General features: G+C 31.1%; 4 protein-coding genes, 4 long non-coding RNA genes and 1 pseudogene across 16 annotated transcripts; 5 read left to right on the top strand and 4 right to left on the bottom strand.

Moving 5' to 3' along the window:
* Positions 1–1713: 1713 nt before the first annotated feature.
* Positions 1714–18607, bottom strand: LOC123924833 (annotated as a pseudogene).
* A 10273-nt stretch (positions 18608–28880) lies between these two features.
* On the top strand, positions 28881–29539 carry LOC123924832. Its single transcript, XR_006814851.1, has 2 exons — positions 28881–29202; positions 29293–29539. It is a non-coding gene; the product is annotated as an uncharacterized LOC123924832 (long non-coding RNA).
* Positions 29540–31369: 1830 nt separating this feature from the next.
* Positions 31370–31863, top strand: LOC123924831. Its single transcript, XR_006814850.1, has 2 exons — positions 31370–31527; positions 31660–31863. It is a non-coding gene; the product is annotated as an uncharacterized LOC123924831 (long non-coding RNA).
* A 354-nt stretch (positions 31864–32217) lies between these two features.
* Positions 32218–33789, bottom strand: LOC123924830. Its single transcript, XM_045977809.1, has 2 exons — positions 33416–33789; positions 32218–33022 (listed from the first exon to the last, which is right to left on the bottom strand). The coding sequence occupies exons 1-2, from the start codon at positions 33565–33567 to the stop codon at positions 32803–32805; spliced, it is 372 nt and encodes a 123-aa protein (XP_045833765.1). The 5' UTR covers positions 33568–33789; the 3' UTR covers positions 32218–32802.
* Positions 33790–34563: 774 nt separating this feature from the next.
* Positions 34564–36974, top strand: LOC123924829. The gene is made up of 2 exons (XM_045977808.1): positions 34564–34996; positions 36311–36974. The coding sequence occupies exons 1-2, from the start codon at positions 34640–34642 to the stop codon at positions 36743–36745; spliced, it is 792 nt and encodes a 263-aa protein (XP_045833764.1). The 5' UTR covers positions 34564–34639; the 3' UTR covers positions 36746–36974.
* A 1472-nt stretch (positions 36975–38446) lies between these two features.
* On the top strand, positions 38447–40905 carry LOC123924826. 2 transcript variants are annotated; one of them, XR_006814848.1, is made up of 3 exons: positions 38508–38707; positions 38798–38890; positions 40710–40905. It is a non-coding gene; the product is annotated as an uncharacterized LOC123924826 (long non-coding RNA). The 2 variants fall into 2 exon arrangements; XR_006814847.1 differs by lacking the exon at positions 40710–40905 and having other exon boundaries at positions 38447–38707; positions 38798–39158.
* Positions 40906–42318: 1413 nt separating this feature from the next.
* LOC123924827 lies at positions 42319–43037 on the bottom strand. Its single transcript, XR_006814849.1, has 2 exons — positions 42610–43037; positions 42319–42508 (listed from the first exon to the last, which is right to left on the bottom strand). It is a non-coding gene; the product is annotated as an uncharacterized LOC123924827 (long non-coding RNA).
* An 8038-nt stretch (positions 43038–51075) lies between these two features.
* Positions 51076–52689, top strand: LOC123922019 (protein MAIN-LIKE 1-like). The gene is made up of 3 exons (XM_045974762.1): positions 51076–51261; positions 51412–52095; positions 52261–52689. The coding sequence occupies exons 1-3, from the start codon at positions 51109–51111 to the stop codon at positions 52687–52689; spliced, it is 1266 nt and encodes a 421-aa protein (XP_045830718.1). The 5' UTR covers positions 51076–51108.
* Positions 52690–57949: 5260 nt separating this feature from the next.
* On the bottom strand, positions 57950–68351 carry LOC123924825 (ADP,ATP carrier protein 3, mitochondrial-like). Of its 8 annotated transcripts, none has more exons than XM_045977803.1 (5): positions 68215–68347; positions 66658–67125; positions 64671–65105; positions 64166–64492; positions 57950–58166 (listed from the first exon to the last, which is right to left on the bottom strand). In XM_045977803.1, exons 2-5 carry the CDS (start codon positions 67102–67104, stop codon positions 58125–58127), a joined length of 1251 nt encoding a protein of 416 aa, XP_045833759.1. In that variant the 5' UTR covers positions 67105–67125; positions 68215–68347; the 3' UTR covers positions 57950–58124. The 8 variants fall into 8 exon arrangements, with proteins under 8 accessions (XP_045833759.1, XP_045833762.1, XP_045833763.1 ...); XM_045977806.1 differs by having other exon boundaries at positions 57950–58079; XM_045977798.1 differs by lacking the exon at positions 57950–58166 and adding an exon at positions 58916–59100 and having other exon boundaries at positions 68215–68348.
* Between the last annotated feature and the right edge of the window lie 3738 nt (positions 68352–72089).

Raw genomic sequence — 72089 nt, 5'->3', positions numbered from 1 at the left:
TATCTTTTATATTTATGTAAGTTTTTCATATGTGCTCAAATTTAAATAGTTTGTGTTTGTGCCTATACAAATGTCCCGAGATAGAAAACTGAACAGATAAAAATCTCTAATTTTCTCAAAGGGCATCACTATGATTCAAAAGATACAAAACTGAACAGATACATACATACATACATACATACATACATACATACATACATACATACATACATACATACATACATACATACATACATACATACATACATACATACATACATACATACATACATACATACATACATACATACATACATACATACATACATACATACATACATACATACATACATACATACATACATACATACATACATACATACATACATACATACATACATACATACATACATACATACATACATACATACATACATACATACATACATACATACATACATACATACATACATACATACATACATACATACATACATACATACATACATACATACATACATACATACATACATACATACATACATACATACATACATACATACATACATACATACATACATACATACATACATACATACATACATACATACATACATACATACATACATACATACATACATACATACATACATACATACATACATACATACATACATACATACATACATACATACATACATACATACATACATACATACATACATACATACATACATACATACATACATACATACATACATACATACATACATACATACATACATACATACATACATACATACATACATACATACATACATACATACATACATACATACATACATACATACATACATACATACATACATACATACATACATACATACATACATACATACATACATACATACATACATACATACATACATACATACATACATACATACATACATACATACATACATACATACATACATACATACATACATACATACATACATACATACATACATACATACATACATACATACATACATACATACATACATACATACATACATACATACATACATACATACATACATACATACATACATACATACATACATACATACATACATACATACATACATACATACATACATACATACATACATACATACATACATACATACATACATACATACATACATACATACATACATACATACATACATACATACATACATACATACATACATACATACATACATACATACATACATACATACATACATACATACATACATAATCTGAATAACAGGTTGTAGATTGTAAACAAGTCAGTTACTACTTGCTTGATTTGAATCCACTCCTTTGTTAAATAGAAACCATTATATAGAAACCATTATAACATTTTCATTGGAAGTGCATGCCATAATCTGAACACTGATCTTCAATAACAAGAGCCACTTAAACCAAACCTCTTTGTATTATTCTTTCCATTTCTATGAATGTGTGTCTAGCACATATCTAATAGCAGATTCACTCACAGTTTATTGGTTTGGAGACCTGAAAGAAAATTATAGATTGAATGGCTTAGTATTAGAAAACCACCGCACGAGGAAAACAGAAAACTTCGCATTCAATCTTTAGAGAATCTAGAAGCAAATCAATTATACGGGTTATTAAGAAAACAAATTCAGTAATTTACTAATAGGATGATGAAAATGAAGTGGACATCAATATTTTGCACGGTAAGACTCTTTGTGTGCTTCATAGATTTGTATCTAAGTATGAGAAAAGTTTAAGCAAAAGCAAAGAGCACAAGCTGAAAAAACAGCCCACAAAGAAGTTTTATTTACTTAAGAATATAACTCTGAATACTTACATTCCCAACATGTTATAGGAGTTGAGACACTGGTAATATGCAAGGTTTTAAAGTGTGCTGCAATCACAACTCGCAATTACATCAATCTTCGATATTGAGGAAAGTTGTGGATAAATGCATTGATGCAACACAACTGTGATTGCTTTGATGTGGTCAGAGGTTCCAAAATCCTCGACTTTGAGGCTACAATTGAAGTCGAGGATTACAATTTAAAACTTTTGTCATATGATAAGGATATGTACATCTGCAATGGACAATGGTTTATTCCCTTCAATGTTTAGCAGGTTTTCAGACAAATTTACTGCAGATAATGACGAAATTTCAAATAAAAAGAATCAATATAAAGGTGCATTACCTAGACAGGCAAAACCTGCGGCCGACAAATACAGTCGAACTGCAGTTGGGAAGAAGTTGAATGAAACAATGTGTGCAGTAAGCTATAGATGCTATTAGCCTCAACATCAAGCAAGGGTGGATGTTTCTCTTAAACAGTTCTGGAACCTACCAGGCAACCCCCAGAAAGAGAAATCTCCTAAGTAGCCAGAAAAACCAAAATCCATCAATCAAAAATAGATTGAAAAAGAATGACAATTATCAATGCAACCCAATCAAAAATGCATCTTGGCACACCAATAAAAAATATGCATGTTAAACAAAACAGTTGTTCATTCTTAAATAGTAAATAATATGACATGACAATGTAGTTTGGCATTTATTTACTCAATGCAATAATGCTGTCTCCTACATTGCAAGATCATATAGTTAAAATGATAAAATTCTAATTAGAATATTGTTAACTGTTGAAAATAACCTGACCACAAATTATAGTTTTTAGTTTTACTTGCTATTTTTAGAAAATATTCACCATTCCTTTCTTTTATGAGATCGAGTACTGGTATGGTATCCAAGTTGAATGTTCAAACGTTTTAAAGCAATAATTAAGCAATGAGATACCTAACAAATACATTTTTTTTGTGACGAAATGCAGTAAAAGAAAAACTATACCGAAGGTATACACTGAATTCTTCTTGAAGCATACTATTACTTAGAATTCCAATATTGTCTGCATTTTGAATGCCTTCACTTAAAACATGTATGACTTCAATCATCAAGTATCCTGGTTTCCTTATCTTACCTCCCTTAAAGTATTAGGATCCCGAGCCAGCTTGACTTTCCCCGGCACCCCACACTTCAGCAATATGAGCAATAAAACCTGCGATCCACTGTCGGAAACTATAATTCATCCATTAGCCACAACTAGCAAAAAACCAATACAAGTTTTACAGGCACCGTGGGAATTAAATGCATAAACCCATAAATTTTCTTTAGAATTGTATGAAAAAAGGAAAATTCAGAGAAGCTCTCTTTGAAATGATAGATTGTCTGCCATTTTAGTCCAGAAAGTTATCCTTTGAATCTTTCTTATTTCACGGGATTAACCTAACAGCGCAGAACAATCGCAGGACCAAATTGCCGATTAACTAAAATTATACTTTACCTGCAATTCTCACCTCTTCCATCTTCAGCAGACAAGTTTTCTTTTTGTTGCGGAAAATCAGACTTAAGAATCTCTTTCATCTTCACACACGGCTACTGTTGTTGTTCTTCTCACTCACAAAACTAAAACTGCACTCCGGATGCACAGGAGAGGATACAAATCCAACACATCACACACCTGTTTTTACTTTTACTTTTTTTCCTATTTTTTTTTCCTTTTCGAATATAATTGGTGTGGCTTGGGGAGTGAACCAACCCAACACTTTTTTCCTTTTTTTGTTTAAAATCATCTACAGGCTCTACTTGAAGAGAGATCCTCTTAGCAGCAGATTCATTTTCATCACCACTATCGACAACAAAAATTTCATCTGGTGAATGACATTGCTCCAGTTTTCCGTCAATTGGTTCATCATATATGAGATAAACTGCTGTCTTCAACACAATGAAATTGTTCCCAAAAACAACAACAATCTCCACTTTGTCACCTGGTTCCATATTTGATAACACTCGCTGCCAGTCCTCGTTTTTAAAGGAGGAGAATGCCTCTTTCTTATAGAGCTTAATGGTGGTCTTTGTGTGATTAATCACCAACACATTGTTAAAGCCATCTGAAGTTATGTTATCTGGGCTTGAGGAATAGACAAAGCACATCATTGTCTTCAAGTTATGCCCTTTTACTTGAGGGACTGTAAAAATTACAGAAGAACTTTCGGAATTGAAGGTTAACCAATTTGGATAATTATCACCAGGGATCAAGCAACCATCCAATGCATTGACAGTCATATTCTGTAAAAAAAGTGAAAGTAAGCTCAAAATATTACTAAATAAATACACGACATTAAAATGGTCATCTATTTTTATAAGAACCTCACTCTTCTAATATTGTCTGTATAAAATATAAGAAATAGATACATTCATGGGAGAAAAAGACCTGTAAGATGCTTTCTTTCAGAACATCGGCGGCATGGCAATTCATTCCCATTCGAAACAGAAGAGACTTCAGGGATTTTTTTGTTGCTGAAATGTGCACTTGACCACAACATTCAATTAATGAAGAAGTCTTCACAATTGTTACCTGTGATGCAGTTGCAGTTGATTCCAATTCCTTAGAATTAGCTGCACTTAAAGCATCTAAAATTGAATCTCGTGAAAGTTGAAGTTCTGAGCCGCACTCTACAGAGAGACTTAGAATCTTTGTAAGGACCTCAGGAATAGATGATAGAATGTGAGAACTACTTGTTGATACATCTAAAGAAACAAGAGAAGACATGCCAGCAGGTGGTTGAACTAAGGATGACAACTTATCTATGGGTGACATCCAAGACTGAATGATAGAAGGAAATACTTCACGTGCAGATCCTTTAAAGCCACACAAAGAAATATATCCAATGCTTTTCGACCTTGCTAGTGAAAAGGGAACTTCTGTTATAGCAGTGTTATCTGCAATCAGAGTGGTTAAAGATTCCATCTGTTCTATGTCCTCTTCCAACTTGTCAATCTTTAAACATCCAGATAGAATAAGATTTTTCAGAGATTTCAATGTATAGATGGTTCTTGGAAGGTTACAAAGGCTAATACAGTCTTTCAAATTTATCAAAAGAACTTTATGAAGATGTCCAATGGTATGGGAAATCTCAGACAGCCTTGGACAATCTTTGAGTATTAGCTTTTCAAGATTAGGCATGTTTGAAAAGTCTGGAGTCTGTCTTAGATAATGAGAATGACTAAGATTGAGAATTTTCAGATTCTCCATCCTCTGCAAGAACAAAAATATTACAGAGAGAACTTAGGTAAGAAACTTAAATATATAAATAGAAGCTATTACAATGTATTACTAACGGACTAACCTTGAGAGTGGTAAGTAAAAGTTGGGCATGAAATATAGTGTGAAATTTAAATTGAAAGCTTCTTTATTCAAATAGTCGAAGATTGCATTCCTTTCATATGCCATCTTTTTACTATATCAAAGTTTTTTAACAAGGTTTAGATGGTAAATGGTGATTATATGTTTTTTCTTCTGTAGTTGAAGGAGCATTCATGAAATTGAATACTAAATATATAAATATAACTCAAAACTAGTACCTGCATCTCGTTTCACACAGGCTTGATTTTGCTGTTTTCTAACTCAATGGAAACTAAGTTTCTTTGATCAAAGTCTGAAGGCATGCATGTTAAGGGAAATCCATTCCAATATAGCCATCTCAATCTTCTTGAAAGATATTTAAAATCGCCATCAAGTCGTACACCAGAAAGTTGAAGCAATCTAAGTTTCTTCATGTTCTCAAATGCTTTGGTACTAAAGCATTTTGCATTAGGTGTCAATTGCAAAACCAGACCCTCAACAGCTTGTGTTCCCTGTGAAATATAATGGACCAAAAAGCAAAACACACACAGATAAAAGATATAAGACAAATAAAAAAACTTGTGATGAACCCAATCATTTTTAATAGGAAGCACAAAACAATTCACAACCAAACTAATATTCAAAGCGTTTGCGATAATCAACAGAACAGATGAATGTTGATAGGTGTGTGAAATGGGCAATTAGGTCAAATAAATTGGGATGGAGGGAGTATATGAAGTTCTTACAGTTTGATCTGACAATACATCCAAGACATCCTCATGAAACCATAACCTGCTACGCTTCTCAAGTTCCTTTGGTGCTATTTCACGAACAATTTCTCTTCCCATATCTCGTAGCAAATCATGCATTCCAAGCTTATTTTTATTATTAACAGTTACAAGGCTTTTCTCAACAAGGACACTTATTCCAATTTCTGCAAAAAGCCCACAACCATTTAATATATGCACAACATCAGATCTATCCATCCCAATAAAGAAAATAGCTATGTCGAGGAAAATATCTCTCTCTGTGTCATCATTTAAACCATCATAACTTATTTTCAACTTCCTTTGTACTTGATCATTGGGAATTCTCTTGAGTTTCTCTAATACACATTCCCACTCTGATACCGGTCTGTCAAACAAATATGACCCAAGGACTTCAAGAGCCAGCGGCAGTCCCCTACAATACTCAACAACGTTTTTGGAAATTTCAGCAAAATCTTCTCTGGGAGTTGCTTTCTTAAATGCATGCCAACTAAAAAGCTCAACAGACTCATTGGCATTCATTTCTCTCATTATGTAGTCTTGGTTAACTCTATTCCCTTTAATTATTTGCTTATCTCTAGTTGTGATGATTATCCTACTCCCTGAACCAAACCATTTACGGCTTCCACACAAAGCTTTGAGTTGGTCCAATTTGTTGACGTCGTCAAGTACAAGAAGTACTCTTTTATGACATAGTCTTTCCATTAATACATATTTTCCTGATTCAATGTTATGTATCTTGGTTGTGGTTTCTTTGCAGATATCATACAAAATACATTCTTGTAAATTCATTGGGCCAACATCTTGTTCCCAAACTTCCCTAATATTTGCTAGGAAGCACCTACCTTCAAAATTGCGGCCAACTTTATTGTAAATGGATTTTGCAATAGTTGTTTTGCCAATGCCTCCCATACCCCACATTCCTAGTAGTAGAACATCATTTGAAAGTGGGGTGTCTAGTAGCTGAATCATATCTAGCACTCGAGATTCGACTCCCACCGGATGATCAGCAATGAACAGATCTGTCTTGTCAAGCAAATGTGCAACTTTTTGAACAATATCCTTGATGGCCTCACTTTCGTTCCTATAAAAAATGAACCAATGAAAAATGCATATTTATTAATTATGCATATCTACATGTGCATATATGTGCCAAAAGTAGATGGCAAATTTGAGTAAGATAAATATAAATGTATGTGTTGTGGAAGTTGAATAGTTTACAGAAAGTTGCAATGGATCTGGAAGTGTTGTATGTGCAGAACGAGGAGATACTTTTAAATAAAAATTAAGATGTCAACTATATGTCACATATTAAGCAAACAGGAAATGATTTTTCACACACACACGAGTACTTATGCAGAACGAGAACACGTGTGAAGGAAAAACAGAAAATAAAAAGGAACTTAATTTAAACAAAAGGTCAATACTCAAAGGGGCGTGAATGGCCAATGAGTGCATTACAAGATGATAGAACTATTACACGGACTTTTTGTTTGCCAAGTCTGTTTGAAACTTTCGATTTGTTTTTCTTCGTTGGTCTCTTGTTGTTATTGCCATAGTTTCACATAAGACCATTTATATGTCTTCAAACAAGAAATTAAGCTTTTGGTAAACTTACCTAGGCAAGCTCATACTATATTCTTAATCTGTGAAAATCATTTTCAATTTTGTTGAATAGGTAACAAGTCATTATTGGTGCCAAGTTCACAATAAATATTGTATCGATAACTCTTTATATGGAAAAAAAAAATTGGCGGTATAGTTGATGTGCATGAGTTTTTTTCCACATTTTCTTTTATTGTTTACCTTTTTCATAGTAAAAGTTCATCGATCTGTATGTTGGCCTTGATCTTATATTATACATAAGCAATTGAATGTAGTAATTAGGAAGAAAATTAAGAACACTAGAACGATAAATAATCAATATTAACCTGGAATTTAGGACAACAAATCCTGCAAGACTAGCGGCATGACGAAGCGTTTCTCTCCACTTTGGCACCATGAATTCATTCACTTTTAAACCATTCAATGCATTTTGAAAAGCTTTACCAAACTCACCTGTTTGATGGCGAACTTCGGAGGGATCAACATCATAGAACACAGGTAGAACCACTTGACCTATAGTTCTGTTACACTCCATAATTTTCACCAACTCTTGAAGACACCAATGCGAATTGGCGCAGTTTTTGGAGAACACAACAACAGAAATTTGAGACTCTTCAATTGCTTTCTGTAGTGATTTTGAGATGTGACGACAGTGACGTCCTCTTTGAAGTGAATGATCGTCCTTGAAAACGATAATTCCTGAATTTTGAAGAGAGGAAGAGAGATGTGAAGTGAAAGACGCGCGAGTATCTTCTCCTCTAAAACTCAAGAACACGTCGTACTGTCTTCTACTGTCTGCACTATCAAAGTCTGGAGTATCAAAGTCTGGAGTAGTATCTTGCTCTTTCCAGGGTGGTAACGTGTTCATGTCAGGATCAAAAAATTCCTCAGACATGGATGGATGATTTGTGATTTCGAGGAGAACTGAAGGAAGGAAGGAAGAAGAGCTAGAGGGGATTTTCAAAAGAAATGGATTCAGTTCGCAGAATGCCAGAACCAATTATCTGAATCCAATTATTGCTACTATGTTTTGCTTTTTGAGAGTTACATATTAAACGACCAACTACTACAGCAATTTGGTCACATCCAACTAAAATATGACAATGAATAAAAAAAGAAAGTGGCCAATCATGCAATTACTACCTTGAGGAGGCCCTAAATTTCTTTCTCCTCTGTTTCTTCTTCTTCATTCAAAAGTAACAGGTGGTTTTATTTTATTTTATTTTATTAATCCTCTGGTTCTAGGGATGACGGTGTAGGGAGTACTTTACCACTCTCGTTCCCGCCATTAAAAATGCTCCCCATTCTTATTCCCTGCTTTCGAGAGTATTTTATTTTTCCTTCATCTCGATCCCTGCGGAACTTCACAGTTCGGTGGGGATCCATGAACATTAAAAAAAATCTACTATTATTTTAGATCAAACTAATGGTAAAAGAAAAATAAAGTTTATTCTAAAAACAAATAACAAATTGAAGACACTGTGAGTTGTGCGATAATTATAAATATTCCATGTAATCAAATTTATACACATTTTGTGAAAATATAAATAAATATAAGTACATGAATATATGTTATTTTAACAAAGTGTTCGGGAGATAAAATTTTATTTCCATCTCCAAAAGTCTTTTGGGGAAACTTTCCCCCTCATCCCCATCCCACGGAGGAAAATTCTCCGTCTTCAGGTCCCCAAACGGGGCAATTCCCACGGGATCCCCATTTACAGATCAAATTGACATCCATATCTGGTTCTCATGGGAAGGGGGCCGGTTCGGAAGTCTGGCCAAGAATTGTTCCTACAAGTAATTGAACTCGGGTTCTGTGGTTTTGTGGTTTTAAGTCATTTGTTGGCCGAAAATCACTCTGGCCAATTTCCCTTGCTGCTAGATTTTCATTTTGGTGAGGTAAGGGTAGCTTCTCAATTTAGATTTATGAAAATGTGGGCCCTCATCCAGACTGCATCAACATAATCAGAGATTGCTGGAATCAAAGTTTTGTGGGATGTCATATGAACATGTTAACTCAAAAGCTGAAGCTAGTTAAAGAGAAATTAAAGACCTGGAATAAATTATCCTCTGGTAACGTACATTCTCAAGTGAAGACAGCTAAGTCTTGAAGAGGTTCAGAATCAAATAGCTTTAGATGGTCGTTCTGACCATCTCATAGATTTAGAGAAAAAAGCTCATTCTGAATCAAGTTGGACTTCTGTCAAACAAAGATCCCAAACCAACTTGACTTTCCCAGGCACCCCATGCTTCGGCGATAAAAGTAAGCATTAGACACCAGTCTTGGCATAAAACCTGCAATACACTGTCAGAAACTATAAATCATCAATCAGCCACAGCTAGCAGCACCAATACATGGTTTACAGGCACCGTGAGAATTAAATGCATAAACCCCCAAAATGATCTTTAAAATTGTAGAAATAAGGAAAATTCAGAGAAGTTTTCTTTGAAATGAGAGATTGTCTGTCATTGTAGTCCGGAAAGCTGTCCTTTGAATTTCTCTTAGTTCAGGGGATTAACCTAACAGCACAAAACAATTGCAGGACCAAATTAGCAATTAATTCAAATTATATTTTACCTAGCACTTCTTTCATGTCTTTCATCTTCAGACAAGTTTTCTTCGTTTCTGTTTAAAATGATATGCAGGCTCTACTTGAAGAGAGATCCTCTGGGCAGCGGATTCATTTTCATCACCACTATCAACAACAAAAAATTTATCTGGTGAATGACATTGCTCCAATGTTTCCTCGATTGGTTCATCATATATGAGATAAACTGCTGTGTTCAACACAATGAAATCGTTCCCAAAAACAACAACAATCTCCACTTTGTCACCTGGTTCCATATTTGATAACACTTTCTGCCAGTCCTCGTTTTTAAAGGAGGAGAATGCCTCTTTCTTATAGAGCTGAATGGTGGTCTTCGTGTGATTAATCACCAAAACATTTTTAAGCCCATCTGAAGTTATGTTATCTGGGCTTGAGGAATAGACAAAGCACATCATTGTCTTCAAGTTATGCCCTTTCACTTGAGGGACTGTAAATATTACGGAAGAACCTTTGGAACTAAAGGTTAACCAATTTGGATAATTATCACCAGGGATCAAGCAAGCATCAAAAGCATCGACAGTCATATTCTGTAAAAAGGTGAAATTAGGCTCAAAAGTTTACTAAACAATAAATTAAATTTTTAATATCACATTATTATTTATTGAGCTTGGAACTGGTTGTTGTGGTTCAACAAATGAAGATTTTATTCTAATATATTTGAACATGAATGATGTTACCACAAATCCACAATGAGAGGCTGTATAGGAAAATCTTAAGAGAATCAACTTTGTACTATTCATTCTTAAGGAACAGAATAAAGTGAGAAGTATTTGTACAATAGGATACAGCAGTAGACAGTTATAACTGTCTAAGTGTCTAATTGCTTATATCTGGCACTGGCTATCTCAAGCTGTCAATAACTGAATGGAGAGCTGCCCGTAAAGGGCTTACAGCAATAGGCACAAAGGCGCAACAACAATACAAAGGTTTATTTCACCTATACTCCTAAAAATGGCATCATTTTAGTTGGGGAAGAAATTTCAAAATAATATATTTAGGATTTCATCATTTTAGTGTTAAATGTTTTATACCGAAGAAAATAGATTCACATACAAAATGTACTTCTTCAATAGTTCTAGTCTTAGATGAAAGAATTCATATAAAATTGATAATTTGATATTATTACAAAAATAATTCAACTACCAGAACTATAAGACATTAAAATGCTCATCTATTTTTATAGGAAATATACTCTTCTAATATTGTCTATAAAAAAAACAACAAATAGATACATGCAAGGGAGAAAGAGACCTGTAATATGCTTTCTTTCAGAACATCGGCGGCATGGCAATTCATTCCCATTCGAAACAGAAGAGACCTCAGGGAGCTTTTTGTTGCTGAAATGTGCACTTGACCACAACATTCAATTAATGTAGAAGTCTTCGCAATTGATACTTGTGATGTAGTACTAGTTGCAGTTGATTCCAATTCCTTAGAAGTAGCTGCACTTAAAGCATCTAAAATTGCATCTCGTGAAAGTTCAAGTTCTGAGCCGCACTCTACGAAAAGACTTAGAACCTTTCTAAGGACCTCGGAAATAGATGACAAACTGCGAGAACTACTTTTTGATGCGTCAAAAGAAACAAGAGAGGACATGCCAGCAGGTGTTTGAACTAAGGATGACAATTTATTTGTTGGTGACATCCAAGACTGAATGATAGAAGGAAATACTTCACGTGCGGATCCTTTATAGCCACACAAAGAAATATATCCAATGCTTGTCGACCTTGCTAGTGAAAAGGGAACTTCTGTTATAGCAGTGTTATCTGCAATCAGAGTGGTTAAAGATTCCATCTGTTCTATGTCCTCTTCCAACTTGTCAATCTTTAAACATCCAGATAGAATAAGATTTTTCAGAGATTTCAATGTATAGATGGTTCTTGGAAGGCTAGAAAGGCTAATACAGTCTTTCAAATTTATGAGAAGAATTTTATGAAGATATCCAATGGTATGGGAAACCTCAGACAGCCTTCGACAATCTTTGAGTATTAGCTTTTCAAGATTAGGCATTTTTGAAAAGTCTGGTGTCTGTGTTAGATAATGAGAATGACTAAGATTGAGAATCTTCAGATTCTCCATCCTCTGCAAGAACAAAAATATTACAGCGACAACTTAGGTAAGAAGCTTAAATATATAAATAGAAGCAATTACATTGTATGTTTATCTTCTGTAGTTGAAGGAGCTTTCATGAAGTTGAATACTAAATATATAAATAAAACTAAAAACTAGTACCTGCATCTCGTTCCACACAAGCTTGATTTTGCTGTTTTCTAACTCAATGGAAACTAAGTTTGTTTGATCAAAGTTTGAAGGCATGGATGTTAAAGGAAATCCATTCCAACATAGCCATCTCAATCTTCTTGAAAGATATTTAAAATCTCCATCGAGTTGTACACCAGAAAGTTGAAGCAATCTAAGTTTCTTCATGTTCTTAAATGCTATGGTGCTAAAACATTTTGCATTAGGTGTCAATTTCAAAACCAGTCCCTCAACAGTTTGTGTTCCCTGTGAAATATAATGGACCAAAAAGTAAAACACAGATAAAAGATATAAGGCAAATAAAAAACTTGTGATGTAACCAATCATTTTTACTAGGAAGCACAAAACAATTCACAACCAAATTAATATTCAAAGCTTTTGGATAATAGAACAAAACAGATGAATGTTGATAGCTGCGTCATACATGTTAGTTTTGGATCTTTAAGCTTTCGATATTTTAAATTTTCAATCAAGAATAAAAGAAAAACTATATGAATTGAAGTTCTTACAGTTTGATCTGACAATACATCCAAGACATCCTCATGAAACCATAACCTGCTACGCTTCTCAATTTCCTTTGGTGATATATCACGAACAATTTATCTTCCCATATCTCGTAGCAAATCATGCATTCCAAGCTTGTTTTTATTATCAACAGTTACAAGGCTTCGCTCAACAAGGACACTGATTCCAGTTTCTGCATAAAGTCCACAACCATTTAATATATGCACAACATCATTTCTATCCATCCCAATAAAGAAAATAGCTATGTCAAGGAAAATATCTCTCTCCGTATCATCATTTAAACCATCATAGCTTATTTTCAGTTTCCTTTGTACTTGATCATTGGGAATTCTCTTGAGTTTCTCTAATACACATTCCCACTCTGATACCGGTCTTTCAAACAAATATGACCCAAGGACTTCAAGAGCCAGCGGCAGTCCCCTACAATACTCAACAACATTTTTGGAAATTTCAGCAAAATCTTCTCTAGGAGTTGCTTTCTTAAATGCATGCCAACTAAAAAGCTCAACAGACTCATTGGCATTCATTTCCCTCATTATGTAGTCTTTGTTAACTCTATTCCCTTTAATTATTTGCTTATCTCTGGTTGTAATGATTATCCTACTCCCTGAACCAAACCATTTACAGCTTCCACATAAAGCTTTTAGTTGGTCCAATTTATTGACATCATCAAGTACAAGAAGTACTCTTTTATGGCATAGTCTTTCCATTAATGCAGATTTTCCTGAATCAATGTTTTGTATCTTGGTTGTGGTTTCTTTGCAGATATCATACAAGACACGTTCTTGTAAATACATTGGACCAACATCTTGCTCCCAAACTTCCCTAATATTTGCTAGGAAGCACCTACCTTCAAAATTACGGCACACTTTATTGTAAATGGATTTTGCAATAGTTGTTTTACCAATGCCTCCCATACCCCACATCCCCAGTAGTAGAACATCATTCGAAGGTGGGGTGTCTATTAGTTGAATCATATCTAGCACTCGAGATTCGACTCCCACCGGATGATCAGCAATGAACAGATCTGTCTTGTCAAGCAAATGTGTAACTTTTTGAACAATATCCTTGATAACCTCACTTTCGTTCCTATAAAAAAACGAACCAATCAAAAATGCATATTTACGTGTGCATATATGTGCCAAAAGTAAATGGCAAATCTGAGTAAGATAAATATAAATGTATGTGTTGTGGAAGTTGAATTGTTTACAGAAAGTTGCAATGAATCTGGAAGTGTTGTCCAATAGCTTACTCAAAAATAAATTGTATGTGCAATTATCATTAGTTCATTAACAATACTAATGTAGAACGAAGACATGATTTAAATAAAAATTAAGATGTCAACTCTATGTCACATATTAAGCAAACAGGGAATGATTTTTCACACGCACATGAGTACCTATGCAGAACGAAGACATGTATGAAGAAAAAACTGAAAATAAAAAGGTACTTAATTTAAACAAAAGGTCAAAACTCAAAGGGGCATGAATGGCCAATGAGTGTATTACAAGATGATAGAACTATTACAATGACTTTTTGTTGGCCAAGTCTGTTTGAAACTTTTTGTTGGCCAATGAGTGCTCCGATACCATATAAAGTTATGTAATTTCTGTGTGTCAAACTCAAATCACACACTTCGTATTTATAATGAAGATACAATAAAATACATTGAATGCCTAGGAAGTTGTAGTATCTAGGAATATTAACGGTTAATCTAGGAAGTTGTGTGGTTAAAGAATACTCCCTCCGGTCCTTTTTATAAGGAACAATTAAGGCAAAAAATTTGGTCCTTTTTATAAGAAACTTTGACCAATTTTCAAATGTTTTAAATGTTCAATTTCACTTATGCCCTTATTTATTATGAGAGAGAATTTAAAAATAAGTAAGTTAGTTGAATAAAGAGTAATTAAATAAGGGTATACATGGAATAAATTTAAATTTATAAGTGTATTAAATGAAAATAACTATGTTAAATGTGTTTCATTGGTCTGTGTGATTTTTTCAAAGTGTTCCTTATAAAAAGGACCGGAGGGAGTATCTACATACTTTCTTAAGTTAACATGTGCCCTAAAGGCACATTTTAAGATACTTCATATAGTAATTTTGTCTTAAAAGTTGTGCATTTTTTTCAATACAAAGCTTCCATTTTAAGCTTCTTAGTGTTTGATAATAGTATTATTAGGGCTTTAAGTATTGGGCTTTATACGTTAGTAGTCTAGTAGTCCATTAGGAATTATTATAAATTGTCTTGTAATCTTATTATGTTAACAAAATGTCATTCTGATATTATTGAAACCTTAGCCGTCACTTTGTGTTTATCTCTGAACTTTAACATGGTATCCAGAGCTTGTTTCGATCCTCCTTAGATTGTATGTTGTTATTCCGCTGCCGAGTTCCCAAAAGTTTGGGAACATGTTTGATTTTTCTGAAGTTTTTTAATGGTTGATCTGATCAGTGTGATGTTCTTCTCCTGTTACAAAAAGGATTGTCGGAATCGGTTTTGGAACGTAAGTTTGTTTTGGTGGGATCTAAGGAGTTGCCACTTTGATTTGACTCTGTTTGGTTTGATTATGCTATTTTTTGGTTTGCTTCAGTTTCGTTTGGTTATGTTCCGTTTAGTTTAGATTTTTGCGGTTTGGTTTGTTTTGTTATGGTTGGTTTTTTTGGTTCTATATGTGAGTTAAGATAATACTCACAATCTGTTTGGTGATCGAAAGCTCGCAATCTGAGATCAGGTGAGGCAATACTCACAATCTGAATATCTGAATCCGGTGAGGAAATACTCACAATATGAATCCGGTGAGGGAATACTCACAATTTATTTGGTGAGCAAAAACTCACAATCTGAATCTGATGGAGGAAAACTCACAATCTGAATCCGGTGGGGGGATACTCACAATCTGTCACAATCTGAATATCTGAAACTTTGAAACTCTGAGTGAGCGAATGCTCACAATCCGAAATCCGAAGCTGAAGTCTGAAATTTGAAGCTGAAATCCGAAATCTGAAGTTGAATCTGAAGCTATTAGCTAATTTAGTTTATTTCCAGGGTTGATTTTGTGACAAGCTCAAAGCTTAGTAAGCTTTAGCTTGAGGGTAGTATTAGAAATAAAATATTTAGTTTGAGTTAGTATAATTTTCGTTTTTTGTTTAACAAACTCTCGATGATTATCTGTTAATGCATTGTGAGTTTGAGGGGAAGTATTAGATAATAGTATTATTAGGACTTTAAGTATTGGGCTTTATACGTTAGTAGTCTAGTAGTCCATTAGGAATTATTATAAATTGTCTTGTAATCCTTATTATGTTAACAAAATGTCATTCTGATATTATTGAAACCCTAGCCGTCACTTTGTGTTTATCTCTAAACTTTAACACTTAGCATGTGCCTTTAAGGCATATGTTAGCAAGACCCTTTTCTTAATTCAAACAGAAACATTTGATTTTTTTTCTCCGTTGGTCTCTTGTTGTTATTGCCATAGTTTCACATAAGACCATTTATATGTCTTCAAACAAGAAATTAAGCTTTTCGTAAACTTAGCTATAGGTAAGCTCATGCTATATTCTTAATCTGTGAAAATCATTTTCCATTTTGTTGAATAGATAACAAGTCATTATTGGTGCCAAGTTCACAATAAATATTGTATAGATAACTCTATATATACTCCCTCTGTCTCTAAATATAAGCACATTCACTCTTATAAATTATGAATTTTCATTGGTTCGTATTCATCCATTTCTTTCATTATGGTCAACTTTATTCCCTCTAAGTATATGTTTATCCCTGGCTGTGATGATTATTCTACTCCCGGGAGGAAACCATTTACAACTCTCACATAAAGCATTTAGTTGGTCCAATTTAATCACATCGTCAAGTACAAGAAGAACTCTTTTATGACATGGTCTTTCCTTTAATATAGCTTTTCCCGATTCAATGTTTTGTATCTTGGTTGTGGTTTCTTTAAAAATATCATCAATAAGTTGTCCTTGCAAACACACTTGCCCACAAACTTGCTCCCAAACCTCCCTAATATTTGCAAGAAAGCTCATACCTTCAAAATCGCGTCCAATCTTATTATAAACGGCTTTGGCAATGGTGGTTTTGCCAATTCCACCCATCCCCACATCCCCTGTAGTAGAACTTCATTTGATTGTTGAGTGTCTAGAAGTTGAATCATATCTTGCACTCGAGATTCGACCCCCACCAGATTATTAGCAACGAACAAGTCTGTCTTGTCTAACAAACGTGTAACATTTTCAACAATTAATTCCTTGATTACCTCATTTTCGTTCCTATAAAACAGAACCAAAGAGAGGGTATATGTATGTATAGATGAGGGGAAATTTGAGCAAGAAAACTAATTGTTGGATATGTGTGTTTAAGTAGAAAAGTTACAAAGGCTCTATTTGTTAAAGGTCAGATTTTGAGCTTATAACTTATAGATAATAAGTGCATATGATAAAAAATACCTATTTGGCAAACGTTTTTCAAAAAGAACTATAGTTTATTTTACTAGCTTATAGTTTATTTTTCAAACGTTGTTTCAAGAAGCTTGTGAGCTTATAGCTTATCATTTTTTCTTCCAATTTTACCCCTATCATCTTACTTAAAAAAAATTAAATATTAATTAAACATATAATTTTTATGTCCTTTCATAATTATAAACTAGTTCAAACGTTAATTTTACCAAAGACTGCAAATTCAATCAGCCGACTTATTCGCTATAACCTAAAATTTAGCTTATAGGTTATTTGCGATAAGTGCATCTGCTGTAAGCTAGCTGACTATAAGCTAGCTGATGCTATCCGCTATTTGTTTCCCAAACATACCCAAAAGGTTGCAATTCGATTGAAAGTTCTGACCAAAGAAGCAAATAATACGTGCAATTATCATTATCCAAACAAGGCTTTGAAAGCACGAAAATAATAAGAATTAACCTGGAATTTAGGACAACAAATCCTGCTATGCTACCGGCCGCATGTAGCGCATTTCCCCATTTCACCCTGTCCGCATGGAAATTTCGGTTCCAAGGACCTTGAAATGCTTTACCAAACTGACCTTTTTGATGACGAACTTCAGACGGATCTACATCGTAGAACACAGGCAGCACTATCTGGCCTAAAGTTCTGTGACACTCCATAATTTTAAACAATTCTTGAAGACACCACTTTGAATCGGCATAGTTTTTGGAGAAAACAATAACAGAAATTCTAGAATCTTCTATCCCTTGAAGTAACGAAGTGGATATGTTATCTCCTCTTCGAAGTGATTGATCGTCCTTGAAAACGATGATTCCTGCGTTTTGAAGAGCAGCGGAGGAGATGGGAAGTGAATGATGCGCGAGTATCTTCACCTCTGAAACTCAAAAACACGTCGTACTTTCTTCTATGGTTTAGAGTGTCACTCTCGTTGTCACTCTCGTTGGGAGGAGACAAGTTCCCAAAATGATCGTCAAAATCGAAAGAATCAGAACTTTTTCGGTACAAGTGATGGAAAGGGACTCTGACATCCCGCAAGTCCAAGTTCCAACCGAAAGAATCATAAAACAAATCATCTTCAGAGGAAGGGGAAGACATGGTTGATTTTCTATGGTGTAGAGTGAAAGCACTAATTTGTTTCTCGGAGAAGAGACCTGTATGATTTAGTGGAAAATAGCATACACATCCATACCACCAACTTGTGGTTTAAATGGACCTCAGTTATTTTTTATGAGACCCGGTGATTTGCTAAATAAACACAAAAAAGAAGGACAAAAATACGACATCGTATTTTTTTTTTATGCACAGTAAAAATATTGAGGCGTACAATAAATATTAAAATAAGTAAAATTTGTTAAATTTTATTTTTATTAAAAATTTGTGTTTAAATAAAAAAAAATTTATAAAGCTATGTTATATAAATATCCTTTGTCAAAAAAAAAAAAAATGATATAAATATCATTTTATCGACAAAATAGGGAGTTTTGGTGTGGATAACCTAGTTGTTGTGGTTGTGTGGTGTTGAATGAATGTTTTGCTGGTTGTTGTCATTTTTCTGGTTTATGAGTTTCTAGTTGAGCACAGGGGCGGAGTCGGAAATCAAATATAGGAGGGGCCAAGTCTAAAAAGTATAATCTCATATATATATATATAAAATGTATTTTTTTCTATAAAAACTATTATATATATAAGAAATTTAGAAACATATAAGTAATATCTAAAGTCAATATATATGTATAGTCTTTTACATATAAGAAATACTCAAAACCTATTTTATGCTAGAGGATAAAAATAATACAAAAGTTATTTTAACATTATGAACTAGTTCTAGCTCTATGAACAAAAGAATACATGGACGTCACACACTTAAATTGCCAACAAAGACAAATAACCACAATTACTAACCAAACATAAACACATTAACTCAAGAGTCTCATTTCCAAAAAGTGCCTATAAAAAATTTCACTCTAAATATACCCTATGGTTACATACTTTCCCAATAGATATATAGTACTCTCTAATCTTTTTTATAAGAAACAATTGAATCAACAAAAATTGATCTATTTAATCTATATTATGAACCAAATAAATCAATTTTTATTGACTCAATTATCACTTATAAAAAGAACTCGAGATATCATAATACTAGTATCTTAATCTTAATCTTAATACTATACATTTGAGACTTATTTTCTAACCCTCATTTATTGTTCTTTTCTAAATGTTTTCCTCACATTAATCCTCATACAATTGTATTAAATGCATACTTAAGAAAGAAAATATTTCAAATTCAATTCAAACAATAAAATTTCAAACAAAGATAAATTTCAAATATAATTGAAATTGAAATAATCTATATATATAAATCTTAGATAGTTGTGGAATTGTCTATCTAAACCCTAATCCACAAACCAATGAAAATCTTTCATTTAGCCACATCATCCACTTACATCCATTTAATGTGGGGTACTAATTGTAATTATTATCATTTTTTTATAAAATAATAATAATAATAATTATTATTTTGAGTTATTATTCATTTTAATTTTTTTTGTTCATTTTATTATTTTGTGTATTTTATTGTTTTTTTTTTTCAAAAAAGTTAATGTTTTTGCTAATAATATTTTGTCCAATCTTTGTAAATATAAGGAGTTGGTCGATTGTCAGGACAACTTTCTAATGTTAGTAAAAAAAATAGATAAAATAAAATTTACTAATGGTTGTTATGATCTGTATGATTTTTATCATATTCGATATTTGAGTATGAGTTAAGTTGGTTTATCTTTGCTCCAATAAGTTTCAAATTAATATAAATGTCAAATTCGACAATACAGTAGTTTTTTGGTAAGAGAACTCAGAATCCTCAAATGAAATTTATAATATAAATAAAAACTTATGTTTCAACATCAATTGTTTTCCATGGTCAATTATATGTTGTCATTTCCATAGTTATTTTGAAGAATGAGTTAAATATATTGTTAATCAATGTTAATGAAAAAGATACCAAAGTAACTTCAAATGTGATGTATAAATAAATTTTTTAAATGTATAAACATATATTTAACATCTATATCACATTTAGATAACTTTTATTGTTACTATTATTTTGATAATACCTATTGTTTCAATTTTAAATTTACATACTTATACAAATAATTTTTTGACATTATAGTATAAAATAGCGCATAAAACCGTGCATCGCACGGGTAAGTGTCTAGTAAATATATAACAATAATGGTTGCTTCTAGGGTGAGGTATCAAGTAAGTCCCTCACCGTGAACCATGTTTAACAACCATTAGATTAAATAAACTATTATGCACCACATCACACTGGATCCTTTTTTCTTTCTTCTCTCTTCTCCTTCCCTGGTTCAAGTGCCCTCCTCCTCCCTCTTTCCTTTATCCAATCCATCTCCTGTTGAAAGAATACCACCATTTTCCTATTTTACTATTTTCTTAATTTCACTATGTTGAAGTAGGTTATATAATTAAATCATTTAATTGAACTTTTGATTTTCATTTAATAAGTTAACAAATAAACAAAAGCACAATTTTTTCTTCTCCATGTAATCGTTCATTTTCTAACCCCTTCCAGATTTTTTTATATGGACCAATCTAATTGTTGTTTAGTGGAAAGTGCAACAATTTGTGTGTTTCTCTGTTCATTTCATTTCTGTTTGGTATGGGGATAGTGGTGGTTGTTGTTGTGATGGAGAAGAGGAAGTGAAAGAAGAATGGGAGAAAAAAAGTTATAGAGCGTGTTGCCGTGTTCTGCTAAAGGAGAGGGAAATAATATGATCCAGTGTGGTAATGACAAAAAAAAAATCACGTAGACTTTCTTAATCTAATGGTCAATTTGAGTGGTACACCGGTGAGGGACTTAACAGAACCCTCACCTTAGAATTCACCAACAATAATAAATATATTATATTATGAAATATTTATATTAAGTGAAGCGGAGAGAAGCGAAGAGATGTGAAGTGAAGGATGTGCGAGACCTCTGAAACTCAAAAACACGTCGTACTTTCTTGTTGCTGGGTTGTAAATATCACTCACTGAATCCCAATCTATCTCATCAGTCAAGTTCGGAAAATACGGCTTCCCTCCAAAACAATGAGCATACGCATTACAAACATCTTCAATAAAAGAGTAGGATAAAGGGGTAGACATCGGATGATTTTCAATGGGTGTAAGCACTAAATTGTTTCTCTCAGGAGAGACTTTTAGTTGAATTTGGAACTAAGTTGAATTTGAATTGATTTTCAATTTTCCTAAATTTTTTATGATATAAACTTTCAATCTAACAGTGAATTTTGTAAAATTCGTATTCGTAATGTTATTTATGACTAGTCCATCATGGATCACTTGATGAAGTGGTCCATCGTCCATATATATTAGAATTTATAGTAAAAATCATCATGTTATCTACCTACAATACATGAGTTGGTTCCTGAACTCCTGTAGGCTGTAACCTCTACAAATATGTAATTGGACTTGACCATCATGGCTAAAGAAATAGCCATGCTAAGAAAATCTTCAACAATAAATAATAAACTTTTGACTATATTATATTTGCCATTAAATAAAAAATATGGTTACCAATTAATGATGCGAAACCATATATGTTTTAGTAAATTATTTTTAGAAAAAGACAATGGAACTATTTTTTTCTTGTGTTTTTTTTTTATTTCTATTTAAATTTTTTATTTTTCATTTTTTACCCCTATGTACGTATCATAAAAGGATACACATTAAAAAATAAAAGGAAAATGACAAAAGGTTGCCCTTAACGATTGAGTAACAGGTGAAAATGAAAAATTGATTTAATATTAAATCTAATTCTAAGAAGTTTTCTCAAAGATCTATAAATTCGAAAAATTGAACAAATAAACAAAACATATTAATTAGTTTTACAATAGAAAGTAATCAATACATTTCTATTTGTTGCAAAATTAAGAGAAAAAACATGGCTAAAATTATTACGTTTGTTTATCCAGTAATTCTCTTTATTTTCTTATTTGTTGTTGTAATGGGCGTTAAGGGTAAATAACTTTTGTATCTTTTTGAACTTTCTTGTTATCTATCTTATACAAAATAATTCACCATTTTTGCTAATATTTGTTTCTTATTTTTTTATTTTTTATATTACAGCAGATACGAGGCTAAATTGCGAGGATGATTCTGATTGTTCCACGTATTTTTGCGCAACTGGATATTTTCCAAAATGCGTTTCAAATAAATGTATATGTCGTAACTATTAAAAGTAAACGAGATTGTAAAAGACTTTAATATTGTAATCTCAAAGGATGGAATTAAAATTTCATCTCGAATAATCATAAAAAGGCCATTAGAGCCATTTTATTAATAAAAATACAATTTATTTTACTATGTTACGTACTATAGTTGATATACTCACTATAGTATTCTATTCTATTTAAACACCTTAACCTTCTACTAGTTGAAACTTGAGTTAAAACCCCTACAGTTACATTATAGATCTTAATTTGTCATACGAACTTATAAATTATAGGATATTTTATTTGCCGAACTGATCACCACTCGATTAATATCTTTGGTCCACATCTATTTCTCTGTGTAATTATTCACAAAAAGGTTCTCGTGAGCATAGCCGAGTTGATAGGGACATTATATGTAATATATATAGATAGATGTTCGAACTTTGATACTCTAACTTATTCATCTTAAAATATAAAATTCTATTCCAAAAAAAAAAAAAATGAAACTCTAACTACACTATACTATTTAAAAACAAGTAACCACATCTATTAAGAAAATTCTATAAATGAAAAGTAGATGATAGTATTTTAATTAAAATAACTTTACACCCTATATCTCATTAAAGTGCACCTAATTTGCAATTTTTCATATGCATCTATTTGAATAAACAGATTATTTGCATTTTTTAGGACAAGCGTTTATCATTATAAGTTCTTATGTATAAGATTATATAAGTTATTTTAATAACAAAAGATAAAATAAAGATAAATTATTTTTAAACTTAAATATGCAAATAGTTCCTACAAATACGAGTCATATATTTAAGTTTTGGTCCATAAACTTTAAAAACATTTCATTATAACCGAGCTTTATTTTTAAAATAGTCCATGAACTCATTTTATTATAATAGAGAGAGCAAAATGAAACAGTAATAAAACATCGAAGTCTAAGGTTCTCTCCTCAGTGGGCAATTTATCATGCACAAGTGTGCCATCTTTGGATGCTAAGATGAATTGCGGAATCACACGAGGTTTCCCTTCCAAAATAGGAGAAGGGAACAACACCAATATTAAACCATATCTATGTTTTAGAAAAATATTTTTAACAAAAGACAATGGAACTATTTTTTTCTTGCGTTTTTTTATTACTACTAGCGGGCCAGGCAGGCGCGGGCCAGGCAGACGTTGTGTCTAACTTATGTACAAAAAAAATATATATGTCTTATGTTACGGTCAGTTTCTTAATAAAAGATTTTTGCTGCTTAAAAAAATGTGTTTTATCTTATGGTGAGTATGTTAAATTTTTTTTTTTGTCTCTACTAAAAAAGACAACAATTTTGTTGGTATTATGAAAATAAAAGAAAAAGAGAGGAAGTTAAGGGCAATTTTGGAATAATTAAAAAGCCATAGATGAAGTTAAGCACAATTATGAAATAATGTAAAATCCATCCCAAACTCAAGTATTTTTTTTATATATTGTTATAGTGAGTTTGTTAATAAAAAAATTTTGCTACTGAAAAAATAATATGTCTTATGTTATGATGAGTTTGTTAATAAAATATTTTTGTTGCTATTTAAAAAAAATCAGGGGTATTGTTGGTATTATGAAAAGTCCACACAAAAACTCATGTATTATCTTATCTTTATATATAATATAGATGAAAAAACCATAAAAAAAATAAAAGAAAAAGATAGGTAGTTAGAGGAAGTTAAGGGCAATTATGGAATAATTAAAAAGTCATAGAAGAAATTAAGGGCAATTATGGAATAATTAAAAAGCCATAGAGGAAATTAAGGGCAATTATGGAATATTGAAAAGTTCATCCCAAACTCTCCTATCCTCTTTATATATTGTTATTATGGAATAATTAAAAAGTCATAGAGGAAATTAAGGGCAATTATGGAATAATTAAAAAGTCATAGAGGAAATTAAGGGCAATTATGGAATATTGAATACTTCATCCCAAACTCCCCTATCCCCTTTATATATTGTTATAGATTTAAATTTTTGTTATTTTTCATTTTTTGACCCTATGTATCATAAAAGCAAGGTTGTCAGAACCGGACCGGTCATCGAACCGGCGAGCTCACCGGTTCAAGGTTCAATTGGTCGGATCGGGTTCAATCGGGGTCGAACCGTTTTTAATTAAATATATTTTTTAATTAATATATAAATAAATATATATGAATAATTGCTCAATATTTCATAATTTCACATATTAAAAAGATAAAATATCACAAGTCAAAATAAAATAAAATTAATAATTCAAACCAAATGAAAAATAGATGAAAAACAAAATTCTTTCCTATTCTTACGACGTCGTTGTTTTGTTTCAGATTTTTTTATAAAAAAAAAAATTAAAACGACATCGTTTTGCCCTATTTTATTTTTTATTTTTAAAAAAAACTGCAAAACCGCTCGAACCGCTCGGCCGGTTCGACCCGGTCCAACCCCGGTTCACGCGTTTTTTTGCCGGTCGTTTTCCTATCCGTTTTTTGCTCAAAACCGAACCGTTTTCATGACCGGTTCATGGTCCGACCGGCCGGTTCGGTCCGGTTTTGATAACCTTGCATAAAAGGATAGACACTAAAAAATAAAAGGAAAATAACAAAAGGTTGTCCTTATATCAATTGAGCAAGCTAAACAGGTAAATTTGAAAATTTGAAAATTTGATTACCTATGATACATATACATTTAATATTGAATCTAATTCTAAGTAGTTTTCATGAAGATCTATAAATTCAAAAAGTTGAAACAACTAAACAAAACATAGTACTTTTACAATATAAAGTCACAATACATATTTTTTTTTTGGATACAAGTCACAATACATTTTTATTCGGGCAAGATTAGGATTTAGGAGAAAAAACATGGCTAAAATTATTAACTTTGTTTATTTAGTGATCCTCTTTATTTTCTTATCTGTTGTTGTAACTGACGTTATTGGTAAACAATTTTTGTATCTTTTTGAACTTTCTTGTTATCTATCTTATACAACATAATTCACCATTTTTGCTAATAATTTTTTCTTATTTATTTTTTATATTACAGCACAGGGGAAGCTAAATTGCGAGAAGAATTCTGATTGTGTCATGTTTTCTTGCGTGCCTCCTTCTAATCCAAAATGTGTTTCTTTTGAATGTAGATGTCGCCACTATTAAAAGCAATCTCAATTTTAAAAGATTAATATTGTAATCTCAAAGGATCTCAAATAGTCATTAAAAGGCCATTAGAGCTATTGTTATTAATAACAGAATTTATTTTGTCATGTTCCTTAGTTGATATTCTCAACAATATAGAAAAGGAGTAGTTGAGACACTAGGGTTTTCTGTTTAGACACCAACCTTCTAGTTGAAACCCCTGACCAAATTTCTTTTGGAATAAAAAAATTTGTTATAAAAAAAAAGAATATAATTTATAAATTATAAATATTTAATCGTGGCAATACACTTATTTAGTGAAGTAAACCTACACTTATAGAGTAAACCTACCATTATAATTATTTTGCATGTTTTCTAAAACTCTAGGTATTCAGTGGCGGATCCAGAAATTTTCTTCGGTGGGGGCTCAAAAATATTACAACGAGTGAAATATTTTTTTTTGTTACCTTGTTAAATATACAAAATTTCTATTATTACTGTATAGTAGAGATTAATCATCGTCACAAAACTTGTTGGGTACCCAAAAGAATTTCTTCTCTTCTATCCAAATTTTCTCCATAAACACGAGTTGAGAGTCGAATGTCAAACAACTTGCTTAAATAGTCTTACCACTTGTACCAATTTATTGTTAGTACATGATACTTGATTTATTTTGCTAAAGAGAGAGATATTGTGCGAAAAAGTTATTTGATTGGAGAGTATCAGGATCTACACAAAATAAATTAGGAAGTTGAAATTGAGGTAATAATAAAAAGATGAACTTGAGATAAATATATAAGTGTAAATTAGTGGTCTAATCAATTTTATGGGGGCTTAAATAAAATATATAAGTATTTTTGTATAATGAAAAGTATACCAATAGTATTATTATAGATTTTTTTTGTTACCTTGTGGAGGCTCAAGCCCCCAATTGCTTACACATAGATCCGCCCCTGTAGGTATTACTTGAACCGGATTGGTTTGCAATTATTTTAATTTAAGTAATTTAATTTAATTAATTAATTAATTGTGTGTATTTATTGGTTGTGAGTTTTAGAAGAGTAATTAATTTTTTTTAATCAAGAGGTTAATTAGAAGTAGGAGAAATAAGTATTGGGCTTTATGAGTTGGGCTTGTAAGTTTAAGAATGAATCTAAGAGGGGGTGAATTAGGTTTTAAGTTTTTTTTTTTTTTTTGGTAGGAAATATTTTGGTTATTTTAATTAGAGATGCTTTGGATTCCTTTTATTTTTTTTTTGAAAGTTATGATGAAGGTATGAACAATATGCAGAAAAATAAAAGACAAAAGGAAAGAGAAGAATGACACAAAATATTTATATTGGTTCCCCTTCTAACCTAAGGGTATACGTCTAGTCCCTACCTTGCGAATGATTACACTATTAGAATTCTTGTTACAAGACAGTCTTACCCCAAGGTTCCCCTAACAAAATCTCAATATAACACAAGATAGCACTCACTATTTTTAATTAACAACAAAATTTTTCACCAAACTCTGGTGAATTTCTCATACAACACAAGATATATAGCACCCCATTATCTTAAACAACAATTCTCTACAAAAGTATGATTAGAATTTACAAACAAATGTTCAAGAAATAATATGTATGGCTGTTATCAAATCAATATCACTTTCAAATGAATATAACCTGATGCTCAGAAACCTTTTTGGATATGAAAATATAATCAAGGTTTCACAAAATAATGTTTGAAATATTTTGTGAGAAATTGATATTTTTATCTTAGCATGTTGCAATATGAAAGTTATTATTTGTAATTATCACAAATATATTTATAGATGCTTTAAAAAATGTCCATGAAATAAGACAACTCTTCAAAAATCTTATAATAAAAAGTTATGTTTAAAAAACACAATGGTTGTCCAGGACATACGATTTAAAACAAATTCCGGTTAAAATTCAAACTGTCAAGATGCTTCTTAAAGTTCATACAGCAACAGATATGTTAAATCTGTTGAACAGAAGAAGGGCTTTAAAACGTGCAGGCAGCTTTTCTTAAAAATCAACTTTTTATATTTTTAAAAGCTTGCTTCATGTGGATTTTTATATTTAACTTAGAAATTTATTTGTAATTAATTTTAAAAATAACTTCTGAGGATTCTAAGTTATATAATTATTAAAAGTGATAAATCAAAGATAAAGACCATACTTACGATTAATTTAAGTAATAAGCCGAAGTCTTGGTCTTCATCTTGTTTTATCATATTGAGCCTCCAAGTTCAAGAAAGAAATCTTCTTCACAATCTCCCCCTTTTTGATGATGACAAACGATATCATTTTGACATTGTTGCTTAATGAATCTTTCTTTATCTTGTATGTGTCCCCATTTGTTTTGCAAATGAATATTCTGAAAAATTTTAACCATAAAACACAAGCATACAAACATATACTCCTTCTCCTCCTTTTGACATCATCAAAAGGAAGGAAAATAAATGTCTTAACTTTTGTTGTTAAATTGAGAGTATTATTATGTATTAATAATATTTTTCTTGTTTCTTTAAAAGAAGATAAACAAATTTTAAGTAATTAAAATAAAAAATTCTTTACAAATATCACAATTTTTTTAAAAAAACTTATTATCCATGGATATCTATCTACTGATACTTCAAAATTCGTGGATTGCCCGCTTAGCGGATACCCACATAAATATGAAGCGGATATGAATATCGTATTTAACCAAAGGGGCGGACATGGATATCATACTATCTGCATTCATGGATATTCATTTACATCTCTCTAACCTCTACAATACGTCATTAGGCGTAACGACCTGGCATCAGAGCTAAAGAAATAGTCCTGCTAAGAACATCTTCGACTTCAACAATACATTACATAATAAACTTTTAAATATTTTAATACTATGATGTTGAATTTAATATGGTAACCAATGACTGAATGACGTGAAACTATATCTATGTTTTAGAAAATTATTTTTATCAAAAGACAACTCAACTATTTTTTCTTGTGTTTTTTATTACTACTATTTAAAATTTTTGTTATTTTTCATTTTTTTGTCCCTATGTATCATAAAAGGATAGACATTAAAAAATAAAATGAAAATAACAAAAGGTTGCCCTTATCAATTGAGCAAGCCAAACAGGTAAATATGAAAAAAAAAGTGAGTATCTATGATACATTTAATATTGATCTATTTCTAAGAAGTTTTCTTGAAGATCTATAAATTCAAAAAATTGAAACAAATAAACAAAACATACTACTTTTACAATATAAAGTGATCGGTACATTTCTAATTGGGCAAGATTAGGAGAAAAAACATGGCTAAAATTATTAAATTTGTTTATTTAGTGATCCTCTTTATTTTCTTAGTTGTTGTTGTAACTGACATTACTGGTAAAAAAATTTGTATCTTTTTGAGCTTTCTTGTTATCTATCTTATACAAAATAATTCATCATTTTCACTAATTTTTTTTTATATTACAGCACAGGGGAAGCTAAATTGCGAGAAGGATTCTGATTGTTTCATGTTTTCTTGTGTACCTGCTGCTTTTCCAAAATGTGTTTCTTTCGAATGTAGATGTCCTTTTTCCGCCACTATTGAAAAATAAACTCGATTGTAAAAGATTAATATTGTAATATCTCAAATAAGGGAGTTAAAATTTCATCTCAAATAGTCATAAAAAGGCCATTGGAGATATTGTTATATATTAATATTTTATTGTGTTCCTTAGTTGATATTCTGAACAATTTCTTCTGGAATAAAAAAATTTGTTATAAAAAGAAGAATATAAATATAAATTATAAATAATCCATAGTAGCAATGTACACTTATTTATTGAAGTAATGGTAGAGTAAAGTGTAATACCCTAAACGTCCTATGAAGACTTATTAACTTAAATAAATAAACATGTGAACATTTAGAGCATTACACCACATAGAGCATACAAATATGCATGATATATTCTCTTATAAAGCAACGAAAAACAAAACTTGTCCTAGTCTCTAATAATGCATAACGATATTATTAATCGTAGAACATTTCATTAATCACAAATCAACATGATATAATCATGGCAAATTTTAATATGACCACTTTTTCGTGGTATATGGTGGACCAGTTATGAATAACAATATAACGAATACAAATTTCATAAAACTTATCGTTGGATTGAAAGTTAGTATCATATAGATCATCCATAATTTTTTTTTAGAGAAATTGAAAATCATTTGACATGTTATCGAGACACATCAAGATTAACGGTATTTGGATTTTTACTAAATATCGTTAATCTTGATACGTCTCAATAATTCAATTTTTTAAATTTTTTTTATGTATAATTTATATGATATAAACTTTCAATTTAACGGTAAATTTTATATTTAAATTCATATTCATTATAATAATATTGATTCCTTATCCACGGTACGACTACCATAACATTAGCCTGATAGCCATATATCATAATAAGTCCTATCATGATATAAACGAACCATGATGAAATACATCACATATAAGGCTACTCAGACCACAAATGCATAAATCCAAGAAATAACATGATATAAGATAGCGACAACCTAGATTCAGTGTTACACTATAAGAGCACTATATAAACACAATGTAAAAGCTAAATCAACGTTAAATGGAGAGGCCATGAGCCAAACTCCTCACCAACATATAAAGCAAGATCATTGCGGCTACTACTCCTCTGCAGCGCTACAGGGTCAATTCGAGGACCTGAACGTATTCTCAAAGGTCTAGCACATACATAAAACAGAGGACTAAATAATATAATTATCAACAATAACTGTATATAATAATATCAGACATGCGAACAATTTATCTTTTAATATAAATAACTTATACAAATGCATTTACTATATAAGTGTTTATATTATGAAATTAAGTTGTTCATTCAAACAGTACTTAAAAGCACAAAATAATATCAACAAAGCATTAAAATGCAGATAAGTAGTAACATGGAATTTAGTACAGTAAATCCTGCAAGGCCAGCCACCTAATCCTACAAGATCAAATACGTAATCTGGTTCTAGATTATAATTTATATGTAGTAAAAATTACATCGGTGAAAACTTTTGTCACCGCTCAAATATTTGTAAATTTAGAAAACATTTATGCTATTGATTTTTATACGTAATAATAAAATTTTAAATATTTTAAGGTAAGGTTTACTCCAGCCCTTAATTTATAAATTAGGAATATTTACTCATCAATCAATAAGAACAAATCATATAGTTATATTTACATGTGCTACCCACAACTAGAAGTTACTTTTTAAAAAGACAATTGATCAATTTCTTCTTGTGTATGTGTTTTTCTTATTTATTTCAATTTAAATTTTCATTAATTTTCATGTTTTGTCCTTATATAAATCATAAAAGGATACACATTAAAAAAGTGGAAAATAATGAAAGGTTGCCCTTATCGATTGGGCAAGCTAAATAGGTAAACATGAAAAATTGATTACCTACGATACATTTAATAATGACTCTAATTCTAAGAAGTTTTTTTTAAGATCTATATATAAGTGCAAAAAAATTGAAACAAATAAACAAAACATAGTATTTTTGCAACATAAAGTGATCAATACATTTCTTTTTGTTGCAAGCTTAGGAGAAAAAATATGGCTAAAACTATTAAGTTTGTTTATTTAATGATCCTCTTTATTTGCTTTTTTCTTGTTGTAATTGATGTTAATGGTAAGCACTTTTTTTTATTCTTTTGAACTTTCTTGTTATCTTATACAAAATAATTCATCATTTTTTGCTAATATTGATTTCTTAATATTTTTTTTTTGCTCAATGATTTCTTAATTTATATATATATTACAGCACAACGGAGGCCAAGGTGCAAGGAGAATTCTGATTGTTCTGAGTTTCCTTGTGTACTTCCTATGACTCCAAAATGTGTCGCATTTAAATGTAGATGTCGTCTTGATTAAAAGTAAACTCGATTATAAAAGATTGATCGATATTGTAATGTTAAAAGAGAGTTAAAATTTCATATCCGATTTTTTACTAAATAAAAAGGGTTTTTTTTTAATCAAAATAAAAAGGTTATTAGAACTACAGTTGTTAATAATAGAATTTATTCTGCTACATTCATATAGTTGCTTTACTCAACAATATGGAAAAAGCAAGTAGCTGAAACACCATTATATTCTTTTTAACTACTTAATCATTGGGAATTCTCGAGTGTAAGAGTATAGAATGTAAACATATAGTTGTTACATTAGCAGGATTAACTAATCCTATTAGCATAGTAAGCCTAGTTATAGCTAAACCTAGTTAGTAGCTGGTGTATATTAGTCACTTTGTGTAGGACTAATACACCCCAAGCATACACTATAAACTAGCACTGTATTCAGTTGTAACTCAATCAATATGAAATGCAAAACAGAAATAACAGAATTCTATACTTTGTAAAAGAGTTAGTTATGAACTCTCTCTAATCTTTACATTGAGTTTCTCCAATACACAAATCCACTATGATATATCCCTATCAAACAAATAGGATCGAATGCTTAACTATATTTTTGGAAATTTTAAAAAAAAATTTATCTAGGACGCGTCTACCGGAATGCATGCCAACTAAAAAGCTCAAGAGATTCCCTTTCATGCATCATTATGTATATTTATCAACTTGAACCCCTCTAAGTATATGTTTACCTCTTGTTGTGATGATTATTCTACTCCCCGGAGCAAACCCCTCTAAGTATATATTTATCTCCTGTTGTGATTCCCTTCCATCCATCATTATTTATATTTATCAACTTCAACTTCAACAAGTATATGTTTATCTCTTGTTGTGATGATTATTCTACTCCCTCAAGCAAACCATTCACAACTTCCACACAAAGCATTTAGTTGGTCCAATTTATTCACATCGTCATGCACAACTTGCAAACTACTTGCTCCGAAACCTCCCAAATATTTGCGAGGAAACTCCTACCTTCAAAATTGCGGCCAATTTTATTAAAAATGGTTTTTGCAATGATTAAATGTTTTACCAATTCCATCCATCCCCCACATTACTAGTAGCAGAACGTCATTTGTTTGTTGAATTTCTAGAAGTTGAATCATATCTTGCACTCGAGATTCGACTCCCACCCGATTATCAACAATAAACAAGTCTGTCTTGTCTAGCAAATGTGTAACATTTTCAATAATATCCTTCATAACCCCACTTTCATTCCTATAAATAAAAAATCCAAAGAAAGAGCACAATTACCTTCACAAACATATGTAAATGTTTATGTATAAATAATTACTTATGTATATATGTGTTATGTCACATCTTAAGCAAACAATCCAAAACTTATGATATTAAACTGAAACAAATTTATAAAAATTGTCACAAATTGTTTTGATAAGTTGAAATAATCCAATCTGAATACAATCCAAACAAATCCATAAGCTATCATGGAGAGCTTGCTTATTAACATGTTATAAGGCGTTTCCATAAAGTCTGACAAGAATTATATAAGCTCATAGAAATAACAATACATAATAATCATTTATATGATAAGTGATTATATTGTCCAAACAGCACTTAAAAGCAGAAAATAATAAAGTGCAGCGAAGTAACCTGTAATTTATGACAACAAATCCATCAAAACCAGCCGTCTGATCGTCATCTCTGAAAACGTGGTGATAAAACAGATCTTGATCTGGATCAAACACGAAATCGGGATCTAGGTTCAAACCATCAACAAAAAAGGAAATATTGAGTGAAGACATGGATTTGGAAACATGAAAGAATTGAAGGAAGAGATCGATGGTGAATTTCAGAGATCTGTCTACACCGATTTATTAGGGAAGTGATTACGTCCTTCGGTCAGTAAACACATGTTTGCTGACAACGGTGGTCACGGGTCAGTGCTCACCAGTTGTTCCTTCAAGATTTTTCTTAAATAATTACTGATTCCGGACACAAATATAAAAAAAACTATTTGCAGGATTAATAGTTGTATTAATCTTTTTTATATATAATGGTTGTAATATCAATATGCAGGTGAATAATGCTAGCAACACACTCTTTAACAAACACACTCCAACACACTCTCTTTTATTGGTTGAAATTCACATGGGTCCCATAAAAAAATATGGACCCATATAACTTTTATAGGACCCATATAAATTTTAACCAATAGAAGAGAGTGTATTAAGAGTGTGTTTGTTAAAGAGTGTGTTGCTAGCACTCCTCATATGCAGGTAGGTTAATCCTAATTTGCATCGCAGTTTTGGAGAAAACTTTTTCTCTATCTAATTTATTAAAAAATAAATAAATAAATGTGTTTACCATGAGATTCAACGTCGGCAGTTTCCTTTCGCTGTTTCATTTGGCATGACTATTAACAAGAGTCATTTGCCCTTCCTATAGCTGTTTTAATATTTTTGAGTAGTAGACTTTACTATTTTGTTTTTCTTTCTTTGTTACATGGCTATACAAATTTTTTAAATTGATTAAACTTCCAAATTTGAAAATATGATCGGGGATCAAATCCGATCTCATACATATATATATATATATATATATATATATATATATATATATATATATATATATATATATATATATATATATATATATATATAATGCAATGTCCTCCCAATTGAGCTAAACTCACGGGACATATTTAGCTCTCAAAAACCGAAAAACATATTTACCTCTCAAAAATATAAAATTATACAATGGATAATGTACAAAAAAAACATGAGATATATATTTCATAAAAAAACAGAAAATAGAAACATGAGATAAAACTTTGGGAGCTAAGACATCATACATGGCAACACTCTAATTGAGAAGATGATTGCCCTCAAACCCATATTTCACCCTTCTTTCCATCCTTCTTCTAACAACACCACCATATTTACTACTCTGCACCCCCACCATATCACAAGAATAAGAAGAAGTTCTGTTTTTCTATGTCTTTCCACCAACAACTCCAATGATGAATATGATAATAATTCACAACCTAAAGGTGATGTTCAAAACCAAGAGCTATTGGCTCAACTTGCTATGCTTGAGACAGAAAAAGTTCGTCTAACTGATTATTTGGATGAAAGATCTGAATATTTGACTCAATTTGGTGAAGAAGCTAAAGCTGAACTTGATAAGATTGGTGAAGAGGCTCTTAAAGGATTGGATGAATCTAGTGATAGAGTATGTATGCACTTTCCACTTTTTACTTGTTCAATTTTGTTATATGTATAGATTCAAGTTACAAGATAAGATTGTGTTAAAGCCTATCTGTTCTGGTCACTCACAATCACCGATTTATGTATGTATTTTTTTTCAAACTAAAGCATCAAGTATTATCTGTGCGCAACTATCAAGATTAATTCTTCAAGTAAGTGACATTCATTTAAAGGATTAACAATATTTTTTAATATACACTAGCTAGAGATTGAACCCGAGACATAATGGTTAAAGGATTCAACTATCTAGTGTTACATGTCATTGATATTTATGTGTGTATTAAGTCCAATAATGTTTGAGTGTGAGGGGTGTATAAGATAAAAGAGTTAAACTCTAAATAAATTGGTTTTGTAGTATTGATAAATCTTATTAGTTTTCTTTTTTAAAGGAAATCTTTTCAATAATTTGTTTATTTGTTGGTTTTTCATATTATATATGCTTATTATGTATTAACACTATTGTAAGGAAGGTTGTTAGTTTGGTTATCTATACTTAGTTAGGGGATTTGGATAATCTCCAATTTGTTGTCTTATGTTTTTTTTTCTTATGCAATCTCATCTTTTCAAATTAATTGATGATTAAGAATTATGCTAAACTATTTTTTATCGGTTAATGATTGGATAAAATCTAATGACTAAGAATTGCACCGGAGATAAAACTGGAGAAGAGAGATATAAGAGGATCTTGATCCCTAGTTAGGAGGCAAGAAATACTCTACATTGTGTATAAACTTTTTCTTCAATTCCCTTGGTTATCTCTATGTTATGTTAAGTAGGACTTGAGTTTTCTTGAATATGGCCTAACTCATTAAGTTTTATATTGGAATAAACTCATATATCCCATGTAGAATAGAGTCATAGAGATAGGTCATGCAATGAGTTTCTGACTCATTGAATTGCAGAGAAGAGTATATATACCAATATACAATGTCTAAGAGTAACTAACTAACTTCTAACCACCTAACTAACATAGATAACTGGTCTAACAAAATTCCTATTGGTTAAGTTAGCGATAACCTACGCGCGCAGGATACTTTTAGTTTTTTAAAAAAAGGCTAGCGAAAAGCAATGACATAATTGCTTGTAAATTAAGTTATAGGCTCCAACAAACATACTGAGCCAAATGCTAGCATTTTATTTTTGATTTATTATATTGTTTATTATGTATATAGTCAATGTATAAATTATAGAATATGCTTAAATACACACACACACATGACAAGAATTATGCAAAGTAATGACCCTTTTACATTCATTTGTGATGTGAACAATTCAACAGATAACAGCAAAATTAGAAAGCGAAATGCTAGCAATTGAAGAATCTAATGAACTAAACAGAGTAGAGATTGATGAAAGTGAAAACAGAGTAATGGAAATTGAAGGTCAAATGGAGGTTGACCGAAACGAAGGACTATTCTTTAAGAACTTAGGACAAAGAGGACCTAATGTTGATAGAGCAAAAGCCAAGGAAGAATTTGAAAATATCAAAGATGTAACAACAAGAGAAGAAAATGGAAGAAAAACAAGAAAAAATGTTTACTTATTCTTCATTGGACTTTTTACATATGGAATAGTTGGTTCTATTAATGTGTCATCTTTAAGTTCTACTGATTGGAAAAGAGTTGCTGTTCTTGGAGCTATTCTTGTGGCTTTGTTTACTCAGTTCAGTTATGAACAAAATAAAGACAAGAATCAGAAAGATGATGAACAATGAAGAGGAAGATGATAAATATTCAAACACAAATATTGTCAAATTCACCTGAGTTATTAATTAATTAATTATTATACTTGCCAAGGTCTATATAAAATATGTTGTTTTTTGCTACTTTTTTTTGGTACGATGAACAACTTTGAATTTAGGACTTCATGCATAGTACTATTTAAATCTGTCATTATCAGATAAATTATAGTGACTTATCGCTCATACAACATTTCATTCAAAATAGTTTCTTGGGAGTAAAGGAAGGGTTCACAAGTTGTTTCATTCATGGGAGGGGAGAGATGTGTGAAGAGGACAAAATAAATTTGATTTTTATAAGGTTCACTACCTAGATAGTGAACTACTTTCCACTATTTTTGCTATTTACACACTCGATATCTAACCTACAAGGAGAGTAAATTACTACGGCCAGAGCACAAAGCCCCACACCCAAAACAGTGTGGATACAACACAAAACAAAAAACAAGGCTAAAGAAAACAATACAAAACATAAGCACAAGTCGTCTCGTCAAAACCTTCATATGTGGAGGATGACGGTAGGAGCTATCAATATTTCGTGTGTGTTTTGTGGGACGGTTGAGGAGTCAATAGACCATTTTTTTCGTTCCCCGTGATCGGATTTCTCCTATTTTATACCATTTATCTAGGTGGGTATAGGATCAAATTTATACACAAATATATATTTCCCGTGATCGGATTTCTCCCGTTAATACTCTAATGTCTACTTTAGGAGGATGTATTGGATTGATTTTGTGAAATTATTTTGCCCTAAAAAAATGTTGAAAATTTTAAGAGATTTTGTAGAATTATATTGACTTTTAAGACTTTTTAAAAATACTCTTGACAATCAAGATTTTTCAATTTGAATTTTAGTGGATTTATAACACAGATTTTTAAGATTTCTAAAGATTCTATAGATTTTTGGTTAAGAAAAAAATCGTTTTTCATTCAACATTTATCTTTGTGGTTTAATATGTTACAGTGTATCTATGGTGTTTCTTTCTCTAATTCGTTTTTACATTCTATCAGCAGGCTTTATCTATTATTTGATCAATTTTGTGATGTACCACCATGGAATTCAATGTATTTAGACTTTATATCATAGAGTCGACAAAAATTACATCATCTCATTATCAATGCACTAGAACAACTCTTCACAGGTGAAGTACGTGTTGTTCACGTAAATTAAAGGAAACAGGGACGTTAAAACTACACCAATAGCACTTCACCTAGAAACATTTTATAAGTTATGAGAAATATTTAAATTGAATATCAATGGATTTTGTTGCACTGGAAAAAAAATCATAATTTTTTCAATTTAATATCACAAGAATTATTTAGATTTTATAAAAGTCTTGATTGAATACCAGATAATATTGTTTTATCATAAAAAAAGTCTTTTAAAATTCTTTTAAATCTTAATCCAATACACCCCTCTTAATATGTAACCAGATGCGAAAGCCTATCTATGTTATTAACTTCTAATAGAAAATTTCTTTTTCAAAAAAAAAAAAAAGAAAACAAAAGAAAATTGAACTATTTTCTTGGTGTTTTTTTATTTCAATTTAAATTTTTATTGTTTTTTCATTTCTTACCCCTATATATAATAAAAGGGTGGCATGTACCAAAAAAAAAATAAAAAAATGAAAGGGTAGATATTAAATAAATAAAAAATAATGAAAGGTTTCCCTTATCCACTGAGTCAGCTAAATAGGCAAATATGAAAAATTGGTTATCTATGATAATTTAATAATGATTCTAATTTTAAGAAGTTTTGTTGAAGATCTATAAGTGCAAATAATTCAAACAAATAAACAAGACATGGTACTTTTATTACATAAAGTGACCAATACATTTCTATCTGTTGCAAACTTTGAAGAAAAAATATGGCTGAAATTTTTAAGTTTGTTTATTTAATATTTCTCTTTATTTCCTTATTTTTTGTCGACGTTACTGGTAAACAAATCTTGTACTCTTTTAATTTGAACTTTCTTATTTATCTTGTACAAAATAACTCACTTCTTTCAGTAATTTCTTTTATTACAGCAACAAGATTATTGAGAAGTTGCAAGAGGGATATTGATTGTTTCCTGTGGTATTGTATACCTCCTTTTGCTCCAAAATGCATTTCTTCTAAATGTAAGTGTGGAATTAAAAGTAAACTCGATCCATTCTAAGAGATTTATATTGTAATCTCAAATTAAGGGAGGGAATTAAAATTTTATTTGAGATAGGCATTAGAGCTCCTATGATTAATTAATAATAGAAATTATTCTCTTCAGTTGATGTACTCTACAATGTGGAAAATAATTTATTCAAAAAAAGAATAATATTGAAAAGAAAGAGTAGCTGAAATTATTCTCTTTAGGTGATATTTTATTTAGACACAAGAAAATTCAAGTTGAAACATCGAAGTAAGTGTACATGAATTTATAGATGGCAGAACGGGTGAACCGTCTAGACCTCATTACCAATATGTAAAAAATGGTGACAAGACAGGCCAACTAGAAGTAGTGGGTTGAATATCACACTTTTGGCTGACGGGTTGTCGGGCAACCCCACCAAGTTCTTAAGTAAAATTTTATTAATTAAAAAACTTACAAAGATAATATATAAAAATAATTAAATTAAAGAATATTTTATATAACAAAAATATGTATTTATTGAGTCTATAAAAATTATCATTTTGAAGCTAGATTCATAATACGTCATAAAATATCTAGAATAATACAACTAGACAGCAAAAATAAATAGTTAATGAGTTTACCAATTCAAAAAATATTAATAACACGAGTTTAAAGGCATAAAACTAGAGTAATATACAAAGTTACTTTAGTCAAAATATTAAAGAAGTTTTTCTTTTCTTTCTATTTTATAAATCAAATATAAGAGAAAATATAAAAAATCGAAAATATAAATCAATTATTTGTAATTTATACGTCAAAAGATCGAAGATAAAACATTTAATTTTATTACTACTAAGCACGACTTGTCAACCCACTCCGCCAGTGTCGAGATCGCTTAAGAGAGAGGATCCCGAACAGTTACGAACGATGCTTGAATGGACACAATAAGATAAGTTAAAGTTAACTATATATATATATATATATAAGTGATGCATAATTTTAGGCATCAACCGACAAACTTAGCGATGAATGTTGATATCAGAACTATAAGATTAGACGAGTATTTTGAAAACAAAAGTTCAAATTCTCTTGAGGTGAATAGGGTAATTTAACTTAATAGATTCTAACAATATGATAAGCCATAAGAAAAAATATATTTAATACTTACCTGTCTTTGTTAATCGATATTTTTATTACGACCATAAAACCATGCAATAGTTGTGTGTTCGATATTTTATAATAAACTTTTAAATATTTTAATACTATAATGTCTACTTTAATATGTAACCGATGACGTGAAAGCCTGACTATGTTTTTATAGAAAATTATTTTTTGAAAAAATAAAATTGAACTATTCTGTGCTTTTTTATTTCATCAATTTAAATTTTTTTATTTTTTTTTAATTGTTTGCCCCTATGTATAATAAAAATGTATATATTAAATAAGAGGAAAATAATGAAAGATCGTCCTTATCCATTGTGCGAGCTAAATAGACAAATATGAAAATTTGGTTAATTATCTAAAATACATTTAATAATGATTCTAATGCTAAGAAGTTTTGTTGAAGATCTATATATAAGTGCAAATAATTGAAACAAATAAACAAGACATAGTAGTTTTATTACATAAAGTGCCAATACATTTGCAAATTTTGAAGAAAAAATATGGCTGAAATTTTAAAGTTTATTTATTTAATAATCCTCTTCATTTCCTTATTTCTTGTTGTAACTGACGTTACTGGTAAATAAATTTTGTACTCTTTTGAACTTTTTTATTTATCTTATATACTACAAAATAACTCACCTCTTTCAGGAACTTTGTTTTTATTACAGCAGCAAGGGTCTTGATACCATGCAAGGAGACAATTGATTGTTCCTGGTGGTTTTGTATATCTCCTTTGGTTCCAAAATGCATTTCTTTTAAATGCAAGTGTGTGGAATTAATAAAAGTAAACTCGGTCGATTGTAAGAGATTTATATTGTAATCTCAAATTAAAGGACTGAATTAAAATAGAAATTATTCTCTGTAGTTGATGTACTCTACAATGTGGAAAAGAATTTACGCAAAAATAATGAAAAGAAAGAGTAGCTGAAATAATATAATATATTTTATTTATACACCGGAAACTTCAAATTGAAATATGGTTGGTAAAACGGGTCCATTCTGGCCCCGTCGGCAATCCGTAAAAAATGGTGTAAGACAAGACGGGCCAATTAGAAGAAGTGGCTGAATATCTCACTCGGGAGTAACATGAGTTTAAAGACATAAAACTAGAGTAATATAAACAGTAAAAAAGAAAACTAGGGTAATATAAAAAATTACTTTAGTGAAAACATTAAAGAAATTAATTATTTCTTTTCTTTCTATTTTATAAGTCAAATATAAGGTAAATGTAAAAAGTTGTTTGTAATTTATACGTTAAAAAGAGGTTAAAAAATTTAATTTTATTACTACTAAGTTCGACGGGTCAAAAAATGAGAGGTAGCGGGAGACAATGTAAGAGAAAGCGTAGGAAGAAACATATTCTTTTTTATAGCTGGTTCTGCCTCTCTCTTTTGGTGGTTGTAGCGGTTTCTAATTTCTGGGAGTTTTTATATGGTGTTTTACATTGTGTATCTCTTTTTTCTTACCTTGTCTTTATTTTATCATTGAATACTTGTAATAATTCTTATTTTTACTAGGACTCCTGCGAGTTCATATTAATAAAAATTAAGTTTTCATAAACTACCTAGAAAAAACTTTTAATAGTACATAAAGTTTATTTATTTATATGCATAAGTTTTTTTCTTAAATTCAAAAATAAGTTGATGAAGATGAAGAGATGAAGACGCTCCCACCAAGATGATGCTCGAACGGGCACTCAACGGGCATAGTTAAATAAGTTAACTATAAGAACATGTTGGATAATTTTAGGCATCAACCGACGAATTTAGCGATGTATGTTGGTATCAGAACAATAAGACTAGACAAGTGTTTTGAAAACACAAGCTCAAATTCTCTTGAGGTGAATAGGGTAATTTAACTTAATAACAATATGATAAGCCATAAGAAAAAATATATTTAATACTTACATGTCTCTGTTAATCGATATTTTTACTATGATTATAAAGGTGAAATTTTAGTCCTTAATCTACTTAACAAAAAATATATAACTGAGACAATTAATTTCACTTTTATTAGGCTAATTCAACAAATGATCGAGATTGGGCTGAATTTTCACTATGTACAATGGTTAATATAGTGATTATTCTTGAACTTACAACTTGAAGCTTCTAGTGTCCAAATAAAATATCATAGTGTTTCAGCTACTAATTATTTTCCATATTTATGTGCAACTTTTGTTTTCTTACTTTCCTGGAGTATTTCGTAGGCTCTAAAATGAGTTATTTCAATAAAAAATTGTTGATTAAAAAAAGTTGAAATAGATAGAGAAAAACACTATTATAATAACAGTATTTTTTAAGCTCATTTTATAACTATCCTAGATGAAATTTTAACTTCGTCCTTTAAAATTACAATATCAATTTTTTACGACATTTACATTTAAAGGAAATACATTTTGGAAGTAAAGGAGGTACACACAAAAACCGAGGACAGTCGTAATCATCTCTGCACTTTTGGCCCCGCATTTCTGTAGTATAAAAATAACAAATATATATTACTAATTAAAATGGTGAATTATTTTGTATAAGATAAACATGAAAATTCAAAAGGATACATGAATTTGTTTACCTGTAATGTTAGCTACAACAACAAATAAAGAAATAGATAGGATTAATAAATAAACAAACTTAATAATTTCACCCATATAAATAAACTAGGAATGCCTAGTTTTAAACTATGTTTTTCTTAATAGAGTTTTGGTTTGGTCCCCTCCATTTGTACTTGCTTCTTTTATTTTATAATATTTTGTGTGGTGGTTAGCTCTTTGCTTCCACCTTTTGATCAAACAAAAAAAAAAAATTCACCCATATATTTTGTTTGAATAAACTTGCAACAAAATAAAAATGTATTGATAACTTTATCTTGTAATATGTATTATTTATTTGTTTCAACCTTTTGTACTTCTGGCTCTTCAAGAAAACTTCTTAGAGTTATAGTCGTTTTTAAATGTTTCATGGATAATCAATTTTTCATGTTTGCCTTTTTAGCTTGCTCAATCGATAAGGGCAACAACAATTCATTATTTTCCTATTTTAATGTCTAGCCTTTTATTATATATGGGGAAAAAAAAAAGAAAAACATCAAATTAAATAGAAATAGAAAAAACACAAGAAATAATAGTTCAATTGTTTTTTTCTTAAAAAAAAAACCAAATTTTCTAAAACATATATTACCATATTAAAGTAGACATTATAAGTTAAGTATTGCAGCTTGATTTGATTTGATTTTCTAAAATGAAAACCGCATACCAAACCGCACGGTTTAGATGAAAAAACTAAATGCAGTTTTTTGTGGTTTTTTATACACCTCTACATGAGTTGACTTAAAAACAACGACTAAATGTTATGATGAAAAATATTTCAAGAACCAAAATTTGTTGAAATTTTTTAAAGAGATTAAAATCGAAATATAATAAATTTATAGTAACTGAAAATTTATCTAACCCTTAAAAATTTAACCCTATTAATAACATAAAAACTTACATGTATTAATATTTATGGTTCAAACATCAAATGTGATAATAAAACTCATATATTTTTGTTATGGACAATTTATTATTATAAAATTACTTGATTTTTTACTAAAAATGGTAACAGGCAAATGATGGGTGAAGCCTGTTTTGTCTCCTAATGTCTAGATGTTTTTCGTCTTATAAAAAAAACTAAAAAATGTAATTGTACAACTTTTGACTATACTCTAATATGATATGCATTTTTTGTATAAATTTTCTTTTAAAAAAAATTAATTTAAAAATTATAGTGACCCACCTCAACATTTTGGCCTAGCTACTCCGCTGCAAACCATCCTTTCAAAAGACTCACAACTATGTTAAGTATAACTCTTTATATTTATAAGAGTTAAATATGTTTTTGATCCCTATAAAATGGGAATCTTCTAAATTTATTCCTTACTTAATTTTTATTAAATTTTCTGTTCGTATAAATTTTTTCTTGCATATAGTTTTAGTCCCAACTAAAACTAAATTTGTTTAATTATCATTAAAATCTTAAGTTTTTTAATGGTATTTTGTAGGCATGTTTAAAATATCATATAAAGTTTGCTTACTAAAATTTAGAATTTTAACATGATATGATTTAAATGTGAATTTTTTAAACGATAAAAGTTCAAGATAATAGTAACGAAAATCATGACCTAGCTAGAATTCAAATTTTGCGCTCGATTTTTTGGAGAAACTTTTTATGATGTTCTAAACATATCTGCGAAAAAAAATCATTAAAAAATTCAAGTTGTCTTAACAGCAGGATCAAAAGTGAGTGCAAGAATATTTTCTAGGGAATACAAATTTAATAAATATTAAGTAATTAAGGACTAAATTTAGATAGTCATTATTTTTTTCTTTTAACTACTCGATATGAAACTTTTTAGATGAGTACTCATTTTAGCACAAAAGAATCAACTATTAAAAAGAGAAATATTTTCTTAAAAAAAAGAGAGAAATATTTATTTTGTTTGTAGTTGTGTTTCTTAAATATCTTATAGAGCCACTTTGTGGAAAATTGTTCACGCCAGACTTCTCAAAAATGAAGAAATTTGATGCATGCCACACACATAAATTATTATATATCCCAAGTGCCTTGTAAAATTTTCTTCCTAGAAATATTTTATTTTTTGCCCCTGCAGATAAATGTCTAGACAAAAAATAAAAGAAAATAATGGAAAGCTTGCCGTTATCGATTGAGCAAGCTAAACAAGCAAACATGAAAAAATATTGATTGAGTAAAAAAAAAAAAAAATATTGATTCTATCTATGTTTAATAATGACTCTATGTTTTCTTGAAGATCTACAAGACTACAAGTACAAAAAGTTGAATGATAAAACATAGTATTTTTACAACATAAAGTGATAAAAATATTTCTATCTATTACAAGCTTATAAGAAAAAATATGGCTGAAATTATTAAATTTATTTCTCTAATGATACTCTTTGTTTTTTTATTTCTTGTTGTAACTGACATTACTGGTAAGAAATTTTCATATCCTTTAATTTTGAACAAGACAACAAGACAGCAAAAATAAATAGTTAATGAGTTTACCAATTCAAAAAATATTAGTAACACGAGTTTAAAGCATAAAACTAGAGTAATATACAAAGTTACTTTAGTCAAAATATTAAAGAAGTTTTTTTTTTCTTTCTATTTTATAAGTCAAATATAAGAGAAAATGTAAAAAATTGTTTGTAATTTATACGTCAAAAGATCGAAGATAAAACATTTAATTTTATTACTATTAAGCCCGACTTATCAACCCACTCCGTCAGTGTCGAGATCGCTTAAGAGAGGGTCCCGAATGGTTACAATGCTTGAATGGGCACAATAAGATAAGTTAACTAACTGTATATAAGTTATGCATAATTTTAGGCGTCAACCGACAAACTTAGCGATAAATGTTAATATTAGAACTATAAGATTAGACAAGTATTTTGAAAACAAAAGTTCAAATTCTCTTGAGGTAAATAGGGTAATTTAACTTAATAGATTCTAACAATATGATAAACCATAAGAAAAAATATATTTAATACTTATTTGTCTTTGTTAATCGATATTTTTATTATGACCATAAAACTGTGCAATGGTTGTGTGTTCGATATTTTATAATAAACTTTTAAATATTTTAATACTATAATGTCTACTTTAATATGTAACCAATGATGTGAAAGTCTGTCTATGTTTTTATAGAAAATTATTTTTCGAAAAAATAAAATTGAACTATTATGTGCTTTTTTATTTCATCAATTTAAATTTTGGTTTTGTTTTTAATTGTTTGCCCCTATATATAATAAAAAGGTATATATTAAATAAGAGGAAAATAATGAAAGATTGTCCTTATCCATTGTGCGGGCTAGATAGTCCTTTATCTAAAATACATTTAATAATGATTCTAATGCTAAGAAGTTTTGTTGAAGATCTATATAAGTGCAAATAATTGAAACAAATAAACAAGACATAGTAGTTTCATTACATAAAGTGACCAATACATTTGCAAATTTTGAAGAAAAAATATGGCTGAAATTTTAAAGTTTATTTATTTAATAATTCTCTTCATTTCCTTATTTCTTGTTGTAACTGACGTTACTGGTAAATAAATTTTGTACTCTTTTGAATTTTTTTATTTATCTTATATACTACAAAATAACTCACCTCTTTCAGGAACTTTTTTTTTATTACAGCAGCAAGGGTCTTGGTAAACTGCAAGGATACAATTGATTGTTCCCGGTGGTTTTGTAAATCTCCTTTAGTTCCAAAATGCATTTCTTTTAAATGCAAGTGTGTGGAAATAAAAGTAAACTCGGTCGATTGGGCTGAATTTTCACTATAGTACAATAGTAGTTACTATAGTGATTATTCTTGAACTTACAACTTGAGGCTTCTAGTGTCCAAATAAAATATCATAGTGTTTCAGCTACTAATTATTTTCCATATTTATGTGCAACTTTTGTTTTCTAACTTTCCTGGAGTATTTCGTAGGCTCTAAAATGAGTTATTTCAATAAAAATTTGTTGATTAAAAAAAGTATGAATAGATAGAGAAAAACACTATTATAATAAATAACAGTATTTTTTAAGCTCATTTTATAACTATCCTAGATGAAATTTTAACTTCATCCTTTAAAATTACAATATCAATTTTTTACGATATTTACATTAAAAAGAAATACATTTTGGAAGTAAAGGAGGTACACACAAAAACCGAGGACAGTCGTAATCATCTCTGCACTTTTGGCCCCGCATTTCTGTAGTATAAAAAAAACAAATATATTACTAAAAATGGTGAATTATTTTGTATATGATAAACATGAAAATTCAAAAGGATACAAGAATTTGTTTACCTGTAATGTTAGCTACAACAACAAATAAAGAAATAGATAGGATTAATAAATAAACAAACTTAATAATTTCACCCATATGTTTTGTTTGAATAAACTTGCAACAAAATAAAAATGTATTGATAACTTTATCTTGTAATATGTATTGTTTATTTGTTTCAACCTTTTGCACTTCTGGCTCTTCAAGAAAACTTCTTAGAGTTAGAGTCGTTTTTAAATGTTTCATTTTTCATGTTTGCCTGTTTAGCTTGCTCAATCGATAAGGGCAACAACAATTCATTATTTTCCTTTTTTAATGTCTAGCCTTTTATGATATATGGGGAAAAAAAAAGAAAAACATCAAATTAAATAAAAATAGAAAAAACACAAGAAAAAATAGTTCAATTGTTTTTTTCTTAAAAAAAACCAAATTTTCTAAAACATATGTTACCATATTAAAGTAGACATTATAAGTTAAGTATTGCGGCTTGATTTGATTTGGTTTTCTAAAATGAAAATCGCAAACAAAACCGCGCGGTTTAGAAGAAAAAACTAAATGCGATTTTTTACAATTTTTTATACACCCCTACATGAGTTGACTTAAAAACAACGACTAAATGTACATGTTATGATGAAAAATATTTCAAGAACCAAAATTTGTTGAAATTTTTTAAAGAGACTAAAATCGAAATATAATAAATTTATAGTGACTGAAAATTTATCTAACCCTTAAAAATTTAACCCTAGTAATAACATAAAAACTTACATGTATTAATATTTATGGTTCAAACATCAAATGTGATAATAAAACTCATATATTTTTGTTCCGGACGTTTTATTATTATAAAATTACTTGATTTTTTACTAAAAATGGTAATAGGCAAATGATGGGGTGAAGTCTGTTTTGTTTCCTAATGTCTAGATGTTTTTCGCCTTATAAAAAAAAATTAAAAATGGTAATTGTACAACTTTTGACTATTTTTGTGAGGTCCATATTAGACATACTCTAATATGATATGCATTTTTTGTATAAATTTTCTTTTAAAAAAAAATCAATTTAAAAATTATAGTGACCCACCTCAACATTTTGGTCTAGCTACCCCGCTGCAACCCATCCTCTCAAAAGACTCACAACTATGTTAAGTATAACTCTTTATATTTATAAGAGTTAAATATGTTTTTGATCCTATAAAACGGGAATCTTCTAAGTTTATTCCTTAGTTAATTTTTATTAAATTTTTAGTTCGTATAAATTTTTTCTTTCACACAGTTTTAGTCCCAACTAAAACTAAATTTGTTTAATTATCATTAAACTCTTAAGTTTTTTAATGGTATTTTGTAGGCATGTTTAAAATATCATATAAAGTTTGCTTACTAAAATTTAGAATATTTTAACATGATATGATTTAAATGTGAATTTTTTAAACGATAAAAGTTCAAGATAATAGTAACGAAAATCATGACCTAGAATATTCAAATTTTGCGCTCGATTTTTTGGAGAAACTTTTTATGATGTTCTAAACATATCTGCGAAAAAAAACCATTAAAAAATTCAAGTTGTCTTAACAGTAGGGATCAAAATTGAGTGCAAGAATATTTTCTAGGGAATACAAATTTAATAAAAATTAAGTAAGGACTAAACTTAGATGGTCACTATTTTTTTCTTTTAACTACTCGATGTGAAAATTTTTAGATGAGTACTCATTTTAGCACAAAAGAATCAACTATTGAAACTCATTTTATATATTCTATTAACATTTCAGTGTATATGTAATTTACTATTTTTCCTTTTCTCTAGTTTTTTGTTATTTTCCTTTTATCAAATAATATGCTTTTCATCACTAAAAAATTAGCGGATTTTTGGTTTTCGTCCTATAAAAAATCACATGATTTTATCCCAAACAAAATTTATGTTTTATTTTTAGTCCTTAATAGACCAAAGGCCAGCATGTTTTTGACACTTTTTAATCATATATGTACTTATATAAATTTAACATAATATATATTATATAAACATAATATAGACGAATATAAAAGAGTTACTCCCTCCGGTCCTTAATATTAGAGGAAATTCATTTTCTAGATATATTGAAATATTAATGTATCTAGTCTATAATATAGTCTAGATACATTAATATTTCAACGTATCTAAAAAGTGAATTTCCTCTTATATTAGGGACCGAATGGAGTATAATATTGACATGAATATATGTAGTGCACATTTATTTTATTTTCTTGACAAAACTTGATTGTACAGTCTGTACTTATATAAAATAGAAATACTTTATTGTAATATATGCATCTAATTCACTTTTTAAACTTTTCACAATTTAATTGCACAAAGTTTAAGAGAATAGTTCTATTTTTGGATTATTAACATGTGTCTAAGAGCACGTGTAATTAGTTAACCCAATAAAACAACTCATATACCACACAATTCAAGTACAAAATTTACGTGAATTTATTGCACACCATATTATTAATGTACAAAATTCAATTTACGTGTAATACAAATCTTAGCTTTTTGCTTACAATGAAATTGATTATCGAATCTAATGTCTCTAGCATACTACGTAGGAAAAAAATTGCTTTACTGTATTTTTTTTTTAAGGATAAACTAAGGTATACATCAGGGGCTCCCGAGGATGTTATGATAACAATAAAACTTAGAAAATATTTGTTTAGGATAAACTTAGATTCTAATAAAAAAATAAGCTTAAACTAATTAAAAAAACAGGAAAAAAATTCAGTTTAATAGATTGGATCACCTTATGCAGATATAACAAAAAAAAATATGGGACACCAATTCATAATTTTGACATGTCACTTAAAATCTAGAGTAAAACAATCTTGGTGTACATATGAATTTAGTTCACATATGTTTTTACCACATTGAAAATAAAAGGCAGGAAAAAATCAGTTTAAACTAAAAAAATGAGAGAAAGAGGAAGAAGAAACGGGAAAGGAGAGGAATATGAAGATAAATTAGAAAATGTGAATGGTTAAAAATATGAAGATAGCTCTAAAAACATTATGAGGATAAAATTAGAGAGAATTAATATACTAATAGAATACCATAGTGCTTTCAAAAAAAACAAGTTTAACTAGGTCTTTTACCTTTATTTTAGGTTTCGATTAAGTCTCTTATGTTTAAAATGTATCAATTTAGTCTCTTACGTTTCCATTAAACTTCAATTTAGTCTTTTTTGTTAGTTTTGTTACTAACACCGTTTGAACTATACACGTGTCAGTGTCTCAAAGTGTCCCCCTATCTGTCCACATATGCAAACTGATCGACTGTGACATGTGACAAAACTGACGGAAATGACTAATTAATGCAAACGATAAAAATGTAAGAAACCAAATTAATATTTTTTAAACATAAGAGACCAAATTAAAATATAAAATAAACATAAGCGAACAAGTGTGTATTAAGAAAAAAAGAAAAAAGAATACCATAGTGTTTCGGCTACTAATTATTTTGATATTATTGTTGAGTACATGTGCATCAACTATATGAGCATGTAAAAAAAAATCTATTATTAATAACGTTAACTTTAATAGCCATATTATAATTATTCAAGATAAGGCCATTTTACAATTATTCTAGACTAGATAAACTTTTAACATTGTTTCTTTAATAACATGTACATTTAAAAGAAATGCATTTTGGAAGCAAAGGAGAGAAATTTTTTTTTCCTACCCCAACAATCTTCACTTTACCCCAACAATCCTATTTGAAATGACAAATATACCCTCATATATAATGTAAAACTGAAGAAAAAAAAAACATTATTTACCCTAGTCAAAAAAGTGTTCCGGTGTGAGTTTGGCGAATTTGAGAGAGTAAGTGCAATTTTACATACCGGTACACTTTTTCGAAGTGTGCCGGTTTGATTTCTTTACCGGTACACTTTTTTTCAAGTGTACCGGTATGCATATTCATACCGGTACACTTTTTTTCAAGTGTACCGGTATGAATATGCATACCGGTACACTTTTTCAAGTGTACCGGTATGCATATTCATACCGGTACACTTGAATAAAGTGTGCCGGTATGCATTCGACGTCTGAGTTTCATATTACATACCGGTACACTTTTAAAAAAGTGTACCGGTTCACAGTGATTTTTTTTTTTTAATTTTTTTTTCAGTGGTGCGTACAAGAGGAGGAGACGGTAGAATTAGGCATAACATAGGACGTTGAGAGTCTCGGCCACATCAGGAGGAGCCGGAAGACGATGAGATGCCGCCAGTGCATCAGGAGCAGGTTGAGGAGCAGGTTGAGGAGCAGGCTGAGCAGCAGGCTGTGCAGCAGGCTTGGCCTGGAGGGCCGATCGATACGAGTCTTTTGACTCGATACGAGCATCATGTTGCTCGTCATGTATGGTTTGGTCAGGTACTACTTTGTTTTTTTTGTTATTATTTGTTAAGTTATATTGATCATTTTTTTTTAATTTGTATTGTTTATACTCTCGTTACAACTATTAAATCCTTATAGTATCTTTAATTTGCTCGTCAACTATTAAATATTTTTTTTAATTTGTAGGAACGTGTCGAAGGTGACAAAATTGAGCTACGAATAGTATCTTTAGGAAGAAAGTTAGCTGACAGGATTCCTGATCACCATCCTCAAGTTATTCAAGGGTGGTTGAATATTTCGGGGTTGTGCTGGCTTGAGCGGACTAGCTTGAAATTTACTGATCCGCAGCTTATATCCGCATTTGTTGAGAGGTGGCACCCTGAGACATCGTCATTTCACATGCCGTTCGGCGAGATAACTATTACTTTGGACGATGTGGCATGTCTTCTGCATCTACCTGTTAGGGGTCAGTTTTATACTCCTGTATCAGTTTCTCAAGAACAAGCTGCGGAACTTGCAGTTGAGTTGTTAGGAGAGGAGTATGAATTTGCATTGCGAGAGACTGTAGCGCAGAGGGGTGGTTATTTTTCACAGCAGTGGCTATATGAGAGTTATAATAGGAATGCCAATTTCTACGGGAAATATGACTGCGCAGCTAGGGCATGGATGTTGATGTTGGTGGGATCTACCATTCTGGCCGATAAGAGTTATACACGTGTGGATGCCAAATGGCTACTTCTGTTTAGTGATTTGTCTGCAGTCCATACATATTCGTGGGCCAGTATTGCATTAGTTTGTTTATACGATAACTTGAACGATGCATTCATGTTTTCTACGAGGGCCCTTGCAGGGTATGCGACACTTCTTCAGGTATGCGACACTCACTACAAAGACATAATTTAAATATTGCGTAATTAAATTTTTTTTCTCTTTGCTGTGCAATTAAATTTTGTTTTTATCTTTGTTGCGTAATTTAATTTTCTTTTCTCTTTGTTGCGTTGTTAACAATTTTCTTTTTTTTCTTTTTTGTAACAGTGTTGGATCCACGAGTATTTTCCTACCCTTGGTAGGCGGGCTCAGTCGGATCTTAATTGTGATAATCCTGGATTTCCTCGAGCTATGCGGTGGATGTATAAGCAAGGGAAGACCAAGCTCCCCGATTATCGGCCTATATTGGATGCACTGACCCCTGATGACGTGATATGGCGTCCGTTTGAGACTCACAGAGGTAGCATTCCTTTTGATCTGATTACTCTGTATAGTGGTCATCTGCGTGGATCCACGGTAGTTCCTTACTTGCCCGAGAGGTGTATTAGGCAATTTGGATTTGTACAGTATATACCACCACCACCACCTCTAGCTCCTGCCTACTCTGATATTGATAGCGACTGGATTGGTTATCATGCGTCCGTTGATCGGATCCTTCAGCCGACACGTCCAGTGACATATGCTAGTGTTTCCTAAACGCCAAAAAAAGAAAAATATAATTTCAATTTTAAAATAAAAAAAATTATACCTATTAGTCGTTGTGTTTCCTAAATGCATCACTCGATTGGTCCATGCTTCAACAAATTGTTCTTTGTGAGGGGCCAACCAGGTGTTATTGACATATTCGACAAAATTGCTTGAATTAACACATGCTTGCTGAAACGCATTCAACCGTTGCTGATACTCCACCTCATCCGGACTTTCAACAACATCTCTCCACAAATTTTTCACCTTCTGTTTCATATCCTTAGGTATTTGCACGGTGTATCTCGCATTCACATTTTTGATTATGTGCCACGTACAAAGCATATTAGTAGTATGTGGAAATATATCTTTAATTGCATTCATCAAAGCAAACTCCCTATCAGTCAAAATTACTCTAGGAAATATATCTTGCTTTGTAATCAATTGCTTCAGCTTACCTAACGCCCAATGATAATTGTCCGTCTTCTCAGATTCCATGTAAGCAAATCCAACAGCAAATGTCATGTTAGTTGACGTAATGCCAGTAATTTCAAGTAGTGGCTGTCTATATTTATTAGTTTTGTATGTGCAGTCCATAACCAAAACAATGGGAAACAAGTTCAACAACTTGATTGAATCTGGATGCGCCCAAAAAATATCACTCAAAACATCGGAGCCATCATCTTTTCTTCTATTCCAGCTGACATATTTTGCATCATCTAACAACTGCAGCAAGTGTTGCAGCTCTGTTCTGGAGCCTCTTTCCTGTATTTGCATCATGTGTCTTTTCCTATATACAAGTGTGGCATCAACAACAGACTCTGGATTTTGATCTTTCAAATATAAAAAAAAGTGTCTTGGTGCTACTTTACGCTTTGTCAAATCTTGAACACGTTTGTTTTCATCAGCGGTTAAACGTGTCTTGCGAGGATGACCATGATATTGGTCAGGTAGCCCGTGGTTGTGAACTCCATGAATAACCTGAACTTTCCATCCTGAACCATATGTTGAAGGTGCAGCTCTAATTTTAAATGGACAGTTACACTTTTTCGATGCAGATGTCGTGGAACTTTCTGAAGAGTCATACTTTCCACCTTTGTCACAACCCAAAATTAACTTGTCATTTCTTCCTCTTATTCCGTTCTTTTTATCCGACCGAGTAATGATAATACCGACTTTATTGGCATCTCCAACATCTCGAGCCCATTTGACAACATCATCTCGAAAGTATATTATTTGGGACCTATTTTTCAAGGTCTTGTGTACACGTGGCAGTCCCACAATGAAAGTTCATTCTCATGCATTTCATATTTAATATCATTATTTTCACCAAACTTATTAAGGAAAATGATATTGTGTTTAATGTCCACAATAATTGTGTTGATTCTCCTATTTTTTTTTCTCAAATAATCAGTTTAAATTTCTACAAAAAGAAAATTATAATAATAAAGATTGGTGAAATTAGAGGAATTAGTGGAATATATAAGGCAACAAATTTGAACATAAAACAATGAGTGTCCTTATTTTCTTGCTCATCTTGATTTTATGCGTTGTATAATTGAATCTTCAATTTGTTTCTCCCTAATTTCTCAATAATATGTTTTATTTTGCTGTAAATATACCCTTTTTTTTAGCAATGCTGTAAGTATACCTATGAAGTATGATATATAGTTATTTAATTAGTTTTAGTTTAAATGGATTTTAATTTTTTTTTTCAAGCGTCAATTAAGCATTTGTTTATTTTTCAATTGAACATTTTTTGCAATGTCTTTTTTACATGGTGACAGATTAACACGTTCGTGTAGTGTACTCATGTATTTATATGGAGGTTATTTTTTTGTTTTTCATTTGGTTGTTTTTACGGAATCTATATTTTACTCATATGAGGTTTATTGAGAACCTTTATTTATTTATTTTTTGAACAAAAGAACCTATATTTCTTTTGTTTACAAAGGAGCTGAGAATCGAACCTAGCATACTATCAAAATCCCTCACCACTAGACCAAATCTAGTGGCTTAAGAATCTATATTTTTATTCATACATTAATATGGGATCTATTTTATTTTTGTAATTTATATTAGAGTTTAATTAGAATACTCTGACAGTGTAAAATCAACCAATTAAAATCACTCTTTCAAACACATCACTCTAATGTTTAAAATAGAAAAATTAAATCAAATCTTTTCTAATATACCACATCTTTTATTATTTTAAAAAAATAAAATCTCACATCTCTTGCTGTACCGTTTTTAATTTGTTTGAATCCACGGTTTACAATCTTCAATTCATCGTGTTAGTTTGGTGGAATTTTGTTTGTTAGTTGGCGTAGGGGTTATGTTTGTTGGAACGTGAACCATATTGCTTTAAACAATGAAGTGCTTGAAGCTTTGTTTCCTCCTTCCTGTTCCTGTAAATCTTCAGTTACCAATCATTTTACTTTTCTTTCTTAGCATTAAGGGTCCATCTATGTATATTGTGATGTTATGGAATAGAATGCTTAATTATATTTTTAGTCCCTTATTTTTATTTTAGATTTTAAGTTGGTCTCTTATCTTTTAAAAGTTTTAAGTTTGTCTCTTATTTTTCTGCAGGTTTCAAGTTGGTCTCTCCCGTCAAATTTTTCAATATTACCGTTAAATTTGGACACGTGTCATCTTTCCAAGTGTGGTTTCCGTTTGCCACGTGTCCAAATTTAACGGTAATAGTGAAAAATTTGAGGGGAGGGACCAACATGAAACCTGCAGAAAAGATAAGGGACCAACTTAAAACTTTTAAAAGATAAGGGACCAACTTGAAACCTAAAATAAAGATAAGGGACCAAAAATGCAATTAGGCATAGAATAAAATAAACATTTCTCTTAACACTTTAAGACATGTCTACAATGGTAAACCGTGGATTAAAAATTCGACCAAACTAATAACACGATGAAGATGGTAAACTGTGGATTAATAAGAGATGTGGGATTTTTTTTTCCACAATAATAAGAGATGTGGAATATTAGGAAATATTTGATTTTATTTTTTTTCTATTTTTAACATTGAAGTGATGTGTGTGAAAGGATGATTTTAATTGATTGACAGTGTAAAATGACTTTACACTGTCAAAGTATTCTAATATTCTAATTAAACTCTTTATATTTTTTTTTTTATAATTAATTAAACTCTTTATATTATAGTTTATATTTCTACTCATGTTAATACGAAGACCTTTTTTTTTCTTCCCTTGAGATCTATATTTCTACTCATACATTAATATGGTGACCTATTTTTTTTATTATTTTTTTGCATAAACCTATTTTTTTTATTAAGAATGTCTATGGGTATACATATATTTCTTTTTTTTGGGTACAAACATATATTTCTACTCACATATTAATATGAAAAACAATTTTAATTTTTTTTTTTTTTTTGTAATTCTACAACAACTTATATTTCTATTAATATATATTAATATGAAGACCCATCTTTTTTTTGTTGTAATTTTTACGAAATTTCTATTTTTACTCATATTAATACGAGGGCTATTTCTTTTAATTACTACATAAACTTATATTTCTTTTCATATATTAATATGGGGTCTATTTTATTTTTGTAATTTATACGGTTGTTTATATTTATACTCATATATTAATACGAAAGCTTATTTTTTATTTAATTTCTATGTAGCCTATATTTCAACTCATACATCAATACGGGGGGAACTATTTGTTATTGTAATTTCTACGGGAACTTATATTTTTACTTGTCCATTACTACTGATGACTTTTTTTTTTATAATTCCTACCTATATCTATATTTTTTTTCTCTGTTTTTGCTAAATGTCGTCAATTGATGATGTTCTGGACTAGACTAATGCTAGTCCACCTAGACCCTCACAAAGTCCACATGGCTTGCCCAATCACCTCCATGTCAGCATGGCACAACCTCTCCACCAAGATAGGGTAAAATTACTACTCTACCCACTATCTAAGGGTGATATCTTGGCAGTCCCTCTTAATGGGCCTTGGCTAGTCCAGCCCACTAAGAGGACCTTTGGCCCAGAGCTGGGGGCTATAAATACTCTCCCTCTTGGGAGAGCAAGGTAGACACTATTCATTATCACAATTACTCTCTCTCTCTAACTTCTCTCTAGTATCTCTTTTGCTCTCTACCCTTACTGACTTAGGCATCGGAGCACCTGCAGGTACACCCCCCCCCTCCGTGGATCATCTGCTCGGACTTGCTGCCTACCACCTGCTCAACGGACTTCCAGCTGGCCTTCTACCTGTTCTGATCAACAGTTAAGATCAGATGAATTGCATTCTTTTGTTAATTTTTATGCTTGTTGCTTTGTCTCTACGATAAATATACCTGGTTTTGCTACAAATGGTGAAGTGGTTTGCTTGCTTCTATCTATGATTGTATGTTGTGTAGATAATTGTTGTTGTTGATAAATCGAACTCAAAGATAGAAGGGTTTAGCAAGGATGAAGAAAATTGTATGTTAAAATCAAAGGTACAACAGAACTTCTCATTTACGAGTTTGGAGCTGATAAACTTACTCTTAAATAAATATAAGATCGGTATTTTATTTATTTATTTATTTGTTGTTCTTGTTGTTAAAGGAGGGTTTAGGATTTCTCATTTCTGCAATTTTGAGGTTATTATATCCTTTTAGTGCTGTTATGTTAATGATATTAGGCAATGGGTTTGTACATCGTAAATGAAATTTTTGTTGGGTTATTGATAGTTTGAACATCAATCCACATAACTCATTTTCTGCAATTGTAAATTTAATATTCAATTTTTAAAATTTTTTTTTTTGGAAAAGCCAAAAAAAAATTGATATTCAATTACATGCATGAGTGAAAAGCTTTATCTGTCTACGGTTGTTTTCAATTTATTACTTGTTCTTGTTTCCATGGCTAACTGAACTCAATTTATCAGGTAGTCCTTATTTGGTTGGGTCTAGAAAAGACGCTGAAAGATCAATTGCAAAGGTCCTAGTCTGAATGATACAGCTCAATTTTATAAGGATTGAGCAAATCCTCCTAAAGCATAAAAGAAAAGGGAGAGAGTTTTTTTTGAATAATTATTCTTTTGATGATCTCATAAGAGTCAGTACAAGCTTTATATAGCCTTAGCTCATAGGAATACCAAACGTAATGTAACAGAAGATATAAATTGTTATTACAGCAATTCAAAGCTAATAATAACTAATAATAGAATGGAATATTATTTGTAAAGAAGATGATCATTAAACTTGGCTGGAAGTCTCTTGTTTCTAACAGGCCTTGTGGTAGCTGAATTGGGTTGTGCCTCAGGCCCATTATTAATAGCAGCATTGGAGTCCATATCACTGAATCTTCCTTTCTATAAGATAAGGTTATCAATGACTAGAGTTGTTCCTATTGTACGATATTCTGCACGTTTGTTAAATTGATATTTCAGTGACCCCTTTTTTATGTTTAATGCTTCGCATTCTTCAGATCAAGGAGCTTGAGAGAAAACTGAAATAGCAGGACAGAACTCAGAGTCCTTCCTAAAACAACAGGTACTTGAAATGTAGTAGAACATTTAGAAAACCTGCACTTTTCTATTATGATTTCTGAAAACCTAAAAAGAGGCATGTGTTCATATGTATGTTAGGATGATGCCTCCTAAGTTTTGTTCATGTGTTGTTGGTTGATTGGTGTTTGAGATATGGTTGCTAGCTATCGTAATTCTTGTGACTGATACTTTGTGGGCCTTGGTTTAAATTCTTGATAGCAACTAGAGTTCATTTCAGATTAGATATATATAAGATGTAGAGTTCTTTGATTAAATAGCTAAGTGGTGCCAAGGCATAACTCAAACTCAAACTCAAAATGGACTACCTAGGACTTAAAGTGAGACATCAATCAACAATCAAGTTTAAGCAGCAGACTATACATATTGTTCATATTAAATTTTATTTTCAACATATATATTAGTAATTAAAATAATTCGTATTTATGTTTCTAAAGTCCATAATTTTTATATTACTCTCGCACACATTTCAAACATATACTCTCACACACATTTCAAACATAAAAGGACCCATTTCATTGTAAATGTGAGGGATATATATAATAACCATTGTTTAGTAAATGAGGTCTTAGCAGTCCTCTTGTATAATAACCATTGTAGTAAATGAGGGAAATACTAAATGATACACCAAAACTGGATATACACCACAGAGGTCTCAATAAAAAAAACTATACTGAAAAAATATCTAAGAATCCATCATAAACTGAATTGAATCAATGTCTAGAATCGGAATCCACAGTTCCGATTCTATGCCATATGCATTCTTTCCTCGGAGTATTTTACTGTATCCTCCATCTCCAAATGTAGTCCCCCATGAATTTCTAATAATCCAATAGGGCATCCCATTCTGAATCCCACCATGTTGTGTCCCATAACCTACTATCAAAACTGCATGATTAGTATAATAATCTGAGTATTCTGGGTAGTGTACTTCATCTTTTCTCCAACCATATCTTGGCCACATTCTGGCGTCAATGGCAGCACAGATTGGTTGACGCGTCAGCGTCTCCATCATCACATGTACATCTAGCTTGACACGTTTATAATTGTCTATAGAGTATAAATACTTGAACACTGGCAGTGGTATGTCAACATGCATATCAGGCATCCCATAGAAGGGAAAATCTTTTTCAGTAGGAACTCCATAAACTTTAACAGCATCAAATACCTCTATAAACGTGAAACCAGTAAAAATAATTGCACCCCCTGTCTTCCTATTAATCTTTTGATATTTCTTTAAGATGCGATTTGCTACGTGTTGGGTTGACAGTTCCACTAGGGACCCCCTTTCTGTGTTATAGATTTTTTCAAGAAACGGTAACCTTCTCATATTGTATAGACTCTCGGTTGACGCAATAACAGTAAAAACAACACAGAAACCTATATAAAAAGAGAAAAAAAAATCGGTAGTTAACAAGTGTTGTAAATACTAATTGAATAAGTGATTCAAATTTAACGATAAATACCGGAGTCTCCCTGGTCTTTGATTGAGGTCAACACTGATAGAAACATGGATCATAAAGTGGGCCTTGACTTTAGGCCCAAACCTAAGATATGGAGAGCATGACTATATAAGTTGTTCCATAGAGAGAAAATAAATCATCGAAGGATTTTGTTTGAAAGAATGGGTCACCATCTTGGTGATTGGGGGAGCCTTTGAGCTCTAGGGGCTGATAGCTATTGTTATCAGTTTGTTATCTTTTCCATTACTTTTTCTCTTGTAATTGTTCATCCATTCTAATACAATTACAGTATTTTCATTTCAATTCCATTCATATTACTGTTTTCATTCATATATTTCATACACGAACCCATCAATTGGTCCGACCTGCCGGATCAAAACCACCCTCCTGTTTCACAATAGGTGCAACAAACAACGATGGGAGATAGCATTGAGTTGTTGGTAAAGAAGTTGATAGAAGGGAATGCAACGATGCAATTGCTAACAAAGCAAATGTATCAACAAACTCTCGTGTTGAGTGAAGAGATCGGAAGGATGAGAGAAGAGATTCAAAAGGAGAAAACGATAGATTCAGGATCGCTGACGATTTCATCGGAACTACCATCAATCATGAAAAATCACACGGTTGCGGTTGAAGGGATAGAAGAGATTACTGATGAGTCCAAGGATGATGAAGTTGAAGTAGCGATTGAGACATCCGTAATTGACTCTGGATCTGAAACGATGGTTACTGCAATGTCAGTAGGGTTGGAAGCAGTTGACAGTGATGTGAAGATGAGTGAGGCGCACAGAGGAAGAGAGAAAATGGTGGTTAGTGAGATGCAAATAACTCAAGCTGTTTTGGTTGAAATACAACCTCCACCGAAACCACCGGATGCCGTTCGATCGGGGACGACACTACTACGGCGAGTTCCACCGCCCAAGCCGCCGGATATGGGTGCACAAGTTTGGACTGTTCTACCGCCACCACAACCGCCAGAACCACCGGACATGGGTTCCCTGCTGTGGCATGATCCGCCGCCGAAACCACCGGATAGGGGAGATTTAGGGAACGGAAAGGGAGAGAAGAAAACGGAGGCAAATTTTCAAGTCTTCGTTGAAGGGATGGAAGGGTTTAGAGAAGATAGGGGTAAAAGCGACAATTGGTGAGAAGAATCCAAATAAAGTAAGGGCAAATTTGGTAATTTCTATTAATTCCTTTTTAAATATAATAATGGGCCAGTTTCATGATAGCATATGGATTAAAAAAGAAATGGAATTAAATAGCCAATTTAATTCATGTTTAATATCAGTGGGTCCAATTCATGAACCATCAATTCCAAATCGTATTGTTAAAGGAGTTGTACGGGGGTTCTTAGCCTCTGATTTGGTTGATCCAACTCTGTCATCAACTTGGATATTATTAATAAGGTTTTTAGAGTGTCTTGGCATGGGAGAGATAATTGTCTCAGGTTCTACAATTAATGAATACCCTTTATTTCTTTACAACCATCATTGCAAGGTTTGGGAGCATATAATGAATGAGGAACATTATTCTGTAGTCTTTGAAGGACAAACACTGAACTTTTGGGTCCATAAAATTGAAGAAGGAAAGATCAATAGTCTTTCTATAAATTTGATGAAGTTCATGACAAAGATTAGTAACCTTGGTCATTTTTCAAAACCTCAAGTGGCGGCTGATAAGGAAAATTACAATTTTGCAATAGTTCTTATTATGAAGAATTTGAAAAAATTGAGGGACTATTTGTTAGGCTTGAAAGTGGAGAAATACACAAGGGTGATTATTATAATTCATCACATGATGCAGCCAAGTTTGGATATATATAATAAGGGGAAGGAGATAAATGTGTGTTCATTGAGATCTTTGGTTGATAAAATTGAATTGTTGTCATCTGCTTTGGTCGAAACACTTGCTCAATTTGCTTGGATTGAAATGCTTATGCAATCTTCGGAGGGAATGAAGATTGGGGTTGTTTTGGGAATTATGTGTAGATATGGATTCATACAATGGGACCCAGGAGAACTCAACTTTCTTATTGCAACTGATGACTATTGCTTGGGTGGCCTACTCACTTTTCATGGATGGTTTAACTTTGTATTTGATAGAGGCAAATTTTGATGGATGTGAAACTCAACCTTGAGGACAAGGTTGTTTGAAGGGGTGGGTATTGATAGAAATATGGATCATAAAGTGGGCCTTGACTTTAGGCCCAAACCTAAGATATGGAGAGCATGACTATATAAGTTGTTCCATAGAGAGAAAATAAATCATCGAAGGATTTTGTTTGAAAGAATGGGTCACCATCTTGGTGATTGGGGGAGCCTTTGAGCTCTAGGGGCTGATAGCTATTGTTATCAGTTTGTTATCTTTTCCATTACTTTTTCTCTTGTAATTGTTCATCCATTCTAATACAATTACAGTATTTTCATTTCAATTCCATTCATATTACTGTTTTCATTCATATATTTCATACACGAACCCATCAGTAATTGGTTTGCTTGAATATGTTAACGTGAATATGTGATTTTGTATGGCTTTAATATAACTTGAAAATTATGCTTTTGGAATGCTAGTCTAGTATATTAGCACATTATCTGTAAGCATGTTAGTATTCTTCAATCACCTGCAATTAGTAATGTGTATACCTTTCTATTAAACAGCTTTATATCATTGGAGATAAAAACTTACGTTATATTTATGGTATATTTGAAATATCAGCGGGCTGTTAAACCCATTACACGGTATTTTTCCACATTTGGAAAAGGTCTACCGAAACATGTGTATTGGAGGAAGAGAAAAGCGTTGACCGGTCTTCCCGAACATGTGGATTGGAGGAAGAGAAACGTGTTGACCTCAATCAAAGACCAGGGAGACTCCGGTATTTATCTTTAAATTTGAATCACTTATTCAATTAGTATTTACAACACTTGTTAACTACCGATTTTTTTTCTCTTTTTATATAGGTTTCTGTGTTGTTTTTACTGTTATTGCGTCAACCGAGAGTCTATACAATTTCAGAAGGTTACCGTTTCTTGAAAAAATCTATAACACAGAAAGGGGGTCCCTAGTGGAACTGTCAACTCAACACGTAGCAAATCGCATCTTAAAGAAATATCAAAAGATTAATAGGAAGACAGGGGGTGCAATTATTTTTACTGGTTTCACGTTTATAGAGGTATTTGATGCTGTTAAAGTTTATGGAGTTCCTACTGAAAAGGATTTTCCCTTCTATGGGATGCCTGATATGCATGTTGACATACCACTGCCAGTGTTCAAGTATTTATACTCTATAGACAATTATAAACGTGTCAAGCTAGATGTACATGTGATGATGGAGACGCTGACGCGTCAACCAATCTGTGCTGCCATTGACGCCAGAATGTGGCCAAGATATGGTTGGAGAAAAGATGAAGTACACTACCCAGAATACTCAGATTATTATACTAATAATCTGAGTATTCTGGGTAGTGTACTTCATCTTTTCTCCAACCATATCTTGGCCACATTCTGGCGTCAATGGCAGCACAGATTGGTTGACGCGTCAGCGTCTCCATCATCACATGTACATCTAGCTTGACACGTTTATAATTGTCTATAGAGTATAAATACTTGAACACTGGCAGTGGTATGTCAACATGCATATCAGGCATCCCATAGAAGGGAAAATCCTTTTCAGTAGGAACTCCATAAACTTTAACAGCATCAAATACCTCTATAAACGTGAAACCAGTAAAAATAATTGCACCCCCTGTCTTCCTATTAATCTTTTGATATTTCTTTAAGATGCGATTTGCTACGTGTTGGGTTGACAGTTCCACTAGGGACCCCCTTTCTGTGTTATAGATTTTTTCAAGAAACGGTAACCTTCTGAAATTGTATAGACTCTCGGTTGACGCAATAACAGTAAAAACAACACAGAAACCTATATAAAAAGAGAAAAAAAATCGGTAGTTAACAAGTGTTGTAAATACTAATTGAATAAGTGATTCAAATTTAAAGATAAATACCGGAGTCTCCCTGGTCTTTGATTGAGGTCAACACGTTTCTCTTCCTCCAATCCACATGTTCGGGAAGACCGGTCAACGCTTTTCTCTTCCTCCAATACACATGTTTCGGAAGACCTTTTCCAAATGTGGAAAAATACCGTGTAATGGGTTTATCAGCCCGCTGATATTTCAAATATACCATAAATATAACGTAAGTTTTTATCTCCAATGATATAAAGCTGTTTAATAGAAAGGTATACACATTACTAATTGCAGGTGATTGAAGAATACTAACATGCTTACAGATAATGTGCTAATATACTAGACTAGCATTCCAAAAGCATAATTTTCAAGTTATATTAAAGCCATACAAAATCACATATTCACGTTAACATATTCAAGCAAACCAATTACATTCAAAGACCAATAGTTTTAATCTAACACGGCACAGATTAAGAAATACCATATTGCACATTCAAATTATGCACATACCTGCATACCACCAACCAAATCAACTGGTTTCAGAGAATCATACATTCCAAAGAAAAGACCACGATAAAGGCCAGCAATGCCATCAGACTGTAAGGTTTTGCTGTAAACATCAACCATTCCATTAAACTGCTTCTCACCACCCTTCTTTGCAGCCTTTGCATAATTTGCCAAGCGGGTACGGGCATAATCCAAAGAATAGACAAATAAGGGTGAGGAAGCCCCATCATCCCCACCAGATGCTAAATTAAACCACTTCCAATAGCCATCTCTGTCTTTTTTGAAGTTGAAAAGCCTCTTGAAGTAATCTTTAAACGCAAAGTTCAGAGCCTAAAAGGAAAAGGGAGGAAATTAGATAAGAAAGAAACAGTACATGGAAACTACATAATCACATATTCACGTGAACATATTCAAGCAAAACAATTACATTCAAAGACCAATAGTTTTAATCTAACACGGCACAAATTAAGAAATACCATATTATTTCACATTCAAATTATGCACATACCTGCATACCACCAACCAAATCAACTGGTTTCAGAGAATCATACATTCCAAAACAATCACCAATTCCCTTATATGGCTCAGATAACCTGCCACTTTTGAGCATTTTATACTGGTTTTGGATAAGTAATTTAACTCGTTCAATAGGAGCAGCAGCTGTCTTCGACACAGCAGCAGACATTCCTCCCATCAGAAAATTTACCAAAAACCCAGCTGCACCTTTCTCTAATGGAGCAGGCACCATAATCGACGATAGAGGTGACCCAATCGCCAAACCAGAATTCTGCAATCCTCCATAGGCATAAGTACCAGATGTAGAGTAACTCCTGGAGTTCAAGTTGGGGCTAAGTCTAGACACCAAATAAGAATGCCCACGTAACTTCTGAGCAACTGATGGATATTGCGGTCCATCGGCCATGATTGCAAACAAGAAGGGGACCTGTGAAAACAATAACAACAATTCAAAAATTCCACAAGTTCAGAGGAGAAAAATCACTTTGAAACAAAACAAAATGCATTTATAAATTCCTGGCAACTCTCACCAAATTGAAACACATAGATATTAACACAACAACATACAGAACAACATTCACAAAATGCATACAAATAGTCAGTGTACTAGAAACATAACATACAACAGCACCAACATACAATTTATTTTTCTGCCGGGACTGTTTGGAGAAACAACTTATTTTCAACTTAGAGCACACACACTTATCATGATAAGCGCTTATGTGTAAGCTATTTTACAGAACTTATGAACTAGTTTCATAAGCTATTTTAGAGAACTAGTGAAAATAAGTTGAATTTTTTTTTTATGAAAACTGCATAAACTGTTTTCACAAGTTCTTCCAAATAGTCTCACAAAACATATACTAGTAGATAAGCTCAAATAAGTCAATCCAAACAGACCCTAATTAGAGCCAATTACATTGACCACTATAACAAATCATATACACAAAATACAAAAATGAAATTCAACAAGTTTATAAACATTTATACAACAGCAATAAAAAAAAGCAATCAACAACAAAAAACATACATAAATCACACATCACTGCTTAAAAAATGTAATTAATAAAGACCTAAAGTTTAATCCTCGAAAATTGAAGTATCACTAAGCAAGAATCAACTACTAGTGCAGTATATTCCAGAATAATTCATCTCACTCTCACAAATCACAAAATTCTGGTTTCAACTTTTTTGCTTCATTATCAACTTAACCACTGCTATAAAATCAAGTAAACAACAAAAAAAGACGATGGAAGAGTAAAATCATATACAAGTAAAAAATCACAGTGAAACTAAACAAGCACAAAAAGAAAAAGCAAGAAAACGAAAAGAAAGGGAAAATGATTGAGAAAATGGAAATGGTGATACCATAAGAGAGGTCTCCTTTCAGATCGCGAGGTAGGGAAGTAAACTAGTGTGACTGAAAATGAATATAAATGGGAGCACCGAAATGAAGAGACTAGGGTTTCAAATGTAATGACGTATTTGCCCTTATATTATTATTTTCCTTCCTATCTTAACCTTTTCTTGACGAGGGTCTGTGTGCGCAATGTGCATGACAAAAACAGAAAGGTTGATTTTCAATTCTTTTACTTTAAGGAAGAGGGTCAAATATGTTGAGATTTTGGGGTAATTCATGTTGTTAGGCAGTTACTTGTTCTGCAAGTAACAGAATAGTTTGTTATGATCTATTGCTTAGGTGTCAAGTAATGGATATGTTTGTTAGTTAGGGAGTTAATAACAAATTTAGAGTTTGTTAGAGTGTTAGTTAGAACTTAGAAGTTAGTTTCTATCTAGTTGTGTTGCTTGTGTGTTAAGCAACTTATATAAATGCTTGAATGCATTTCAAATGTAATTATAGTTGTTAAACTTTATATGTATTAATATAATGATATAATATAATGTATCTCTAAAATGAAGACTGCTCCATCAATAAAATTCTTTTAAAACATCACAAGAACAAAATATCATATTATCACCTGAGTAGGGAAATATCTGATAACATTAGCAGTACTGCCTCTCCACAGAGCAATTACACCCTCATCCTTCATGGTTCGAGCAAAACAATCACCAATTCCCTTATATGGCTCAGATAACCTGCCACTTTTGAGCATTTCATACTGGTTTTGGATAAGTAATTTAACTTGTTCAATAGGAGCAGCAGCTGTCTTCGACACAGCAGCAGACACTCCTCCCATCAGAAAATCTACCAAAAACCCAGCTGCTTCTTTCTCTGATGGAGCAGGCACCATAATGAACGATAGAGGTGACCCAATCGCCAAACCAGAATTCTGCAATCCTCCATAGGCATAAGTACCAGATGTAGAGTAACTCCTGGAGTTCAAGTTGGGGCTAAGTCTAGACACCAAATAAGAATGCCCACGTAACTTCTGAGCAACTGATGGATATTGCGGTCCATCGGCCATGATTGCAAACAAGAAGGGGACCTGTGAAAACAATAACAACAATTCAAAAATTCCACAAGTTCAGAGCAGAAAAATCACTTTGAAACAAAACAAAATGCATTTATAAATTCCTGGCAACTCACCAAATTGAAACACAGAGATATTAACACAACAACATACAGAACAACATTCACAAAATGCATACAAATAGAAACATAACATACAACAACACCAACATACAATTTATTTTTCTGCCGGGACTGTTTGGAGAAACAGCTTATTTTCAACTTAGAGCACACACACTTATCATGATAAGCGCTTATGTGTAAGCTATTTTACAGAACTTATGAACTAGTTTCATAAGCTATTTTAGAGAACTTGTGAAAATAAGTTGAATTTTTTTATGAAAACTGCATAAACTGTTTTCACAAGTTCTTCCAAATAGTCTCACAAAACATATACTAGTAGATAAGCTCAAATAAGTCAATCCAAACAGACCCTAAGTAGAGCTAGTTACATTGACCACTATAACAAATCATATACACAAAATACAAAAATTAAATTCAACAAGTTTATAAACATTTATACAACAGCAATAAAAAAAGCAATCAACAACAAAAAAACATACATAAATCAGACATCACTGCTTAAAAAATGTAATTAATAAAGACCTAAAGTTTAATCCTCAAAAATTGAAGTATCACTAAGCAAGAATCAACTAATAGTACAGTATATTCCAGAATAATTCATCTCACAAATCACAAAATTCTAGTTTCAACATTTTTGCTTCATAAATGGAATGAAATTGTAGTTGAGTTGAGGCTGCTGATTCTGATTTCGTGTATACCAAAGAAAATGAATCAACACCAATAAATGAAATGGCTGCTGTAAAATCTGTGGACCCTGGTAGTAAGAATCGACAATGTATAGCTTTTATTGAAACCAAGGGAAGACAGTGCGTGAGATGGGCAAATGAGGGAGATGTATACTGTTGTGTGCAAAGTAAACAGCAACAAAAAAAGACGCTGGAGGAGTAAAATCATATACAGTGAAACTAAACAAGCACAAAAAGAAAAAGCAAAAAACGAAAAAAAAAAGGGAAAATGTTTGAGAAAATGGAAATGGTGATACCAGAAGAGAGGTCCCCGTTCAGATCCCGAGGTAGGGGAGTAAAATAGTGACTCAAAATGTATATAAATGGAGCACTGAAATGAAGAGACTAGGGTTTTAAATGTAATGGCGTATTTGCCCTTGCCCTTGCCCTTGCCCTTTTATTATTTTTCTTTCTTCCTATCTTATCTTTTTCTTGACGAGGGAATGTAATTATAGTTGTTAAACTCTACCATTTTTTTTTTAATTTAATTTTGTATTTTCCTATTAATAATTTATTATCAAAACTAGGATTTTTTTTTTCACAAAATATAATTTTGTATTTTTTTATTTAATTTTAAAAAAAAAAGAATATGCGCTGACAGTGTAAAATAATTTAGTCGAGCTTGTCTTCTTTCCCCACTTGAAAATTTTCATGTTACAACTTGTATCATCAGAACCCCTTTGTGCTCCTTTTGGCACCCTCAACATTCTTGTTGTTCCATTCTCAAAATTGTAGGATAAATATTTGATCTTTAGAATTATCAGTCGTATCGCGACAAAGAATCAATCCATTCGCTGAAAATAAAATCTTAGCTAATTTAGCTAAGTATTCAAGAACAACTTTGGACACACCCGAAGAATTATCTTCTCCAGATAAATGGGGTAACTCAACCATGTTTCCATTGTATCTTTGAAAAAAATCAGGTTGGATGAAGAAAGAAGGTTCGTCGTTTAATAAAGCATTATGACTTTGTCTCAATGCAAACTTTTTATACTTTGAAAAGAATTTGTTATTAGACCTAAATTTGTGAATGGCTTTTGCGGGTGACCAAGAGGATATTTCAACCAACATATCATTGGGGACAGGGGCGGATCCACCCTATATTGAGGGTGTGCACTTGCACCCACTGGATTTGTAAAAACTCCATGTATAAGGATAATTTTTCACATGTTGACCACCCTCACATTTTTACTTTGCACCTCTCATCTCTCTCACGTTATTGAGATTGACCAATAGCCACCATTTGTTCTCTTACAAAATGCCCCACTACATTGCTTTTCTTTACATATATAATATTTTATTTGGTTATTGTTATAAGCAAAAAATCAATTTTTAGGTTCATTCAAAATTAATCTGTCTAGTCTATATTATAAGTTATATATATCAATTTTCCAATAAATTTAAGGGTGTGTTTGATTCGTGAAACAACAAAAACTGGACAGAATAACACAAGACAGAACAAGATAATACAGGACAAGACAAAACTGTACCGGAGAGATATATGACGATAATATTTTTATATTCGAAAATAAAAAAAGTATTTTCGTATTTTTTATAGTTTACTGTGGACAAAAAGTTGTCCTGCATGTCCTAAAAAGTGAGTTTTATTGTGCCATCACAAATGAAATGACATAACATTACAATGTTTTATTTACATGTCTTAAAATAAAATAAAATATATCTATAAGTAACAAAATTTTAAGTTTTCTTTCTCAACCTTTAACCCATCTTTCTCAAAAAAAAAAATTAAAATTCCAAAATCATTGTCTTTTTAAACACCAAAGAATCTTGTGTACAACTTATTTTAACAACGAGGATCAAATTTATTGACGAAAAACATTTAGATCATTATTTGAATAAATTATTTAGAAGGACTAATAACAAAATATGATATATAAAAGTGAATCAACATTTTGTCAAAAAAAGAAAAAGTGAATCAACATTAGTCTAATAGGAGCGACAGCGACAATTTTTATAGACAGATATATTTCCACATACTAAAATGTGCCATTTTTTGTGAGAAATAAAATAAAAATGTGTAGGACAAAAAAGTTTGCACCCACTGACTCAGGGTCTTGGATCCGCCACTGATTGGGGATTGAAGCCATTGGAAGAAAAGAAAAATTTCAAAGAAAAAGTAGAAAGAAGAAGGAAAACTTATAGCAAAATAGAACGCAGAACGAATGAGAACTAACAATGTTTATTAGCTAAAGCTTGCTTGAATATTATGAGGTATAGTAATACATATTTATATGAGAAGATTTTATTGATGAAGGGTTGTGATTGGTCGGAATTAAAAAACTAAATCTATTTATAATTTTTTTTTTACTATTGTTAAAGTCATATCTTTTTGGATGTTGGCACATTTTATGAGAAGATTTTTTTTTATGAAGGGTTGGGATGGATCGGAATTAAGAAATTAAATCATATAGATTTTTATTTTTTTTTATGATTTTATTCATATCTTTTTGGATGTTAACTCATTTATTATATGAGAAGATTCTAATGATGAAGGGTTGTGATGGATCAGAATTAGGAAACATCCTTTATGTCAATATCTTATTTTAAATTTTAAAAATTGATGTGTTTTTTTCTATTGAATTCAAATGGGACCAATCTTACTCAAAATTCTTTTATGCAAAGAATATTTTATCAAATTTTTTTTTTGAAAGAAAAAGAATATTTTATCATTTGATTTATAATAATTTGGCAAATCTTATTCACCTCTACACTATCAAATATTTAATTTTGGTGATTAAAATGATTCTTTTATAGTGGTAATTAATTTTACAAAACTGGAATAATTGACATCTATTTTGTTTTTTGTTAACCATTTACGAATTTAAGATGTTGATTTTTGTCAAAATAAAAAAAGATGTTGATTAAATTGTTTATAGTAATAAAGCCACTAAATTTAGTCTAGTGGTGAGAAGTTCGGATAGCATGATAGATATCTCGAGTTCGAATTTCAACTCTATTGTAAATAAAAAAAATTGTTTATAGTAGAAATATAGAAACAAAGTCACGTACTACTACCAACAAAAAAAAAAACAAAGTCACCTACTTAAAATTCTTAGACATAATTACAGTGCATATATATTACCATTAATTAATTTCTAGTATCTTTTAATGATTTACCTACTGGTTTGTTTTTTTAATGGTCATCGAAAAATAGTATAAGTCTTTGAGATGTGCTATATAAACACAAAAAGGTTGAACAAAAATACGACATCGTACTTCCTTTATTTACAGCACAAATATTGAGGCGTGCAACAAATATTAAAAAAAAAACAAAAAGTGTAGTTTTATTGTATCTTTGTTAAAAAATTGTGTTTAAATAACATTTTCCTAAGTCTTCTGCAAAGAGTTCAAAAATTATAAATAGCAATGTTGTGTTCCTTATAGCTATGAATGTTATTTTTAAGAGAATTTATTTTGTCATTCAAAGAGAGTTAGTGGTACAATTTGTTGCACGTTTGTCTTTTATTTATATATAATTATCCTATACATATCTTCTTGAAACTTTGAAAGCCTTATTTAATCATATCTTCTTGAATATAGACAAATTTATATGAGGTTTTATTGATGATGAAGGGTTGTGAACTTGTGATGGATTGGAATTTTTTTTCATGCTCAAATGGTTAACACACTTAATTATCTGCTACTTGTGTTATATTATATTGATTGATGATGGATTAAAATTTAAACTAAATCCATATAAAACAAAATAATTAATGATTTCATTCGTATTTTCTTGAATGTTGGCTCTTTTATATGAGAAGGTTTTAACTAATGATGAAGGGTTATGAATTACTCCTATGATGGATAGGATTTTTTTTTCTGACGCAAGATAGATAGGAATTAGGAAACATCCTTTATGTCATTTTTTTTTTTTGTTACTGATGTTAGTTTTTTTTATCTTATTTTAAATTTAAAAAACTGATGTGATTTATTATATTAAATTCAAACGTGATCAATCTCTTACCAAAAAAACGTGATCAAACTTATTCTAAATTCTTTTATGAAAAGAATATATCTTAATCTTATTATTTAATTTATACAAATAATCTGGCAAAATCTTATTCACCTCTACACCAAAAATAAATTTTATCCACCTTTTTGTCAAATATTT

Source organism: Trifolium pratense, linkage group LG4 (assembly GCF_020283565.1).
Source record: "Trifolium pratense cultivar HEN17-A07 linkage group LG4, ARS_RC_1.1, whole genome shotgun sequence".
Classification (NCBI taxonomy): domain Eukaryota; kingdom Viridiplantae; phylum Streptophyta; class Magnoliopsida; order Fabales; family Fabaceae; genus Trifolium; species Trifolium pratense.
This window is presented reverse-complemented; position numbering and strand designations above follow the sequence as displayed.

Bases quoted from the DNA above. Each gene is read 5' to 3' on its own strand.
- LOC123924830 (XM_045977809.1), bottom strand. From the start codon at position 33,567: ATGTCTTCACTCAATATTTCCTTTTTTGTTGATGGTTTGAACCTAGAT. The intron at 33,023-33,415 runs GTTACTTCGCTG...TTTTATTTATAG, and splicing joins TTTGTTGTCATAAATTACAG to GAATGAAAGTGGGGTTATGA.
- LOC123924825 (XM_045977798.1), bottom strand. From the start codon at position 67,104: ATGGCCGATGGACCGCAATATCCATCAGTTGCTCAGAAGTTACGTGGG. The intron at 64,493-64,670 runs GTATGTGCATAA...TTTTCCTTTTAG, and splicing joins ATTTGGTTGGTGGTATGCAG to GCTCTGAACTTTGCGTTTAA. The intron at 59,101-64,165 runs GTATGTGCATAA...TTTTGATAGTAG, and splicing joins ATTTGGTTGGTGGTATGCAG to GTTATGGGACACAACATGGT.
- LOC123922019 (XM_045974762.1), top strand. From the start codon at position 51,109: ATGCCGCCAGTGCATCAGGAGCAGGTTGAGGAGCAGGTTGAGGAGCAG. The intron at 51,262-51,411 runs GTACTACTTTGT...TTTAATTTGTAG, and splicing joins GTCATGTATGGTTTGGTCAG to GAACGTGTCGAAGGTGACAA. The intron at 52,096-52,260 runs GTATGCGACACT...TTTTTGTAACAG, and splicing joins GGTATGCGACACTTCTTCAG to TGTTGGATCCACGAGTATTT.
- LOC123924829 (XM_045977808.1), top strand. From the start codon at position 34,640: ATGATTGCCCTCAAACCCATATTTCACCCTTCTTTCCATCCTTCTTCT. The intron at 34,997-36,310 runs GTATGTATGCAC...ACAATTCAACAG, and splicing joins TGGATGAATCTAGTGATAGA to ATAACAGCAAAATTAGAAAG.